The sequence below is a fragment of the Prunus mume genome, linkage group LG3, assembly GCF_029339155.1.
Source record: "Prunus mume cultivar Tortuosa linkage group LG3, ASM2933915v1, whole genome shotgun sequence".
NCBI classification, from domain to species: domain Eukaryota; kingdom Viridiplantae; phylum Streptophyta; class Magnoliopsida; order Rosales; family Rosaceae; genus Prunus; species Prunus mume.
Genome location: NC_142700.1, coordinates 25,017,857 through 25,089,660, shown reverse-complemented (window position 1 = coordinate 25,089,660; position 71,804 = coordinate 25,017,857). Strand labels below are relative to the sequence as shown.

Here is a 71,804-nt window from a genome sequence, read left to right as displayed (position 1 = left end):
TGTGATTGACATGCTAGCTCTATTCCCCGAAATAGAAGGATCAACCCTTTCCAAGGAAGTCCTCGGAGAGCTGCCGGAAATGGTTGCTACTGTTACAGAGGAGGAACCATGGACCCTCTACTTTGATGGGTCTTCCACATCAAAAGGTGGAGGGGCAGGTGTTGTGCTCATTAATCCCTATGGGCAAGCTACGGCTCTCTCATTCAAGCTAGACTTTCCATGCACGAATAACGTGGCAGAATACGAAGCTTTTATTGCGGGATTGTCCACAGCAAGAGAAATGGGCGCAGAAAAGGTGAAGATCATTGGCGATTCGAACCTGGTACTAAGTCAATTGCAAGGAAGCTTTGCGGTGAAGGAAGCAACCTTGGCACCATATCGGACAGCTGCTGAAAGGCTCATTAATTCCTTCAAGCAAATCATGATGGAGCACATTCCAGGAGCCACCAATAGGTACGCTGATGCTCTGGCCACGTTGGGATCGAAGCTCTCATTTGTGCAAGAGCAGCCCAACATCACCGTGATAAGGAGAAGCACACCAGTGGTCGAAGCAATGGCCCAGGGGGACTGCTGGAAGAGGATGATTGGAGAAAGCCACTGAAGAAAAAGTTAGGTGAAGAGAGCAGCATTAAAGACTTGAAAGACTATGTGACTATCTTTGGGGAACTCTACAGACGTCTTCCGGGAGGTGTTCGACCCGGTGTGTTGGGATGGCGAAGCAAGAAGGAGGTTGCAAGAGGTACACAATGCCACTTGCGGCTTGGAACCGAATCAGCCTGCGGCGCTTACAACGCAAAGGTTATTATTGGCCAGAGATGAAGAAGCAAGCAGCTGAACTACAATTCGATTGTCCCACCTGTTCTACGATACCCTCTACGGAGGAGTCATTCACTGTTTCATTTGCAGAAGATTGGCGGGCTCCATACTTGGCATTCCTTGTTGGAGGAACTCTGCCGACTAACCCCAAGCTTGCCTATAAGCTCAAAAAGACCGTAAAGAGGTATTTTGTTGATGGGTCAACTCTCTATCGGAAGGGGTTTAATGGTGAGCCATTAAAGTGCTTGGGAGAATCAGAAGCGCGTCAAGCCATGCAAGAGATACATGCTGGAGAGTGCGGAGAGCACCAAGGAATGAAGAAGCTTTACCGGCAGCTACTAAGCATGGGGTATTATTGGCCCACCATGAAGAAGGATGCACATGACTTTGTTAAGAAATGCCACACCTGCCAAATCCATGCTAACCTAAGCCACAAACCTCCTACATTGCTGCAAGACATGCGCACTCCCTGGCCTTTCCATACTTGGGGGCTTGATTTGATTGGGACAATCCATCCCCCTTCCAATGGCTACATATGGATCCTCACCGCTACGGAGTATTTCACGAAATGGGTTGAGGCAATTCCCCTTCGAAAGGCCACAGGAGCTGCCGTCTCGAATTTCATTCGGGAATACTTTGTGTGTAGGTTCGGAATCCCATACAAGATGGTCACCGACAATGGCACACCTTTTGTTAACAGGCAAGTGAGTTCAACCCTTAGTGGGTATGGTATCAAGCATCGTCGCTCTACGCCTTATTACCCACAGGGAAACGGTCAAGCAGAAGCTACCAATAAGACGATATTGAGGATTCTAAGCAAGATGGTATATGAGTATCAAGAAGGCTGGAGTGTTCACCTGCCGGATGCTTTGTGGGCTTATCGCACCTCACCAAGGAGCGCTACAGGTTTTTCACCTTACTCACTGGTGTATGGATCTGAGGCTATTTCACCCGTGGAAATCACCATCCCGACAGCCGGGATAGCGGTCAATGATCTTGAATGGGATGCAAAGACATGCTCAGTTGGCGTTGCTAGATCTCGAAGCGTTGATGAGAAAAGAGCGGAAGCCGAAAAGAGGACAGCGTTGTACCACAGGATCTGTAGCTCAAGCCTATAACAGGACAGTCAAGCCTCGCGCCTTCAAGCAAGGAGACCTCGTGCTAAAAGTTGCGGAGCATATGAGAAGACAGGTGTCGGGACCTTCCAAGTTTGCGCCGCAATGGGAAGGCCCGTTTGCAGTCAAGGAGGTTCACAGCAGCGGCTATTATCGCTTGGTCTCTGTCAAGGAAGGCACGCTGACCGACCCCGTCAATGGGAAGTGGCTCAAGCTCTATTACTGCTAAGTTAACTTTATGCCTAGTACTTTTGTATTTTCTCTCTGTCAAAAAAATAGACTCCTTCTATCTTATTTTCATGTTTTGAAAAAAAGACACTTTTGTATGATGCACCATTATGGTAGCAAGGGGCTTTTGCAATGAAGATGAAGGAATATTTTGAAAAAAATATATATATACTGTGTCTCCAAAACTTTACTATTATTAACCCTTTATCAAATTTTCCATATCTATATATGTATATATAAACATGCTACTTAGCAGTAAAACATGCCGGGCAAAGTCACTTAGATGGGGTCCCCAAGCATCACGCTTAAGCAAAAAAATAATAATAATGGCATAAGCCATGTTGCAAAGAAACATGCAATTTTGAGATGCTGGAACGGATTGGCAATGCAAGGTAAACAAAGTAGTCATTTGACAAGGCTGGCCTTTTAGGTCTCTGTGATCTCGATCGGAGCGATTCGCTGATCGGGAGCGATTCGCTGATCCGATTCTGGCTGATCTTCTTCCAAGGCATCAAAAGATTGGATGATGCTGGAACAACACGATACAACACCTGGAAGCTTTATAAAGCCCGAGTAGAAATCATGCACATATTGGTTCGACCCTTTGGGGAAGGTGGGAAGCTATTTTGTCAAGCCTAGAATCTAGATAAGCCATGCAAAAGAAGCTCTCGAAGATTTCGCTTCTAAAAAAAATTTCAAGCAGTTCATAAAGACAATTCTGGCCAACAAAGCAGTACATATACATATCTACACAGAAAATATGCAACATGCCTCAAGCATTCGGAAATTCATACAAGCTTCGGTAGTTTAATATCAAAATTACAAAGGCATAACGACGCAGTCGTGTCGTTAGAGTCTCAAAAAAAACAACACTACAAACAAAGCAAAATAAAATTGCATGTGCTGAAGGTTCACACGCCCTTGAGTCACAAAGAAAAGCAGGATCATGTGCCAAGCTAAACGGTCTCCAAGCTAAGGATGGGCAATCTGCAAAAGATAAAAGAAAATGTGTGTAAAAAAAAATGGCTGCTGCTGGAATATGTAATAAAAAAAGGAATATAATGGATGAGCTGAGTACCACCAAGGATGGCTAGAAGGGAACGGAGGAGGCCCCGTGAGAAGATCTTGTCACTGCCTCCATCACACGATCGACTTTCGGAAGAGATACCTTGAGCGAGAAAGGAGGCCATGCAATTCCCGCTGGTTCTCGATTCGCGTTGCTTGAAGACCAAAGCCTCTGCTGCTGCCCTTATTTCATCGGGGCCGGATTTGACTTCATGTTATGAATTGCCCGTGCCCCAAATACGGCGCGTGCCAAACCCTTCACGAGTTCGAAGAGACTGCGCTCGAAAGCCCGAGTCATAGCCTCGAATCGCATCCCGCCCAGAGGAGCTCGTGATCGAATGTCCGATGGCTGCACGGTATCCATCCCATGGAGCACCAAGCCGAGGGGCGGAAAGCAAGCGAGAATGAAGAAGTAATACAGTCATGTCCATGAAATCCCGTACTTGTCGAAATTTCTTCAAAGCCGCTTGTCTCGGGATAAACAAGAATTCCCGGAAGAATGCGTAACCATTAAACCGATGGTAGAGCGGCAGGAGTTCATCTGCGGATCGAAGGACTCGAGCACCGCTGTCAAAGAAAGCCATGAAGGTAGTAAATGATTCCTCCCACTCCGGCCAAGACATCTGCAAGGGTGTTCTGCAGTAGCATTCCGACAGCGATAATGATAGCTGGCGCGATGCTCGCATTGTCACGTTGAACCCTGGAAGAAGTGCTAGAGGACTAGGCCCTGTCGCCGGAGAAGTGGTTGAACGTGAGATGGAGCAGACGGGGTTGCATGGGACGGCAAGGGTGTTGCTCGAATGGCTGCTGGAAAGGTGGCGAAATGGCGTGATCAAGGTCTCCTCGAGAAAATCTTTGGAAGATAGGCGGTAAGGGTTTGTAACTTGGAGCGTAGGCATTTCATCCCGAGAATCCGTTGGTGTCATGGTTGGAGAGGATCCTGTGAGGGCTGCCTCGACCAGTGTATCGAATGTGTTGAAGGAAGAAGGTACTACAGGCACAATTTCCAAATTTGAAGCGAGATGCTCACCTGCAAAAAGGAAGGGTGCATGCAAGGATTAGTGCGTGATAATTGACAGGTAATGGGTATTGGCTGATGAGTAGGAGAAGAAGGCAAGTAGGGTCTTATTGGTACGGATAACTCAAGGGGTCAGGCGGGATTAGCAATGGCGCGCAGCAGGTTTGGGTCCTCGGCAATGTCAATAACTGCGGGATGAGCACGCGTCGAGTGTCTGATTATGATGTAAGGAAGAAGAGGGGGACAAAACTTAAAACGCGTCGATTACGCTCGGCGCTAAAGCGGCGTGCTGCTATCAGTGGACTCGAAGAAAACATCCTGAATCACCTTGTCCTCCTGGATAGTCACCTGGAATAAGCAAATGCATCCTCACTGCAACCCTCATTGAAGTCCCTGTCAGAATCTTCACTAGCATCATCAACGTTCTCTTGCTCTGGAACATTAGCCTCGGATTCGGTGGTGTCACTATCATCACTATCATCGTCAACTGTCACTACAGTTGGGGTTCCGCAGCCTCAACAAAGAGTGCGTGTTCCGAAAATCTCGCATGTAGAATGCGACGCTTGACGCTTAGGGTCACCGAGGATATACCGGGGGTGTGTCACTTCTCTTTCTCTTTGGGGTGGCACCCATTTTCCCTATAAGAAAATATATATGTAAATAAGTATCTACCCACATATCATACACGCAAAGCAAAAGGAGGGACATGAAGAAGTACTGGAAGTCAAGAACACTTACGGCGGAGAGGGTAGTTTCAAAGCACCTTCGGAGCGACCGGCTCCGGATGCAGCGGGCTTTGAAGACTGTGGCTGGGGAGTTGCTCCTTTGGTTCGAGGAGGGCCACTTGGGGCTACCTTTGGAATGAACCTTTTGGGTTTACGGCAGTCCGCTTCTCACTCACATTTCGCTCCTCCTCTCGCTTCCTTTTGCTGGCGTTGCACTTTTTCGAGCCGCAGGACTCTGTACTTCGGCTTCGTCTTAGGAAATTCCCCAACAATGTCACCGCTCTTGGAAATGAAGGGCAAGTTGCGTTTTTGGCTGAGAGGGATGGCTTTCTCTTCCGAAACCAAGCTGCGAGACGGGCCGTTGTAGGAGGCGATCTGTCCCGGAAAGGATTGGAACTCACGAAAGGAAGAGAGATGTTCCAGAGGCTTGGTAGCCTCTAGAGAAGCCACCGACCCTCGCCTTGCTTGCTAAAGCGATGGGCCTGCAACTGGCTGGTATGTGGTAATTACTCGGAAGATCCTGTGTAAAGCAAAAGGGTCATCATGGTTAGGCTGCTGGTACCCCTTGGTCAAGCCCAAACCGCCTCGACTCGGTGTGGAGAATAGGTCACGGAAACCTCTGCACGGTGGTCTCCAAGAATAGGTAAGGGATGGGAGCGATATTCAACAAAGCATGCTTCGAAACTGGTCACTATGCGACACTGCTGGAACCTCAACCGTATCATTGACGTCGGCATAGAAGGGCACGAAAGTGAAGGACTCTGCTGAGGTGCCGTAAGGACGAAAGACAAAATTCTCGACATTGTCTAGCAGCTTTAAGAAACTCTGGCCTTTCCTCTGCATTCTCTTGAACCACCTGCAAACTAATGGAAGATTGTTTGGCATAAAGGAACCATTGCCCCAGTCAGCCAACTTTAAAGCATGCGAATGAGGGAGTGAATGCACATCCAACCCTTTGAGACGCTCCCACAAGAACACCTGCAAGAAACCAGAATTTAGGAGGGTCTCTACGCCCATGGTCCTGATGCACTCTTTTCCAGAAGCTGGGTTCGATTAAGAAGATGGTATAGATGTCCCAGGAACATGGGGGCTAAGGGGATGGTATCGCCTCGGGCTATGGCCAAAGCCAAGGGAAATACACGCTCATGAAGGCAGTCCTGAGAAAAGTCACAGAGCACGAACCGCCCAAGCCACAGAGCTATAAAGGCAGCCAAACGGCAGGGACTCTGTCTGTTTGCATCCCCAAAATATTGTATCCATTGCTAAATCGGAGTGAAGTCCAGGAGAGGTGGGAGCGCCTCTTCGCAAGACTGCAAGGTTATCTATTTCCTCTGGAGTGAGGGCGTGCCGAAAGGACTACGGTCGCCACAGACAGGAAGGCGAGAGATATTCGCCACATCTTCAAGGGTAGGGGTAAATTCCCCCCATGAGCACACAAAGGTGTGAGTAGCGGTGCTCCACCTCCGGACCACGTGACGAAGCATCTTCGCTTCGATATGGATGTCCCACAATTTGGAAAGGAAGATGGCATCAAGGACTTGTGCTCTGCGCAGGATGTTGCATGTGGATGGATCCCGCAGTTCACGGTCGACCCATTCTGACCAACCTTTACCGATGCCGCAAGGATATTGGAAGAATAGGGAACGGCTGGAAAGAGGCCCTTTTCAATGCGATCGGATATGGAGGCGGGATTAATTACAGGAGCGATCTCGGGGATGGCTCATCACCAACAACGGGATTTTTACGGGCATCTTCAAGCAACAGGAGCGGCCCTTCTGCTTTAAGATTGTCATCCATGGAGTAGAGATGGTCTAGCATGATCGGCGGAAGGTCAGTGGACGCCATGGCAAGTCTACTAAGTCACAGACACCTGCGAAAAAAAAAAGAGGAAGAAAGAACAAAATGCATAAGTTCCAGCACCTTCACGAATTGTTGAACGCACGCACATCTCTGTAATAGCATGCCAAGACCACATCAAGAAAGGAAAACAGGGAACGATGCTTACCATCGCTATTGCTGGAATTCTTCCACTTGCCAAGTCGAAAGGGGGAACCGCTTGCGAATCGAAGAAATTTGAAGGATTTTAAAGAAGAATCGTGGCTTTTCCCGATGGTTGCGAGCGGTTTCTGGCGTAACCAACCAGCGGTTGTGGTTGAGGCCTCTGTGATTTCTCGTTTCCCAAGGGTTCTCTAGACACTGTGTATGAAAGGAAACCAGCAAAAAGCGAAAAGGGGCAACCAGTTTTAGGGCTCGCGTGCACGTAAGAGGGAGTCGAGACGAAGAGAAAAAAAAGAGAAGATAAGAGAAGGAAAGAAGAATAAAATAAAATAAAACAGGATTGATGGAAGCGTACTGAGAATGCAAGGGACGGCTAAAAAATAATCATGGCAGACACACGCTGGAAACGGAAGGTCACGTCAGCAGCTTGGATTTGACTTTTCTTTTGGGCCAGGTTTGATTATTTGACCCATCTCAAAGTTACTCATGGCCCCAATAATCAAGGGGGCTAATGTTGAGGCCCAAAAATCCAAGGGGCTAAGCCCAAATTAATCCTTAGCCCAATATGGGGTAATTGGATGCAAAATAAGCTCAATCGGGGTAAAAGGAAATTTATAAGAGCCGCCAACACTAGTTACAAGCCACGAATCATGCCAAACAAGCACGTGCAGAAGAAGCCAAGGACATACCGATATTACTAAATCACACTCACATGCTCATTCGGTGCTACTTGGCCCGACTCTAGCCTATCATGGCATAATAAAACCCCAAGCACGAGCATAGAAATTACGCGCATTCTAATACCAAGCTACGTCACGAGCTTAAGTGGGCCCAAGCCACGAAATCAACCGGGGCTTACTGAGAAGGTTGTGGTATGGAAGGTGACAAGCAATCACGGGGCCCATTGAGGGTTCAAGGAACGTAGGTTTCAAAGCCACTTGGGGACTTTGGAACTCAAGCCCGTTCCTAGAACCCAAGCATATGGGTTAGCATGAGAGAGAGGAGAAAAATTGACCCATGCTCTAGGAAGACACCAAAGAACCCACCAAAATATTTAGCCCAGCCCACATCAATAGAATTAAAGGGAAAGCCTTTCCAGCAGCTTGACGAAAGCCTGCCAAACCTTAGAAGCAGCAAAGCCAGAGGACCCAATACCATATGTACAAGCCCAAACCCAACAACTTACAAAAATCTGGCGTCAAGTCCTATTCCCGTTTGAATTCCAAACAATGGAGCCATGGCAAGACCAGAGGAAATCCATGGGGGTGAGGGAAGTGTCCATCGGACAAAAGGCTCCATCTCTCCCCTTTTCCTCTGTAAGCTCTGCCTTGGAGAGAACATAAGTAAAGCAGGTGGCGCCTTCCCCTCTATGGGAAAGCCCAGCTGCGTCAAACCATTGGAACCATAAAGGGTTCCTTACCCATGCTCCTTGGGTGGGGAAATTCATCAAAATAGAGCTAGGTAGGAGCTGCCAAGGAAAAAGAAGAAGAAAACCAGACGAAATTGGAGCTCCTAACGCCTATAAAAGGAGACTTTTTGCTATCCACAGAATCCATCCACAACTCAACGATCCAGACCTTGACCAAGCTTTGTCAAGCAAATCTGGAATTTTCTCAAGCCACCCAAGCCTCTCTTCTGTTCATCTTTCTTCTTCTTAGGAGAGGGCTCGCACTGATATTTCCTCCGTAAGAAACCCACGCTGTCTTCTCTCTCTCAAATTGCTAAACTTGTGAAAGCTTAGCTCCCATGCCACACGCTCCTCAAGCTAAGCCATTAATGAAATCCTCATGCTTATTTGGGTGTTAGTGAAGTGATCCTGAGAGTGTTCTTTTAAAATCTCATTAGATTTTCTAAAAACTCTCTTGGGAGCTTGTTTTTCGAACTCAGGCATTTGGGGGATTTTTGCTCGTTGCCTTCTCCCAGAGCCCAGGCCCATTCGTCAAGCTGCTGGAACAAAAAACCCCCTACATACCCAAAAATGTCTTAGTTTCAATTTATACTCAACTAAATAAATACTCTAGCACTATTTCTTTTCTTTTCTGTGAACCATATTCGTTCTTGTTGTGCTTCTGTCTCTCTCTTTTCGACCTAATTTTTTTATTTATTTATCTTCCTATTTATTTCTTCACATCTTTCCCCCTGATTTTATCTCTTCTACCTCTCTCTCTTATTTTATACATTGTACATATTTGTCTCTTCTTCCTATGTTTCTATACATCCTATTTCTTTGTTCTTCACATCTTTATATTTTATCTTTTTAAATCGGCAATTGGACCAAACCGAACTGGAACCACATTAGTTCGATTTGGTTAAGTTCTTTTATACATTTTTTATTAAAATCAAACCGAATTAGACCGTGTGTAAATTCCAATTTCGACGGGAAAATCAGACTCTGACCACCCTAGTGCATCATATAGTCTAGCTAAGCCAATAGCCTCGCAAATAAATTGGCTTTGATGGTATCTTTCAGGCCACTAGTATACATATTAACTTATCGATCTTGGGAGAGATAACCAACGTTGGTTAGTAGCTTCTCGAATTGGTTTTGGTAGTCGTGAACCCCAAAACGAGTGCGCAACCCCACTGAACAAAAAAACCATCTTCCCTAGCTGAGCGACACCCCATAACCAAACCATTCTTAAGCCCACCACCTGAGACTCACCCCTGGGCCCCGCATCCAAATACCTAGATTTTATTTATTTATTTTTTCTTTTCCAAATCATTTTCCAATTTTGAAAACATTTTAAAAACGTATATATTTGTATTCAAGTCGTTATTATTGGACATGTAGGCTCTACATACGTGTCACGTCATCAATTTATCAAATTTTTTTACGGTAGGTGGAGTAAACTTACTAACAATGTCACCAAAAATGGTAAATTTCACTTTAATATCCGGAAGTTTCTCGAGTTTCTAGTTGTACTACATGAAATTTTTTTCATCTCAATCTCATACCTAAACTTTGATTTTACTACCACTTTCATACCTCTATTAATTTAACCATTAAGTTTTCCATTAAATGATGATGTGACACTCATAGCCCCATGTGGACTCACTCATATTGTACCACATGAATTCAAAAGTTATTAAAAATTAATGAAAAATAAAAATTTAATCATGAATATGTATTAAATTAATTAATTAGTTAAGAAATAAAAGTTTCTCTCTCCTTCATCTCGTCACCACCCTTACCCTTCTCTCTCTTCTCCCATTTTCTCCTAATCCATGTCATGCCCGTCGCCCCTCTCTCTACCCCACCACCATTCCTCTCTCTTCCCCCAACAACATCTCACGTCCAAATACCCCAAGTTGCCGACCTCAACATCCTTAGTCAAACCAAACCCAATGCCATCACCCCGCCATCATTGATAAAGATAGAGAACTGGACTTGGTGGAAATTTAGGGGTTTCGCATTTTGGGTTGTTCGCTGTCATTGTGGGTTTGACGCGAGAGAGAGGGAGATGGAGAGAGATAACCCATATATGATATTCTAGAGTTGGGTCACAGAGAAAGAATGACTGTGAAAAGGGGAACGACATGTGAAAACTTATTCTAAGGGGAGGCTTCCTTTGGGGTGCGACTGTGGTTGTGGCTATGGATGGAGATGGTTGTGAAGAGAGGGCTGGATGATCAGTGCATATTTCACTTCATTTTGTACTATCCTAGCTCATCTTTTGTTATTGGTTTTGGATGAAACTTGTGCTTTTAACCATCTTTTATCTTGGTTTCAGTGTATTAAGCTTTAGAACTCATTTAATGCATTTTAGAGTCAAGATAGCTCAAAACTATGTCTGCTGCTTCCCTCTTTAGGCCGAAGCAGCCGACGGAAGAAAATTTTGGTCCTTCTTTTGAGTGCAGGGCGTGCCACCACCAAGCCACGAATTTGGGCTTGAATGGAATGTGAGTAGATGGGTATATTATGCTTCTAACTTCTGATCAAGTGATTGATCGGCCAAGCAAAGAACCTCCTCTTGGCCTAGGTTCTTTCATTTCCTCGGGCTCGAGGATGTTTAGGCTTCATAAGGATGTTTTTGTGATTTTTTAGGTTTTTAAGTGAAAATGGTGCAATTAAACTAAATGTGCGTCTAAACGTAACGACGAGAAGTAAAGTGTGATAAAATAAATCAAGGCGATAAATAAAGCAAGAATAAAATAAAAAGCGATAAAAACGATAAATGAAATTAAACTTAATGAAAGTGCGATAACAATGAAAAGTAAAGCAATTGAAATAAACTTGAATTTAAAAGACAAGAAAATATAAATTGAACAAGAATTTAAACTTACACTGGGAAAAGGAAGAACTTACTACACTAGGTGCTTGAAAAGTAAAATCCTAAATTTAGGGGAAAAAAAGTGTGAGACAAAAAATAGGTTTGTGTGGCTGATGATGTTTGTCTTATGCTTTTGTTTCGTGAGGTTTATATAGGGCATCCATTGGCCCATGGTCTGGCCATTGAATGGCCAAATGTCAACTCTTTTAAAATTCTTTCCTTTTGAGACCCCCTAAATCCATGGGACTATATTGATGGAGATATTTTGATTGCTTAATTCTCTCTTATTTTGGAATATTCTGAACTATCATCAATCTTCATAATTTCTTTCCTTGTGAGGCCATCGCCACGAGCATGCACTCTTCCAGAAATCTTGGGCACGAATCCATGGCTTGGGCTTCGCCCTCTGGGCTCCTTGGAATTAAATGGGGCTGACTTTCTCTAGCCTGACCGAGATACTTCTCTACTCGCCTAAACTTCTCTAGCCCACCATTACACAAGTGCGGCCGCTACTCCTCAAGCTAACTCGGCCACTACTCAAGCCCGGATGCAACTCATTAAGTCTGGCTGCAACTCATGTGACACCCCGACCCAATTTTAACCATATATTTAATCTATTTAATTTATTTAATTGTGAAATTACAATTTTGCCCTCAAAGTAAGGTCACGATAGTCACTTTCGATCCGAAAGGAAATTTCGGATTTGAGTGGCATCATTGTGTAGAGCTTGTCGATACGAGTTTGTAGACACGTAGTGGGCCCAAATCGAAGTTTTAACGAAGAAGTTACGATCAAGGGAAGTACAGTGGTAGTAAATATTTCAAAGTCAGATTTTTAAAAACCAGTCACTGCTCTCTCTCTCTCTCTCTCTCTCTCTCTCTCTTTCTCTCTCTCACGACCCTCTCTCTCTCTCTCCATTACGATTGGCGAGTTTTCGACGCGTCTATTTCGCCGTCGCCACCGCTTCCTACGAAACGACTTGCAAAATCTTCCTCTCCTCCTCCTCTACCTGACCTAACCAATTTCTCTAGCGAAAAACCATCGTAGTGCCACCGGTTTCGAGGGGAAAAATAGGCCAGATTTTCCATTGACGCCGGCTACTTTTCCTGCCACCTCCGGTCACGCTAGCACTTGGATTAGGTAGCTCTATCCTCCCTCTTGCTTTCCCCTGGTTGCGCGACACCATTGGTGGGTGTCGCAAGTCGTATCAAGGCGGGAAGTTTTGGTTAAAATCGTACGGTTTCGGCTTCGATTCGATGAGCTCTAGCCACTTTTTGGCCTTGGCCCAAGAACAAAAGTTGCTCCCCTTGTTGTCCTGATTATAGAGGTATAGGTATTGTCGGGTGTTTTGAGAATTTTTCGATTGCCAAAATTTTCTCAAGACACCCACGCGCTGCCGGCTCATGTGGCGGCACTTGGGCCATGGTGTGGTGGCTCATTTTGTCCTAAAATACGATGGTATGCTTGGATTTGAATTTGGTTATCGTTTGACAGTCGAACAGATTTATGCCTTTTGGGCGATATTCGGGTTTGATATGTTCGGACCGTTGGATCGGCGGCTCCATTTCCAATTATGTTGATCTAGGTACCTCTAAGATCGTGTAGGAACTCACGGATCGAGGATCAGAGTCTCGAATACTCCGAATCGATGATTCTAAGATTTTGTAAAACGGTGACCGTTCGATCTTGCAAATGAGAGCGATCTGACCGCTCAATCGAGACCAAACTTGAAGAATGTGTTTAGTAAACTTTGTTGAACCCGTAGGAACTTTCGGATCGGAATTCGGATGTCATGGCCCCGCTGGCCCGGTTGACCAAGTTTGGGAAGTTTGACCACTCGGTTAACCAAGAGTCTTCTGAGGTTATTTTACCTTTCGAAACACGTAGTTGGACCTTAGAAACTCCTTGTTCATTGTGCAAACACACCTTGAGTCCCGGAAAAACTAGGAGTTTATTTTAAAATTCTTGTTCAAACTACTTACTTTATTCTCGTTCGGACTTTCTGTGAATACACTTTATTTTTAAATAATCATTATTTTCAATAGTGGAAAGCTATGCATATATATTTTGGGATGTTTTGATTGCCGAAACTTTAATATGGTTTTATTATTACTTTATGGTATTTCATGGAATCATTGGTGTGTTTTTGAATACTTGAAGGTTGTGTTTATATTGGGTTGATGTATTGCCATCTTAAAAGCTATTATCTATACTTTGCATATGTATAATTTGGGATTTGTGTTTTGGACACAAGGGATGTCTAGTTGTCTAGAGATATATGTTGGGTACATGGGATTGTTGGAAAGTGGTTATGAAATGGGATTTGGGTTGTGGTTTATGTTAGTCTGGAGTGCTTTTAGCACTACCCTATGTACCTCCCCAACACTTGCATACTTGGAAATGTTGGATATTTGGATATGTCGAAACCCGGGGGGAGTTGTCTCCGCTCGTAGGACTTGTCACAAGCACACAAGTATTGAGAATTCTACTGTGCGTGCTAGTGAGCCCAGTTCCCCGGTTGGACGGCTCATTCCCTAGCCACATGGTCAATTGAGGATTCTTCCATTTAGTCTAGTCAAACAATCACCCAATTGGATTGTTTTTCTGGTACAAGTTTGGTAGTGGTCTTACCTCTATATATATATATATATATATATACTTATTTATTGGTGAGGATCCTTTCTCGCTCGCTGTGCCAAAGGGCACGCAGTTTAGGTGATAGTGGTTTGGGAAAAAGGAAATTTTTTTGAGTGGTTTTGGGTATTAGTATACCATTATGGAATATGAGTTTTACCTTGGTTTTAATTTAACTATAAACTTATATATCGGTTTCCAATGCATGTTTTGGCATCGTTTTCCAAAAACGGTGGGGTTAGTATGTTGTTTTCAATTATGATAAAACTTTGTTTTTGTCCACTCACAATTTTTTGTTTTGTGCCCCCCAGGCAGTAGTTTGATCTGAGCTGAGTAGCTGAGCCAAGACTTGCACCTCCGAGCCCTAAACTTATGTAGGGATACGTTTAATTGTTTTTATTTATGTTGAACATTGTTTCGTTTGTGAACGAATTTTCCTTAGAATTGGTTTGTTATCGCCCATGTTAGGGTTAGATGTAAGGCCGGAGGCCTATTCTGTAATTGTGTGCTTTTGTATTGTGCATGCTACTAGTTGGGTTTAATATTGTGTTTTTTTACAGGTTGAAATTTTTGAGAAAAGTCAGTTTTTCAAGGGAGAGTCTGTCGAAATTTTGGTAGAAAGTCTTGACCCTCTTTTTCTTCGTTTTTGAGAAGAGGATGTTGTTAGTAAATGGGCCCGGCATCAGTTTGATGTTGAAAAAACCACAGGGTTCGTCTCGGATTCTGAGGAATTCTAGGCGGGTCCTGTCAACTCAAGCCCGACCGCAACTCAAGCCTGGCCACAACTCAAGCCCGGCTGCAACTCCTTTAGCCCAACCGCTACTATCAAAATGTTCCGGCCACTACTCCTCAAGCCCTGCCGCCATTCTTCACACCCGAAGTCAATTCTTGCACCCTGCCATCTTCTAGAACCGGACTGACATTCTTCACGTCCGAGTCAATTCTTGCACTTGGCCATCTTCTCGAACCCGGCTACCATTCTTCACACCTGGAGCTTGTGTTTTTGAAAGTTGCCTGGGTTTGGTGAATTTTCATCACTCCTAACCATTGCCCCCTCGACTTGCTTAGCTCGGAATTGGTGTAGAGGTAAGCAAATTGAAACTCGAGACCTCTCAATTTCTAAAGTTTGAGACTTTTTGCTTGCCTTGCTTGTTATTAAATTTTGAATCGGTTTGGATGCCTAGGCCATTGCTTGGCCCCATTTTGTAGTGAATTTTGCCCACCTACATATATGATATCTTTTGGAAGAAATCTTTTTATGATGCCCATTCTTCCAATAAAAATCATTATTTTACTACGACGATATTTCCTTGCGGCGGGCTATCTCTCCGCCATTTCCCAAACCGTTGGATAATATTTTTTCAAAAATCGACCATTGATTGGAAAGTCATGGACTTGACCATTTTGGTCACTTAACTTGTACGCCCCCTTCCCCAAAACTTCGTGGACTAGAAATGGGCCTTCCCAAGTTGGAGACCACTTGCTGAATTTTGGATCCTTTGATCCCACTGGAAGAATGGTTTTCCATACCAAATCTCCAACCCCAAAACTATTGGCCTTGGTCCTCTTGTCTTATGCTCGAGCCATTGCCTCTTTTTGGGCCTTCAATTTATCTAAAACGCCTAACCTAACCTCGTCGAGGTCATCTAACTCTTGTGCCACGGCTTGATCATATTTGTCCTTACTCCGTTCGGCATGACAGACAACCCTAAGAGATTTGACCAAAATCTCAAGTGGTAGGACGGCATCGTGGTCATAGGTGTTGAAGAGGAGAGAGTGTCATTCTTTGGGATTATTGACGAATCATTTTTTCCGAAATCCCTTTTATCACCTTATTACTAGCCTCTGCTTGGCCATTCGATTGGGGATTGTACGGGGTGGATTGAACCATCTAATTCCGTAATTCCTCATAGTGGCTTGAACAGCCTTGACCACAAAAGCCTTTCCTCGGTCGATCATGATGGATTCGGGCAAGCAGAATCGGTGGACAATATTCTTCTCAATAAATTCTATTACCTTGATCTGGGTGACCTTCTTGAGTTGGACGGCCTCCACCCATTTTGTGAAAAAATCAGTGGCCACCAAGATGTACTTATGGCCCTTGGATGACTTTGGGTGGATTTGGCCGATCACATTCATTGCCCAACCTTTGAAAGGCCAAGCCTTGAGAATGGGGTTCATTGGTCCACTCGGAACATGTTGGATCAGCCCGTGCTTTTGACAATGGGGTTCATTGCTCAAGATGGAAGGAAAATCAAATCAAATATTATTATTCACATTAAATCACATGCATGAGACAAGGGATTGAAGACATTTTGGAGCAATTATGATTGATTTGAAGGCCAATTGACGACCGATCAAATTGAGACACACCAAAGCCCCTATAAATGCCAAGCTTATGGAAGAGAGAAAGACCCCCCCTCCCTCCCGACACAACACAACTTGTCATTTTACATTCTCTTCAATTTCTATCCTAGGAGTAGCATAATGTAGCCATAGCCTAGTTTTTATTTTTTCCGCTCTAGTTTCCTTAGATTTCAATTATGCCTTTACATTCTTGTTCTTGTTTTTCAATTCTATTTTAATTACAATAACTTCAATTCATGTTATCTTTACTGTTCTTCGTAATCTAGTTCACTTCCCACCATTTGCTTTATGCACTCGCATTTCAATTATTTAATTTATGAAATTTACATTACGCATTCGTCTTTACATTCTTTATTTTACGCACTTTAAATTACGTACTTGTCTTTAAATTATTTATTTTACGCACTTTACTTTATGCACTTATGTTTCAATTACAATTAAATTCAAGCACCTTTTACTTTACACACGTGTTCTTTATTTCATTACATTTCACCTTCAATCTTTATCTTCACGCACTCCATATCATTTCATTCACTACCAGAAAACTGGGTATTTGTGGCGTGTGATGCGCGCCGTAAATGACAATTCACGGCGTGCTGCTGCATGCCATAAAAGGCCGTGCCGTAAAAAAATTTTTATTTTATTTTATGGCATGCATTCACTTGCCGCAAGCGTTAATAATGCACACCATGATTGAGCCTTTGTAAAAGTTTGGGCAACTATTTTTGCGTGCCTTGCACGCCATAAAAGAGTTACTACGGCATTCAATGCACGCCATAAAAGATTGTTTTATTCCCATTTAAGGCGTGTTTTGCACGCCGTGTTTGACTTTTTTTTTAATAAAAAAAATTAATTAATTTCCCGCCACTCTTGTTTCATAGTAACAAAATACTTATATCTTTTATTTCCCTGAAAAACAAAAAAAAAAACAATAGTATTGCAACCAAACTTAAAAGGAAAACTTATACCAATCATAATAAATTCCAAATACAAACTCTTTAGAGTATAAAAGAAATACATACAAGTGTTGCCAAACCTACAATTAATTTGTTCACAATCTCTCCAACCCATTCACTCATGAATATAATAACAAAAATCAATCTCTAACATATCAAACCACATCTAACCTATGCTCAAGCTGTGCAGCAGGGCTACCATCAGCTGGTTGTCCAATTATCCAATCATGTTTTTGTTGTTGCTTCCAAATATCCTGTCAGCAACAGAACCATAAACTCCAATTTTTCTAGTATTATGATCAAGTAGGTAGTTGTGTGTGTAAATTAAGTTTACCTTGGCATTCATCAATTGAACCACCAACTTATGTCTTGACATGAGCTTTTAGAAAACTATTGTTGCTCCTGCACCACCAGAGAAACTAACGCAATTTCAGCTACTGTGTATTAAACTTTAAACTCAGAATTAAACACCCTAACCTCAATAAAAATCTACCAAATTACATGCATCCTGAAGCTAATTAAATAAACTCAGAAATGGTGCTCTAATTTATAAGATAAGGCAGTCTAAATAAGTGTTTCAAAACTGAAACAGCACCCCCTGTTTTTGTCAGATTTTGTAGTCATGCTTACCAAACTCAGGTATCAAACTTCAACCAAATTACAATCCTGGATATGTATAGTTTAAAAGCAAGTACTTATACGTCAAAACTAACCCACAACCTGTGCAAAATTAACAGTCAACATGGGTAACTGAAACCTAACAACTTCTACCCCAAAGAGTTCTGAACAATCTTAAAAACAAGTATATAATCTCACATGAATAATTAACATAAATCTTGTATTGGGTCTGTCAATCTGTCAATCCCTTTTTTGTAATAGATGGTTATATAACTTATGCTGTATTAGGAAGAAAGTAAATCAAACCTCTAGCTAGTCTTCTGAATAGAAACTTCAGAGGCTCTTCCACTCCAATACCGTCCCAATTGGATAACTTCCCATCTATTTCAGACGCAAATTAGTCAATTCAATGCCTATAGCAAAAGAAGGAGCAAATTAATCACAATCACCACCACCACCCCTGCAAAATATTCAACATCAACAATTAGTAACCCAAGAACGAAGGAAAAAGATAAATAAAAGAAACAAATTAACTGTTCAAATCACAAAGGAGATACTAGATCTACCTAAAGGCTGTTGATGGATCCTTCCCTTACCAACCCATTTCCTTCCATTGCTCAGATATTAAACCACGAAGTTCTTCTTCAGGAAAGGCAGCATTCCACAAGGCCCTAAAAGCTTCCCAGAGTGAACCAAAGAGGGTAAATTCGTCATACCATGTGCCAACGTAAAATATGTTGATGGACTATGTACACATACAAAAAATTAAAAATAATGCAAATCCTCCCCACAAACACAATCAGGTTTTCCTGGAACCAATCACTTAATATATATACCTGATGCTCAGGGACTAAACTGTCATAGGGAACATCTATCAGGCTCTGTAGGCTCAGCAGGCATTCCTCCTGACAAAATCAAGGCAAACAAAAGAGCAAACAATCATACCATGTACATGTAACAAAAGCATATGTTTTGAGGGCTGCAGTTCTAGGAAAGCATTTATATAGAGACCATTGGCAACTAAAGTAATAAAGCTGTACTGGATCTTCAAAAACTCCTACAATTGTTTTTACTAGTAGATAACTTCCAGTGACATTGTCACAATGTTGGCCTACACAACTAAGTCGCAGAGCACAATCCAATCAGTCTACAATTATAACTTAATGACCCTCCAAAAGTTCTCTAGGGCTATATCAACTTCTAAAAATCAGTATTTTCAAAGAAGATCTTGTATGACCATAAGAAGCACAAAAACCAGATTTAAACTCCTCAAAATTAAACCACAATTCATAATCATTTCTGTCACCTGAAACTAGTTTTCACAGCTTTCTGAACCCCTTAATCCTTCCCCTCTTCCCACAGAGCAAAACTTAAAGCCAAACCTAAAGTAAAAAAAGCAAAGAAGAGAAAGGTATAAATTTAGCATATAAACTCAAGGTTATTAAAAGATCAAGACGACATTTGATTTTACCAACGCTGATGACAAAAATTTTAAGCAACTAGGAGGTGAATGGATAAAGCAGAAGCACAACTTTTTCTAGATAAATCGCCAATCAATACAGAAGTTGGGTTAATTAAAATAACTATACATTCATCTCAAGAACAGAGAAGTCCTGATACTATTTTATATTTTCATGACATTCTCACATCTTTTTCCACCCCTAGTCAAAGTAAAATACTAGTGTAATCAGATTAGCCTAAACTGACCAGGTATTTCAAATAGCAAAGAGCCCTAAAAGTTCATGCAGAAACTCCCCAGAAAAACATAGAAATCTGGTTAAATTTATACAGCAACTCCTTGCATAAAGAAGTCCAAGTGTGAGAAACAAACAGGATGTATCGAAGGCGTTGATAAAATCAGAAGGTAGTGAAAGAACCTAGGCCGTGAGGAGGTTCCTTTCTCGGCCGAACAATTGCTTGATTACAGTTTGATTTTGGACGCATCATCTACTCACATTCCATTCAACCCTAATTCGTGGCTTGGTGGTGGCATTCCTCGCATTCAATTAAAGAAGGACCAAAAACTCCTTCAATCGGCCTACCCGGTTGAAAAGAGGAAACATAATTTGGCACGCCCAGTGGGACACACTATATGAGTGATCAAAATCAATGGAATTATTCCTACCAGCCGATGAGCTATAGCGGCTATAATTCTTATGGCTCAAGTAGCCAATCCACCGGCCGAGTAAGGTGGCTATAACGGCCGAGTAAAATATAGTTGTGGTAGCCAATATAATGGCCAATATAATTGTAAATATCAAGGTGGCTATAACAGCCAGTATGATTCTACATATCAATATAGTTGTGGTAGCCAATTCAATGGCCAGCATGGTGGAAACAACAATCATGACCAAATCTCAAAATTATTCGAATGGCCAGTACAATCAAGTGGCTGGAGGACAATGAACTTACCCATATGGCCAAAATATTTCGGCCAATATTTATAATTAGCCTAGTTATGGCTTCCACTAAACAAATCATACCATTGGCTATAATGACCAAAATAATATTAACATAGGTGAGAGGCCATATATTGACCACATGGACAAAGAACATCAAAATTTCATAAAGGAAACATCTAAAGTGAAAGATGTATTTATGAAGATGGCGGATGGGTTTTATGTTCCAACGAACTTTTGATCCAAGGTTTACGTGAAATCGCTTCGCTACTTGTGGCCGAAAAGCAAACTCTTAGTCACAATCTTCAATCTCAGCCACAGCAGGAAAACTATCAAATGACTACAATATGGTCACTCATTCTACCTACCTATGTGGAGGAAAATGAGGTTGGCCAACAATATATGAAGGAAAAGGATGTGGATGAATCGGCCTTAGAATTCAGTACTCCAACCCATTTACCTTTTGAAAACCTCACACTAGTTGGAGAAGAGGAAAATCTTTGTATGGTTGTAGTCCGGCCACCCTTTTCACCAACTTTTCTAGAGAAAAATGAAGTTAGTCGGGAATATGTGAGAGAGAGAAGTGGACGAGTCAGCCTTAGAGTTGAAAACTCAAATTGACTTTCCTATTGAAATTCTCACGTTGGTTGAGGAAGAAAAATCCACCCAAGAGAATGTGATCTAACAAGCGGTCGATGTTGAACACCAAAATATGACCCAACTTGAGACATCCATCCTTGAAATTAATGACCAACCAGATCAAAAGGAGAAATGTCTAAACACGACCCAACCTGAAGCAGTCATAATAGACACGGTTGTAGAGGGCCAATCAGACGTAATTAGACCATAATTAGAAATGGTCAAGTTCATCAGACCCCGACAAAAGGCCAAGTCCAGCCAATCAAGCAGACTTGGAGGGCAAGGAAATTCAGCCAGCATAAAAGTAAAAAATAGTTTTGGTCATACCTATTTGGGCCTAAAAGAATTCACGCGCCAGCCCACTTCTCACAAAGACGCCAGGAACAGGAAAATAGAAGACTGGGCCTTAACTCCAAACGAAGCCCAATCAGCGCCAGAGGTCCGTGTTTTTTTTGCGAAATGGAAGAATTATGAAAACACAAAGCAAGCCAGTAAAATTGCCAAAAGAATGGAAAAATTGGCCACCAAGCAAATCGTTAAATTTTTTTGAAGGAATAGTTGGATTGGGCCCAGTTTCTAAATCCTCACCATCACTCTCAAAGAAGTCTAGGAACAAGTCAATAGATTTTTCTATTAAAAAAAAAAAATCAACGTGACTACCTGACTTTGAAAAGTCAACTATTTCAACTAGTCATAAGAGGATTTGACAGGGAATTAATGAAGATAGTCTTACATGAAGATTTCTCCAGTCTTTCATAGACAGAGGAAAGATCAAAATCCCTTTTTCTATATTCAGAAAAATTCTGCTCCAGAGCAGGTGCCATTTCCAAGGGATAAGCAAGCTATATTTTCTAAAGAGATAAGTAGGATGCAAAGAGTTGTTCATCTAGAAAATCAAACTAACCATCACAATAGATTGAATTCTCACAAGAGCAATTAAAGATCAAAAGAGCAAAGAAGTAATCACCAAAAAAAAAAATGACTATTGATGGTTTGTCTACCAGAATAGATAAAATCTCATTTTCTCGGACATTTAAAAAGAAAGATCTTGCTTTTAGAAAATCTGTCTTCACAACACTGAAGCAACCAATAGCTCATTGAGCCACAAGAAGCAAGTCAGCTATAAATCAGAATCTCTAAACTCCAGTTCAGTTTCATAGAAATAGTCATTCAAAGCGAGACTTCTGTCATTACAAATTTGGTTTAGCATAAGCAAAGTCAAGCATAATCGTCGAGTCCAGCCACTTCGCCCCTTCCAGACTAAAGAGGTCCTAATTATGCCCGTTCAAAAAGCCTTCCAGGGCTTGAAATAGATTAAAGCTTTGCCAAACTCGAATGTTGGTATCGATTTACTTGAAGGTGTTGATAGTTCCACCAAAGAGCACACCCAATCTAGCCCGGATCGAAGCACTTATCTAGGCAAATAGAAGTCCGTAAGCTCGTTTTTGTATTTTTAGAGTTGGTCTTCCTTCTTGAGCTTTGTAAAAGGCAATTCCGCCTAAAACAGTTCACTTTCTTATAATTTATTCGCCGAACTACCAGTTTTCATCTGAAAATTATGAAGTCCTCACCAGTCTGAGGCAAGAAAAGAACTTACTTGGGAAATATTCTCACCCAAATTCACAATTGGGGCGAAGTTATCTATTTTTAAAAAGTATGCTAGGATTTTCATTGCTAGCAGTGGCACGCTTGTATACTAAAGAAAGTTGATTTGTTGACCAGTCAATGGTTTTCGAGGCAATGGGGAACTTTACCCTACCATCACAGGAACAAACATAAAACGGGTGAACAGTACCAAGGTGACTTGTACACCAATTTATAGCTTGTGCAATCGCGAAATCCATGTCGAGAATAAGAATGGCTCACAGCTTGGAATTAAGCATGGGTGGCCACCCCCTTGGTATCTAGAAAAGTATTATTTTCAACGGCCGCTATCCAAATAAGTAGGCCGACAACGTGGCAGCAGCCTGACCATGACCGGATGAATCCCTTGATTTAAAGCCAAATAATCAAATAATTATGAAGCTTGAGAATAAAATGCTTTGAGAGAAGTGAGGACGTTACCAATCATGGTTGAATGGTTTCGCTTGATGAGCATTATTTTCTTTGGTAATGCTGGTGAAGCAAAACTAATCTCTTTGGCCTCGTTACCTGCAATAAAAATTGTTGAGAATCATTATAATTATGTGAGTAGTTGAAAATCAATCTTGTAGCCATGAATAGCTCATACCTGTTTCATTCACCGAGTTGCAGGATGTAGCATCCTTAATTTTCAACAGCCATTTTTGAAAAAGCTTGGCGAAAATAAAGTCAGCAGCCGATGTAAACCAATCACGGGTGACATGTTTCCACCAAGTGTCAAAGTTGGCATCAGGAATATGGATGTTAAAGGTTGTTCGCATTCACTTGCTGTCCATGGAAACTACATTACATTCGGCATTTGTTTTGAACTTAGCTATGTGGGATGTGCCTATATTGCAAGATTCTGTGATCGGAAGTGGGATAGCTTGAGTGAAACCCAATTGACGACTAGTCGCCAAGGAAAATAAACCTCAACCCCACGTGGGTAGTTGGCATGTGTACCCACTGACATGCCGAGGTGTAAGTCTCTACTCAATAAAATGCTAGCCCAAAGGCTTCTACAAAAGGCATCTTGGTCGTTACCGGTTGGGGAAGGAGAACTTAGTTTCAGCCCAAGATAAGAAGGAAATTCTCGATTAGACAAACAGAAAATTTTTCTGGGGAGCGGCCTTCATAGTTGTATAAAATTTCAAAGTAATCTTCAACTTTGAGGTCGGAAAGGGGAAGAGACAAAAGATTTACTTTAATAAGAGAATTAGGAGCAAATAGATCATGAGTTGGCCATATTTCTGGAAAGTATAAATGAAGCCACAATTAAAACAACCAAATTGGCCCAGTAGTATTATAATTCATTGGGTTGAGTGATACCATATTATAGAGACCTCAATATAAATACGCCAACACCATTATCCCAAGAGCCAATCTATGGCTTTTTGCTAGTACTTCGGCCTTTTGCAAGTACTCCTAGGAAAACTTGTGCCGACGACATGCAGAAGACATATTTGCATAGCGAAATCATGAGAAAAGTTGTATGTTCTTTATGTGTGAATGGCCTTGTTTCTTGAGCATTAGCTTCCATGAAAACCTTATAGCTTTTGTTCTTCTTGGTGAAACCGAAATCAATCTCATATTTTTATGGAGATAGAGTACTTACTTCATCACCACATGGTCGAAAACCCGCCATGGCGGCTCAATCAAGCAAAGTTGGGGTCATCATCCCAAATCATAACTTCATAGTATTGGTAGAAGGTGACCAAAACCAAAGGCCGTTTGTGACAAGATTATAGTCACATGTTAAACTGGACTTACAAAGCATGATTGCATCATAGATGCCCTCCTCTCTCCATTGCGTATTGCACAAGCTTGACAATTGATCAAGCCACTTGTTCCATTTTTTCGGCCCTGAAGTAGGCCAACCCCTCATAAGCTTGGGTTGATCCCAACCTTGCCAATTAAGGTATTTTTCGAGCAAACAAATGTCTTTTTATTGCGGTCACATAACCTTAACAACAGAGCTGGGCATACGGCAGTGAAAATAGGGACCAAGGACCATGTTGCGTGGAGTGGTAGGCACTAGCGCAAAATCATAAAATTCGCTGGAGAAAGCGGCCTCATCTTCATTAAGGGCATCAACCAAGATGTTGTTGTACTCTCTTACTTCTTTGAGAGACATTGAAGTACGACAAGAAAGCGGGAAATTGGTAATATGCAAAATGTTATTTGTTAGTGATATTCAATTATGCAATATTTTCGTTATTTTATATATATGTGTGCATGAAATTTGGCCTTCTAGCCATACTGCGTCAAATGACCTTACGGTCATAATGTGATAATAAATGGCCTTTTTGGGCCAAATTGGCATAGAAAAAAAAAACTTTATAAAAAAGAGCCAGCTAAGTGGCCTTGTGGCCAAAGCAATCTAAATGGCCTTACATCCACGAGGGAAGTCAAATGGCCATATGGGCAATTAAAATAAAAGCATGCATCCAAGTCCATATTCGTGTGGCCAGAGAAATACATATATATATATATATATGTATATAGCAACAGTAAATATCCTAACATGGTATAGTGCCGAGATGGAAAAACTCACATACTTGAGAGACATTTTTTAACAACGTGCAGTCTTCCAAATTCAGATTGTGCGCCGAAAAAGCAAAGAAAAAAAATAGTGAGTAAGAGAATATATAAATATGTGTGTGTGTGTGTGTGTGTGTGTGTGTGTGTATACACATAGTTGGAGACGAAGAGATAGAAGCAACTTACCTGGAGAATAGCCGAATACATTTTTGGCGCTTACAATGGTGATGTACTTCGTTGATTAATGTTCTAAAGTTTATCTAAAGGAACGGAAGGAGTCTAATTTGACTCAGAGAATATTTGCGTTATACTTTGAAGAAAAGTAAAGAAAGATTTTCATGCATGGCATAAAATAACTTTCAGATTGCACTAAATAAGTTACCAACCTAGCTAGATGCACTAAATACCGCCATAATTGCAAACATAATTTACCTGACGAAGACGCTATAAAATTTCTGGCCACTGCCATTGTGGAGTCGGCAACATCCACTCCGACCACGTGATCGAACTCGTAGACGTCCGCGCAGTAGGGTCTGATGCAAAGCTCCACAGTTTGAAGCTCAAAACTTGTAGGTGCATCACCGGAAAGAATGGAGATCTTGGCTGAGCTTCAAATGACGGCCTTCCTGATGTCAAGGAAGAAAAACGTACTGGAGCCTGTAAGGTCTTTGGGCTAATTAATGGCCAGTTATTGTTAATGCCAATTAATGGCTAAGTAGCGAACCAGTATTCTGAATGGCCAGTTATTGTTAATTTCATTGACATATTTCCTAGTTATTGTTGATGCCAATTAATGGCTAATTATGAAAATCTCCAAGGTAGGGATGTGAACAAATGGGAAGAGGAAATCTCATTTTGCCATAGCCAATTAATGGTTAATCTTATAAGTATTGTTGATGCTCTTTTTGGGAGGGTCAACTTAGGTAGAGGAGTGTTGGATCTTTAACAAGGTGAGAAGGTTGTGAACCTTCGACATGGAGGGATCTTGTAGAAAGAGATAAGGAAGAAGCAATCGTCAAGCTTCGAGCACCGGTGTGGTACCTGCCAAAAGCTCTCTAATGCTTAAGTCAGCGAGTGTATGTGGTAATTTTGGCAGATGGTGCCAAAGGGAAGGTATGACGTCACAGAAGTGCGTGTGAGTCCCTTCGAAGCTTCGGAACGGATGGTGCCAAAAGGAAGGTGTGACATCTGCAAAGGTTTGAGTGAGTCCCCTTGCTCGTTTGGCACAGAGAGTGTCAAACGGAAGGTGTGACATCACCATCCGAGTTATGTGAGTCCATTTTCGCGTTCGACACGGAGGGTGCCAAACGGAAGGTATGATATCACCATGCAAGTCGCGTGAGTCCCCTTGCGTGCTCAACACGGAGGGTGCCGAATGGAAGGTGTGACGTCACCTGGAGGGTTTCGTGAATCCCCTTGCGCGTTCAACACAAAGGGTGCCGAACGGAAGGTGTGACGTCACATTGCAAGTTGTGTGAGTCCCTTTGTGGGTTTGGCATGGAGGGTGCAACGGAAGCTGTGACGTCAACTGGCGGGTTGCGTGTGTCCCCTTGTTAGTTTGGCACCGAGGGTGCAATGAAGGTGTGATGTCACTGGCGGGTTGCGTATGTCTCCTTGCGCGTTCGCACGGAGGGTGTCGAATGGAAGATGTGACGTCACCTTGTGAGTCGTGTGAGTCCCCTTGTGCGTTCGGCATGGAGGGTCCGGAAAGGAAGGTGTGACGTCACCATGAGAGTTGCGTGAGTCCCCTTGCCCATTTGGCATGGAGGGTGCCGAACGGAAGACATTACATCACCATGCGAGTCACGTGAGCCCCCTTGCGTGCTCAGCATAGAGGGTGCCTAACGGAAGCTACGACGTCACCTTGCGTTGCCACGTGTCAGAAGAATCGAAAGGTTTTTATGGAAATCGAGGCATCTTTCGTAGTTGGAGTGGTTGGGAGATAATGGTGACGTTTCGTATGTTGAGGCATCCTTTGTAAGCCTTTAAAAGCCGTGGAAAGCTGAATGGGAGGTCACTTGCGCATTTGTTGAGTTTTTGAGTTTTGGAAGTGAAAGAGCGATAGGCGATTTATGGTGAGAGGTGTTTATTAGTGAAGCTATTTCCAACAATGGTTTTGGTGGCGGAGCGATTTCTGACAGGGATTTTCGACATTTATAACACGGTATGTTCCTTCCGTCATCGTCTGTTTGGATTGAAATGTCCATTTGTGTTGAATATGTGCATGAACTTTCCATTTTTTATATGAACTTTGATGAACATGCGTAGAGTAGAAAAGTTAGTGTTCACCCATTTTGATTTAATCCTGCGATGGTAGAGTAAAGTTCCTCATTGGCTTGACAACCATTGATGGTCAACAAGTCAACTTTCTTTGTGCATGAGCGTGCCACTACTAGCAGTTTAAAACCCTAGCAGACTTCTAAAAAAGAATAGATAACTTGTGGCCCAAGTAACTGACTTTTGAACAAGCAATTGTGAATTTGGGTGAGGAATATCTCCCAAGTAAGTTCCTTTCTTTGCCTCGGACTGGTGAGGACTTCATAATTTTTCACAGTACATAATGGGTAGTTATGGCCACAATAGACAAAAAGAAGACAAATTGTTTTAGGCAGAATTGCATGTTACATGTCTGAAAAATGAAATGACAACTCTGAAGTGAGACAACAAGATGTTGGACTTCGATTTCTGCGATAACCGCCTCGAATCGGGCTGGATTAGATGTGTTCTGTGCTAGATTGGATCATTAACACATTCAACTGATGAGTTTCAGTAGGAAATCGATACCAATGTTTGAGTTTGGCAGAGCTTTAATTTATTTCAGGCCATAGAAGGATTGCTGAATGGGCAGAATTGAGGCCTCTTCAATATGGAGTGGGTAAAAGTGGTTGGATTGATGACCTTTAATTTGGACTGCGCTATAGTGCCTGTTCGCTTGACCAAGGCTTTCTGTAACTTTGCTGAGGTTTTCATATTTGTAAAAACCCGAACTCTGCTTGACTTGGCTTTGTCTGAACCAAATTTGTAACGAGAGAAATCTCACTTTGTAAAACTATTTCTCTGAGCTGAACTGGAATCAAAAACTTGAATTCTAGCTGACTTGTTTCTTGTGGCTCAATGAGCTTTGGTTGCTTCAGTGTTTGAAGGCTTTTGAGATCAAATGGATCTTTTTGAGTTTGTCAATTGTGACTTTGAGAGTTTTTGTCTTGATTGATTTTTTGGTTGTTCTTTGATTTGTTCATCTCCTCTCATATTTATAGAAAATGCCGAAGTTGGGCTTCTAATCTTTTAATAATAGGCGGCAGATTTTCCAAAAGAAAGATATTTTATTTTAAATGTCAAGAAAAAGGGAAATTTATCTATTATGGCAAAAAAAGCTATCAACAATCACTTCCCTGCCTTTCCTGAAAGAAAACCTAATCCCTTGTTACTCTTTAACTGCCCTTTATAAGAATGCAATCTACTAAGGGTGGTTGCGGTTCGGTAACCGTGATTTTTTGCCCAAACCGCAAACCGACCGACTAATTGCGGTATGGTGATTTTTGAAACCGCTGACCGCTTTTTGCGATTTACGTGAATTAGCGGTTTAAAACCGCAAGTTCTTTTTGTGTCATAAAAATCCAATCTTCCACATTTTATGCCTAATTTTGATGCTTCTTTTGAAGCCATTTTGATTTCAAACATACTTTAACCCAACAATATAAATTCACAACCTAAATACATAAATTCACCACCTCAACTTCTCAAGCACATATAAATTCACAACCTGCTCAACTTCTCAAGCATTCACAACCTCAACTTCTAAAGCATTCCAATTCCAAATCCTTTAAAGTTACAAACCAAAAGGAAAATGTAATGCAAAATGAATTAAAGTTACAACACAAAGGAAAAATCCAATTCAAAGTTAATTAAAGTTACAAACTAAAAGGAAAATGCAATGCACCAATATTACAAATTAAAGTTACAAACTCAAGTGTTGGTGGTGGTGAGTGGATTTGAAGAACCCCGTTATATTGTTTAAGCATCAATGCTATCTACAAAATGTAATTTTTTATTTATTTATAAATATAGTCGCGGTTTGTGATAATCGCAAGTTTTGAAAATCAAATACCGTAACCGCAAATGCGGTTCGGTTTCCCACGATTGCGGTTCCATTGCGGTAAATTGTCGATTGGTTTTTGAGGTTTTTCGATTTTTCGGTCTAAAATACCACCCCCACAATCTGCCATGATGGTTAGTTTGCTTTTCCTGATGAACAACTCTCTGCTCCCTACTTTTCTCTCCTTGGAAATGATCCCTGCTCTGGTGCAGAATTTTTTTGTATATAGAAAGGGATTTTGATCTTTTGGCTGCAAAAATTCAGAGAAGTCTTCCTTTTATACCTGCCTTCATTAACTCTTTATCAACTCCTCTATGACAATTGAAATTTTTGACAAGAGGAAGCTCTAGGTAATAATAGGGAGAGTACCGAGTCTGAAGGTATAGTGGATAGGTTGATAGTGAAGGGTGGTAGGGGGAAGAAGAGCAATCAGTAAGCTCTGGGGGGAAGGCTTATAGAGAAGTTCAAAGGAACTATTTATCAATTATCTATTAGTTTATCAGAAAAAATTGGAAGGAAAGGCATTGCATGATGGATTTAACTTATTTAAGTTGATTATATAGCGAGCTGACAAACACTGTGAGTGTAAGAAATATGTAGTAATTAATGAAAGAAGATTAAACACACCATACTCATTTATATATAATGATTTACTACAATAATTTACACTTTATACATTGCACGGTAAGATACATGAGTAACTAAGTACCACATAGGGTTCCTACAAGGTTCAAATTTTTCACTATCTTCATAATCTCTATGTGTAAAGTAGGTGTATTTTGAAGAGTAGTGTAGGAGTCTTCTTGTTCTAGCAGCCTGACGAATGGGTCTGGGCTGCTATAAGAGGAAGAGAATAAAATTCCCCCAGTGCCTGAGTTCAAGAACCAGGCTTCCCAAAAGAGTTTTGAAAAGTTTGCTGAAACTTTAGAAAAACACTTTTAGGTTCTCTTCACTAATAACCAAATGAACATAACAAATTGATAAGTGACTTGGCTTGAGAAGCTTGTGGCATGGGAGCTAAGCTTTCACAGGTTTAGCAATTTTGAGAGAGAGAGAGAGAGAGAGAGAGAGAGAGAGAGAGAGAGAGAGAGAGCCAAAAGCATGAATTTCTTACAGAGAGAAAATGTTCAAGATGGGGAAGAGGCAAATTAAGAAGATTTCTATCTCAGGAGGAGAGAAAACAATGGAGGTAGAAGATAGGGTGTCTTGAGTAAATTTCCAGTTGTTTGACAAAGTTTGGTCATGCTTTAGATTGTGTTTTTGCTGGGTAGAGGGTCACTTTATAGGCACTTAGAACCCTAATTCTATCAATCATCCATTCCCACTTTTCCTTTGCTTCTTCCCATTCACCCCTTTTGGTGAAATTTGTTTAACCAAAGAGCATGGGTCACAGGCTCTTTGGGGTTCTGTTCACCCGTTTTGTGTTTGCTCTTGTGATGGAAGGGTAAATCTCCCCATTGCTTTGAAGACTATTGACTGGTCAGCAAGTTAACTTTCTTTAGTATGCGAGCGTGCCACTGCTAGCAATAAAAATCTAGCAGACTTCTTAAAAATAGATAACTTGCACCCCAAGTTACTAATTTCTAAACAAGCGATTGTAAATTTGGGTGAGGAATATCTCTCAAGTAAGTTCTTTTCAAGTCTCAAACTGGTAAGGACTTCATAATTTTTCTCAGTACAATGTTAGTAGTTCTGGCCAGAATAGATAGTAAAAAATGAACTGTTTTCGGGAGAACTGCTTTTACAAAACCCTTACAAGAAAAATCAACTTTAGAAAGACAAAAAGAAGGCTGGAATTCTATTTCTGCCAGACAGAAGCTTCTTATATGGCCTGGACTAGGTATGCCTATGTTGGATTGGATTGTTCCCAACTTCAACTGCTAAGCTTCAGCTGTAAATCAATACCAAAGTTTGAGTTTGGTAGAGCTTTAATCTATTTCGAGCCCTTAGAGGCTTTTTGAATGGGTAGAATTGCGGCCTCTTCAATCTGAAAGGGCGTAGTGGTTGGACTTGCAGATTCGAGCCGGAACTGCATTGTGGTACATGTTCGCTTGGTCGTGGCTCTGCATAAATTTGTTGAGGCTTTCATATTCGTAAAAAACTCAAACTCTGCTTGTTTTGGTTTTTTGCTGAACCAAATTTGTAACGAGAGAAATCTTGTTTTGAATGACTTATTTCTCTTAAGTCTAAATTGGAAGTTCTAATTTATGGCTAGCTTCTTCTGGGGCTCGAATGAGTTTTTGGTTGCTTCAATTTGTCTGAAGTTTCTTAGAGATTAAGTGATCATTTTGAATTTTTGTCTTTGGTTGATTTTTTGATTGTTTGATTTAGTTGTGTTTTTTGCTCTATTCACCTTCTCTTACATTTATAGGAATGCTTGAATACAATTTCTAATCCTTTTAAAAATGGACGGCAGATTTCCTGAAAAGAAAGATTTTCCAATTTTTTAATGCAAAGAAAAAGGAGTTTTATCAATTTTGGCAGATAAGCTCTCAATAGTCAGTTCCTATAACAATCACTTCCCTGTATTTCTTTGAAAGGAAACCTAACCCTTCTTCTAATTTAACTGCCCTTTGTGAGAGCTCAAACTATGATGGTTAGTTTGATTTTCCAGTTTGAACAACTCCCTGTTTCCTGCTTATCCTTTTTTAGAAAACCCAGTCTGCATATCCCTTGAAAGATGGTACATTCTTTGGAGTAAAAACAATATCTCTGAATATATAAAAAGGGATTTGATCTTCTGGTGTCAGAGATTTCAAAGATGTCCCTTCTTTTGCCTGCCCTTGTCAACTCTTTATCAACCCAATTGAAATGATTGACTTTCTAAAAGTTCTTTTAGGCAGTCATGTGGGAGCTATGTGTCTTTTCTCTTTAATCCTGCCAAGCCCATATTCATTTTTTTTGGAGCTATGGGCTAAATTCTTTTTCTTCTTTTCAAAGCCCAAGTTTTTGACAGATCCTGGTTTGGGCTTTCTGTTTTTTGGGCCCTTGATTCTTCTAATCGCAAAGTCCAGTACTGCTTGGGTCTTGTAGTTCGTTTTGTTTCTCTGGGTTTTTAGTGTTAGGCTGGGTGTGCAGAATTTTGGCCCAAACAGGTTCCAAGGTTTTTGTGTGGCTGGACCTCCCCCATGGGAGTGAGGCGCCACCTGCTTTTCTCCTTGGTTTTCAAAACAAAGCTCACAGAGGAAAACAGAATGGGTGGAGTCGTTTGTCCAATAGGTACTCCTCTTACATATATGGATTTCCTTTGGTTCCTGCCATGGCTTCTCATTGACTATTTTGGAGATTTGACAAGGGTGGAATATGATGCTAGATTTTTTTACAAGACGCTGGGCTAGGCTTTGTTTATAGTATTGGGTTATTGGCATACTATTTCCAGCGTCCAATGGGTTTTCGTCAAGCTGTTGGAAATAACCTATTTGTTTTATTTTGGGCGTCTTACTGATGTTTGTCTAAGTGTTACAGCAGACTACTAGATGTTCTCCTAAGGCATTGGATCACTTTTTTTCATCTCTCATGCAAACCCATGTGTTTGGGCCGCGGAATGGGCTTGAGTTTTAGTGCTCCTAAGTGGCCTAAAACTTTCATTCCTCGAACCCTCAATGGGCCTTGTGAGCGCTTGTTCCCATCCATACCACAACTTTCTCAGCAAGCCCCAGGTAATCACGTGGCTTGGGCCCACTTAATCTTGCAGCATGGCTTGGTATTAGAATAGCGATCCTTTACATGGCATTGAGTGTTTATTTAGCATGCTTGTGCTTGAATTTCACCGCGTTACTATAAGCTGTGATTGGGACATGTAACATTAGATAGATTAGTAGGCGTGAATTTTATAGAGCCGGTGTGTTTTGGTCCTTTTGCGTGGCGGGCACGTGTGTTTGGCTTGACGTGACGCATGCCCCATGGCTCGCACAAGTGCGTCCTACGAATTTTTATGTCTTCAATTGGACTCCTTTTGTGATCAATTATTTGTGCTCGGCCAAGAATAAACCTGGGCCTTGCCTTTGGATTTTTGGGCCTCAACAAGTAGTCATCAAATGATAAATCCCCAAAATAGTTTTACTTGTAATTGTTAATATGTCACTCATATGGATCCGAGATTGGTTGACGTTGTTCATAAGCAAAATCATTTGAAGATTAGATCTCAGATTCTTTCCAGAGTCGCTCGATTCCATCCCAGGGTCAGAGTTCTCATGTGAAAATTTGATTCTTACAAAAACAGTTCAAAACAACAATATAAATATACATATTTTAGCATATTATCACAAAAACATAAGCAACATGGTGGTTAAGGAATTGGAGGAGTAAGCACGATGAATGGTGTGTCAATATTTTATTTTTGGATATTATAGTGGATAAAATATTGGAGTGACATCGATATTTTCTTATATTATCATCGATATTTATATGATATGTGTGTGGATACATTCTGAAATATACATGACCTGAAAAAAGGGTAATATCCTCGATATTTCGTCGATATTTTAGACATGGTTACAACCCACCTTAGTCATGGTTGTGGTTCCGCATGTGATTGCGAAAGTGAGAATTGGGGGAAAGGATGCTACGGTGCATCTGGGTTTGGTCGGGAGCGAGAAGATGGAGGGGTCTAACATGAGGGGGGTGTGGGAGAAAAAAAAAAGAAAGAGAGAGAGACATATATATATATATATATATTTATTGGCAAAACATTACTTTTGGTCTCTGTGGTTTACCACTTTTACTACTAAGGTCCCTGTGATTTCAATTTGATTATTTTTGCCCCTATGGTTTTCAATTTAAGCAATTCAAGTCCAATCTCCAATTTTTGTCAAATTAGATTAACTGAAGTTAGTTGTTGGGGGGCATTTAAGTCCAAAAACAAGAAAGATTAATATTTTTTTTTTAAAAAAAAAAAGAGATAAGGGGAAGACAAGCCATCAGCCACACCCACCCACACCAGCTCACACGCCAACCACACACACGCCCCAATCTCCCCAACCCAGTAAACTCCACCACCTCGAAAATCTGCCCCTGATATTGTGGAGGTTCTCAATTACTTGTGACCTAGACTTTTCATTCAAAGCTAAAGCCACAAGATTCCTCAGCTCCTGTAAACGCAGAGCACAATACTGAATTGTAGCATCATGGCATTGGAGAGCTAATCCAGCATTCATCATTGGCTCACAAATACGAGAAAACCACTCCTCACAGACTTTCTTCTTGTTGTGATATTCTCTGAGGAACAAACAATTCATCAAAGAGGTGTTTTTTTTTTGTCAACCAAGAGAATATTTGGCAGATATTAAAAAGACAAAATGTTAGATTAATCCGTAAGTCACATTATTTTATAAAATATTTCATTGAAAGGATATACATAGATATCTTTCTATGTATCATTAATATTCCTAGCATCAATACACAACTTTTTCTTGAATCAACAAAAAAAAATTATTTATAAATACATTAACAATAATGAAGCAAATCACGAAAGAATTGATAAAACAAATCAAAGTGTAATTCCCTTTATTTCGACTATAAAAAAGTCATTTACTAATATTAGTAATAAGAATTCAAAGACTTTTTGCGACTTATCTTACTTTTCACAAGCATGTGGACTTACTAATAGGATGCCCTAATGTGTTACAAAATTTCACTTTAGCCAATGATCCAATCAACGGAATAATTGGAACTAATGTATTGAGCTTCTTCATAGCATTATCCGTTATAAATGAATTTTCTAGCATTTGACTCCGTACCACTAAAAGGTTTGGTCGGATACTTGAAAAATAACCCAAAAAATCAAGGGAATGCTTGGATAATTTATTTATATAAATCCTTCCCGGTTGAGACCACACATAAGAATGACATTGCCATAAATTGACAAGATAATATTTCCACTTATTCATCAGAAGAGGGGTATCCTTCGAAGCCAGAATTGATTTTCCTTGATATCTAACATAATGCATAAAAGGATCCTTGAAGAACCATAAGATGGAGGCCGGAAAATCATTAGCAAAGACTTCTTCTACGGGATATTTTATTTTTTCATAAAAATGTATTCACTCAAAAAAGATCCCAGAAGAGGTTAATTGTAAATGAGAAGATTGATTACGAAGAAAAAAAAAGGCAAGGGTAGGGATTAGTTACAAAGATTTGATTGTATCTCTAATCTTCTTCCCCCTTCTCATATCAATAACTAAAATGAAAAAAAGGGGAATATCAACACATCCGGAAAAAAACGATTGATCTCTATCAATAAACCTGCCAAGACCCGAACCATAAAGCACTTACTACCGGTGCCACGGAGAGATATGTTTTTAGATCTCGCATTTTAAAAACTCCTCTTTCTTTATTCGTTATTGTAATTTTATTGTAATTTGTAATACATAATGGTAATACATATATGACCAGATGTGTATATGTAGTTAATGACCTTTGTATTTGTATGCTGAGTCCCTAATTAAAATTAAAATGTACAAAATAGATATTTCTACCTGAAATTACTAAAAATATTAATTTTTATGGTAGGTTTCATATTTATTTCATACTTTATATAATATAAGTCTTTTAATATATTATATGTTTGTTATATGATATATGAGACCAAAAAGAAGAAATGAAAAGAGAATTTTTGTATATCAATGGAGGAAGTAAAGATGTGGAAAACAAGACAGGATTCTCTACAATGACACTGTAGACCAATTGAAAGGGATATAGCGCAGCTTGGTAGCGCTTGTTTTGGGTACAAAATGTCACGGGTTCAAATCTGTCATCCCTACCTATTACTTATCTTATGAGCAGTAACGAGGATCAATTGAGATAAATTCGACATACATAATAAATCTTTAATTTTATGATATATATGCAAGATGAATTGGGGTCACAAAATCTTTATTGTGATAATGATGATAAGGCGCTCTTAGTTCAGTTCGTTAGAACGTGGGTCTCCAAAACCCGATGTCGTAGGTTCAAATCCTACAGAGCGTGATTCTGTGTTCTTGTTAATCGGAGCCACAGAAGATGCTTTTTGACCGATAGCTACATAAACGCATACTACATTTTGCCCGATCTATTTGAAAGTAGTTATAATTCATTTACCCATAATATCATGTTTATACATACATAAGAGCTTCTGCTCGAAGGAAGCCACATGTTATACCATATTCTACTAAATAGATATCCGTGTTATGATCCTAAGTAAGTCTTGAAAAAAAAAAATATATTCGTCCTTATTGTATCTAAAAAATCTTGTTTTTTGAACATAAAGAGATAAAGAAGCCATTGCAATTGCCGAAATACTAAGCTAAAGGCACAAAAATTGAGGGAAGTGTTGAGAGTTATCATAGAATGGGTACCTCGATTTAATATTTGTACCTGTTATTTATTGTTATATTTATTGTTTTAGATTAATATTTTAACCTTATCCTTACATTGTTATAAAGATATATTATAATTCATATATAATTGTTATATTATACTAAGTATACCTAAGTGAGTATATATACTTAATAGGGAGTATATAAGTATATGTTTTAATAAATATATATATTAATTAATAAAATCCAATAAATATGTAAATAAATGGACCTATAAATCTTTCTACATGTTTCTACATGAAATTTATGTATGATAATTCACCCTTTATATTATTCGTATTATTAGTTATTATCTTGTTCTTGTCTTATAAATTTAATAATTTTATAAAATTTACTAAAGAAAGGATTTATTACAAATTCTCAAAGAATTCATTATAATAATACGACCCAACAAAAAGGATTTTTAGTGGGGGGTGATTTTGGGGAGATATAGAAAGATGCAAGACCTTGTTAATGAATTTCACGGAAGAAAGAATTCACTCTTTTATTTTGTTTTAATAGGGATTTTGGAAACCAAAAAAAGAAAAACGAGAAGGGAGAGAGATGGCAATGGTGGAGTTGTATCGGGCTGAGAAGATGGCGGAGAGTGGTGGTTGGCATGTGGGCTGGTTGTGTGGCTGATGGCTTCTCTTCCCCAATCTTTTGCCCTTTTTTTCTCTCTCTCTCTCTCTCTCTCTCTCTCTCTCTCTTGTTTTTGGACTTAAATGCCCCTCTACGAGTAACAGCAGTTAGCCTAATTTGACAGAAATTGGATATTGGACTAGCATTGCTTAAATTGAAAACCATAGGGGTAAAAATGATCAAATTGAAACTACAGGGATCTTAGTGGTAAAAGTGGTAAATCACAAGGACTAAAAGTAACATTTTGCCTTACTTATTTTATGTCATATATTTTAATTAGATTATTATTAGTATTATTAATTTATTTTATTATTCCATGTGGCACAAGATGTGTGAGTCTACATGGACCTATGAATTCTACGTCATCATTTAATGGAAAATTTGACAGTTAAAGTTTAGGTATTAAACAAATTAAAAAAACTTATGGTAGTAAAAGTTAAAATTTGGGAAACTTCCGGCTAGTAAATGTTACTAAAAAAAATATAACTCATAACTGAGTAGTTGTGTTCTATAAAAATATGATTTATTATTTGATTTTTTTTTAATTTTAATTTTTCTAATATGAAAAAGTGTGAATTTACCATATTATCTTCATTTAATTAATATTTTTAATTCTTAATGTTTGGATTAACTAAGGGAATTTTCTAATATTTTGAATGTTTCACCATTCTCTGCCTTTTGCTCTATATATATAGATAAAAGAGCAACCTATGCACCACATGTGAAAATAAAGCTGTTATTTATAACTAATTTTTCCGCACTCACTTTTGTGCCTAGGAAATGCTTTTTTCCAAAAAAATTAAATTTATTTTAGAATTAAAAAAAATAATGGGTAGTTGTGTTTCTTAAAAATATGATATATTATCTGATTTTTCTTTTAATTTTAATTTTTTTAATATAAAAATATATAAATTTACCATATTATCCATTTTTAATTAAGAAATAGATTTATTTTAATTTTGAATTCTAAACAAATTGGAAACATTTATTTGGAGATGAAAATGAGACGGAGGACGGTGAAATCAGAGAGTTGAAGCACGAACAAGAGAGCAGAAAACCCTAAATAAAAAGCCCAAATATACATACGAATACGATTACGAATACGATCACGATCACCGAAGCTTCTCCTCCTCTAGAATCAGTCCCTTCTTCTTGTGGCCGTGTGGGCCGTGATGGTTGTGAACGAGCGACCACCGAAACGGATGAAGAGGCGAATAACAGCAGATCTCAACGACTTCTTCACCTTCCCGTCGGAGTCGGCGTCGGCCAACCATGTGGGGCCCTTCAGGACCTGCGTTAGGGATTTCATCTCTAAGCACGCGCTGCTTCCTCCGCCCTCGTCCCTCTTCCCTCACCTGATGACGTGGCAGGTCCTCTTCAGGGTCGGGGATCTCCATGATCCGCATGCATCTTCTTCTTCATCCACCGACGCTGCCGTCGTCTGTCTGGACGTCGTAGAGGAGGACGTGGCCAGATCTAGATCCATCTATTGTGATCACTGTCGAGTTGTTGGTGAGTTCACTCACTGACTCAGTTCTCCAACTTTTTTTAAAATTTAAAATTTTCTTTTTCGTTTAAAAATATTGTAGTAATCTAAATTTCGCAAGGTTGAACGAGATCAAACTCATATCTGGCAGTTTGTCTGTTTAAATGCTTACGTGGAACATGTGTTCTAATTTTTATGTGTGTTTTTTGATCTTTTGAAATCATTCACAAATGAAAATCAGACTAAAAAGCAACAAATTCTAAAACCAAGTTAAAACCTGAAAAACACAACTCAAACGTGCAGGTGGTGGAGAGAGAATGGTGAGAGGGGAGGGATGAGAGTGGTTGTTTGGGTGCGGTGGTCAGTTGTGAGGAGGGGAGGTGGGAGGGTGGGTGCGCTGTGGGGGGATGAGGATGGGGTGGGGGTTGGGAGTAATGAATTTGTTATGAATTTTGATTTACTTTAATTATTTAAAAGATAATGAATTATTTATGTTTGTTCTATGTAATATGGTTATCAACTGTAGTGAATTATGAGTTGTATTCTTCACGATTTGAAATGATCGTGAAATGTAATTGGGTGTCCTTTTAGATAGGGCTTGAATTATTGTTTATGAAGATGTTGGGTGAATTCTGGGTTTTTAGTGCAATCAAAAGAGTTGAATTATCAAGAAGTAACAACGAATTAAATTTTCAACTATTCATCCTCTTACATTGTACGAGTAAAGCAAGGAATTGATATCATGAACTTTTAGTTTATGATTAGGGATCATAGACCTTGAGATTGCAGTCATCGCATAATTTTGTAAGACTAAAATACATTTAATGAACTTTACCAACCAACAATAGTCAACCAGGTGAGTTCTGACCTTTTATATTCCTTTTTAAAACGTTTAGGATGGAGTGGTCATCCAGTTTGCTGGAAACGTTATCATTTTATTATTAAGGCTGATGGTAATTCCATTGGCGGGTATCACAAGCCTTGTATGTGCTGTGGAGATGTTGTGCATATCTACGAATCCAAGTGAGACTTAAAAACCTTTTTCTCTGTATATGCATTTATTTCTAACTATTTAATTTAATTATTTTTACGCATCAATTACTTCTTATAATTGCTTCTGCCATATTGATACCAATACCAGTGCTGCTAATCATATATAACATATATAAATATATATGAGGATTGTATGTGCTTATGTCATCCTTATCATATTGTTTATTTCTTCTTGTTTTTCATATGCATATGTATATGTAGGTGGATTGATCCATATTAGAAGTTATTGTCTTTGTGTAAGAGAAATTTCTTCTATTTTGTTCTGGTCTATCTGTATATCTCCTTTTAAGTCTTAAAATTGTAAGTGCTAAAAAATCAACTTGTTTTTGTGTTTACAAAGATTTTGTTAATTGGAAACAAGTTTGGTGTTTATGTGATGATGGTTGCTCAAAGAAGTCAATCTGTTAGACATTTCTAAAAATAATTGAGTACTCATATATGTAAAATATAAAATAAGCTTGATGTGTTAACAAAAAATGCAGGGGTCTCCTTCAAGGGAAATAAAGAAACAACACATAATCTTACACATTTTCAGTGTTTGGATATTTAAACATCTAATGGTTGGAAATAATTAAGATGACACCAAAGAATAAATATCATCATTAATTTTTTCAAGTGTCTATACTCCTTTATTGCTTCTTGGGAACATAAAGGCACTTGAATATATATTTTTCATTACATCTCACTCCTCCCACTCGTTGTACTCTGTCTCTGCGTTTTTTATTGGGTCTCACTCTTCAGTTGCACCTAAAGCCATTGAGACAAAAGCCATTTGAGTCATATGCATCTTCATAATCCCAATAATTTTTTAAAAAGATTGTTTATTTTGATGGTGTCATATTCATTTTCAACTGTCAGATGTTGAAATATTAAGAGATTTAAAGTGTTTACAATTGTGTCCCCTGAACTGCACTCATTCCTTTGCAACTTTAGGTTTCCTTGACTTGTATAGTTGGTTGAACCAGTTCACTGAATGTTTAACACAAGTATGCGTGCTAATTTCCTACCCTTCAGCAACCATTGATAGGGTTGAGAATGATTTTTACATGGTTGGTGATGTGTCTTTGTCTCAGGTGTAAATCTTGCAATCTTGATGCAAGTACAAATGATGTTGAAGACTGGGTGTATAACCAGTTGGAGAACACAACTCATCTTCTCCATGGAGTAGTCCATTCAAATGGGTTTGGACACCTTCTTAGGGTAAATGGAAGGGAAGGTGGCTCAAGGGTTCTTTCTGGATGTCATATCATGGACTTTTGGGATCGGCTCTGTAAAGCACTTCGAGTCAGGTTAGGTTTTGTATTTTTATTTTTATAGTTTGGTTTAATATCAATATTAAGGAAACCCTTTTTGTCAACCAGAGGAAGATGCCATTTCCAACACATATGCATAGTTTGTGTGGATAGTTGTAGTTTTTTATTATATGTTTTTCTTCAAATAGCTGGGCCAGACATGCCCTAGTCTTGAGGCTTTGGCTATGTACTCTATTAGGAGTTGAACCCATAACCACTCTTGTAATGAAAGCAGAGAAATACAACAACATACGTGGAATAGTATGCAGGGTGAGGTTTTTGATTAGAGTGTAAAGTTCCCTCGGTAATTCTATCGTTACAAAAACCTTTATATAATTTGGATTATAAGTGATGTATTTCTTCATTTTAAAGTTGTGTTGCTTTCACCAAAAAAGTGCGGTCTTATTTTTTATACTAATTTTATTTTTACATGCTCTTTTTCATGACATAAACTCTCATCTGTCATTTTCCAAACATGAGCAGAATGGTAAGTGTGATGGATGTGTCAAAGAAGTACGGGTTGGAATATCGACTACTTCATTCAATTATTAAAGGGCATCCCTGGTACGGTGATTGGGGTTATGAATTTGCTGCTGGTAGTTTTGCTCTGACTCGTGATTCCTATAAATTGGCCATTGAAACACTCTCTAGCTTGCCCTTGTCCATCTTTCTTAGCCAAGGTCGAAAACTTGGTTCTCGCATCCATGACATCATCTTGCGTTACAAGTCTCTATCGGAACATGAGCTTGAAAATATGAGGGATCTTTTTGGTGTCCTTATTAGTTTGGTCCATGATGCTCACAAGTGTTCCTCAAGGGTTGATGATGCCGTGAGCAAGAAGCGACGTGCTTCCACCTCAGAAGTTTTGTGTACATGGAATAGTGACATTGAATGTGTTGAAGAGGCCATGCTTAAAGTGCTGCGTGCGGTTTCTGGTTCAAATTGGGTAAGTGGGCGCAATCTTAAGGGTGCTGTGTACAAGGTGGCACCACCAGAACTCCTTGATTATTGTCTTAGGGAACTTGGAGGGAAAATGGTAGCAGATGGGATGGTTGTTTGTTCCAGATACAATCCTGATACGGAGGCTTTCGAGTACAGGTTAGTTGCCATTCTAATGCTTATAAATTTTCCCCTGGCTAGAATTTTCTTTTCCTTTTTTCCCCACTTGAAACCAAACTCATATTGTTAGTGTCGTAGAGGGGAGTGAAACAACTTTTCTAATCAAATTCATTCCTACCCTTCTTATTTTCCCTCTGGCAGATTTAGCCATTAACCATCTTTAGCCATTCTTCAAATGTTCAATAAACTGTCTGTGTATGTAAGATTTTGATTGGAAATATAAGCTCAAGTCTGTTTGATTGGAAATTGCAGACCATAATGTCAATGCAAGGGATTTTTCTTTTCTTGTAAATTCCTTCACAGTTTTTGCACGTAGTGATAAGCAGTTTGTGACAGTCATACAATTTGCTAATTCCACATTTAATTTGCTTATGAAGCTTAGTAACTTAAGTAAATAATTATAGAGTGTTAGATTTGATATTCAAAAGATCTAAATGCTAATGAGTTAGGTTGTGGACCTGATTTTCTATATTTGTTCTGTGGACCTGATTTTCTTTGAACTTAATTTGTAATTTTTATGTATCAACAGTTAAGTTAGATTGTAATGCACTAAAAACTGTTTATCAGACTTGAGGCTGGAAGTGCCTCATCAAAGGGAAGCACCGCTTGCACCGGTTCTTCCATCTCTAGCCGCCTATCAGAAGAAACAATCCTGCTTGACATGCGCTGCTTATATGAGGCCATGCTCCAACCCCAAACTATGATGAAGAATGTGCCTCAGGTAACAAGGGATCTCACAATCAGCTCAGCTGAAAAGCTACTTTACTGCAAGCAGTTTGTGAAAGACTACAAGCCTGAAAAGATGTCCACTAATGACCCATCTGTGACATGTGTCTTGTGTAGAGTGGAATTTACGGATGAATCTGAAGAATATGCCTCCATTAATCCTCCTCCAGAGCTGATTGTGTTATCTAATGCTACTGTATCTGATCTCAAGATAGCAGCATCAAAAGCTTTCCAAGATGTATATTTGATATTAAAAAGATTTAAAGCCGAAGAGTTGCTTGATTATGGCGGTGTTGATGAATCCACCCAGATCAAGCACTTGTTAGGGTCAACAGAATCTGTTCGAGTGAGAGGGAGGTGCAATGCAAAGAGTGTGTGGAGTAAGTATATGATGGAGAGGGGGATTGAGAGGTGGACAGTGGATTGCAGCTGTGGGGCTAAGGATGATGATGGAGAGAGAATGTTCACTTGTGATGTTTGTGGCGTGTGGCGGCACACTAAATGTTCTGGAATCCCTGACTCTGATTCAGTTCCTGCAAAATTTGTTTGTGATAGATGCAAAAGCTCCATCTTTGTAGCAAAATCTGGCGGGCCCTGCAAGGACGAGATAGTAGCTAATGTTGCTGGAGATAGCTGCAGCCGTGCTGGAAATAGTTTGACCGGCCCTCCTGATGTTAGATGAGATTATTCCATTGGTGTCTGAATAAATAGTGTTGTGGTTTCTGGAAGGAGGTTGGTTCTTGGAACATGTACATAAGATGATGCATATGATGCAGGCCTCTGGAATTTGTGAGGGCAGTTGCACTCTCTTAATCTAATCTCCTACACCTCTCATTTGGTTCCTTTTTGTATATATTCTTCTTCTGCCTATGGCGGCCAAACACTTCACAATATAACAAGAAAAAAGAGAAAATTGGAGCTATCTTGAAAAAATATTGGTTGCCTTGAGATAAAATTTGACTTTTTAAAATCTTTTTGATGTATTTCAATGTCAGTTCTTATTCTTAGAGCACTTTTACCCATTTGCCTTGGCTTGATTGATGGAGCATACCCATTGATATGGCAACTTGATCATCATCTTCTTCCTCCTTTTCTTATTCAGCTCGTTTGCGCCATCTTTCTTCAATTTCTCTCTCTTGCCTCTCTAAAAACCTCCTTGTGTAAGACATTGAGAGCAACAAATGTGTTTTCTAAAATTTGAGAAAAGACATTGAGAGCAATAAATGTGTTTTCTAAAATTTGAGAAATTTTTCGAATAGAGAGGATATGGTGTGAGAGGTCTGAGTTGGTGTGGAAAGTGAATCTATATATGTAAAGCAAAAAGTAGAGAATGGTGAAACATTCAAAATACCTAATTCAAACATTAAGAATTCAAACATTAATTAAATGAGGATAATATAGTAAATTCATATTTCTTCATATTATAAAAATAAAAAATAAAAACAAAATCAGATAATAAGTCTTACTTTTATGGAACACTAGCCCCTTGTCACACACATGGTTTTCTTTTTTCTTTTATTTTTAGAATTAAGAAAAGATAATTTTAATTTTACCAATTAAAAAAGAAAAAAGAAAACCAATTTGCGTGAGCATGTGCCAGGGACTAATAATATTAGAAGGAGAAGAAAATGTATGAAGATTTGGTGTGAAAAGTGAAGAATATTGGTAGGTATTTATAAATAAAAAAAAAATTCAGTTTTTTTGGTATTTCTTTAAATAAAAATCGAACTTTTTTCAATTTGTTTTACACAAAACACGGCAACTGTTGCATTGCAGGACATAATATGATCAAACACCCCAAGACAAGCTAGTGGCTTGTAGTTGTTGGGCGTTAATGCACGGAAGTTTCAAATTTTTTTTACTGTTGGCACATGCACTTTGTATGTGCCAACCTAACGTAAGCCTTCGGGCATAAGCTCGGGCTCGATCTACCTTTGGGCTTGTGTTGGTGGCTCCCATCGCTTGCCCTGCTCGTGAACCTTGAAACGAGCCTCATACCCAATTTCGCTCAAGCTAGCTCGCAACGGTGGAAGTGCTCTTAGAGCATCTCCAAGGAGATGTCAAAACCAAACATCAAATTTAAATTTGATGGTGATGTGGCAATTTGATATTTAAACAGTTTTATACTTCACCCGATATGTCAAATAAATAATTATTGTAACACTCAAATCATTAAAGATAAAGAAGAAGAAAAAAAGTAAAATTATAAATGAAAGTAACAATTGTCTTTAAAAATAATAAAATATTTATTTGACATCTTGCTTTTGGGATGTCAAAAATAATGAACCTCCAATCTTCATTCACATTATTTGATAATTCGGTTGGAGATGCTCTTAGAATTGCAATCATTTACTTTGAAACCGGATTGAGGCATTTCTGCTGGAATTATGTGGGTCAATTTGCTGCTCCCACCCCCAACAAACTTTCACAAACAAAATTCATTTTTTACTCACAATTTGAATTCTAAAACGAAAATAAAATAAATCGCATTTCCTAAAACAATGACAATTAATGAAAGTTTTGTTCCAACGCAACAATGACGACCAAATGGATGTGTAAATCAAAAGATAAAAGATGAAGGACGTTGATTGATTTGGGAGTTGGACCGAAATAACGACTTTTAAAAAGTGAGGGATCACCCGAGCGAGTAGCTAAGAGAAAAACAGGTAGGAGGTCAATTGCAGGAAGTAGAAGTTTTCTTTTCATAAATACCGAAATCTTTCCCAAATCAACGAAGAAAATAAAAAGAAAACCTGTGAGAGAGAGAGAGAGAGAGAGAGAGAGAGAGAGTGGGAGATCCAGAACTTAAAGAATGGAGAAGATGAACCAGGCCTATGAGAAGGTGAAGATGCTGGTGGGTATGGAGGTGGATGAGGACGACCATGAAGCTGCTTCTTCTTCTGCTCTACAGGATACCAACTTCATCGACGACTTCAATCGCAACTGCACATTGTCCACCAAACAGGTAATTACTCTACGACTTCAATTCGCAGAAACCAACTCATGGCTCAGACCCAGATCTGCATTTCCTTTATTTTTTATTTATTTTTTATTTTCACTAAAATCTCAATAGTGGCTTTATTTTCTTTCTGTGTGATTCAACAGAGGTTTTACGGTTTCGCCATATGCTTGACTGCCGGTTTAACTTGTACGCTCCTGGTAAGTTTTATTTGCATCTAATTGTTTTACTTGTGCTTTTATTTTTGCTACTCAGTTCTATTTTCACAGTGTTGTGTTATTATCCAAAGCTAAGATTTTAGTGAATGGATGGTGATTATTGGGAAATCTGCTTTTATGTTATTAAGACATGTACTGTTTTAGGAGCTTCAATTGAAGTTGGATGTACTATTGGCCTGACCATACTAACAAGAAAAATGTTAAAATCCTAGTTTGAGCTTGATGCAGATTACTAAAATGTCTTCTGCTTTATATGATTATCAATCAAATAAAAAGTTATTTTATGTATCAATCTTTACATCCCCTACCACAGGTGGGTGGGGTGACGGCCAGTTTTGGTATGTTGGGAGATATCATTATTGCCGAACCCATTACATTGCATTTGCAGGTAAAATAGTAATTGAACAAACATTGAATAAGACAGTACCTGAGGATTCACATGACTAAGACTTGTCATTATGGTCTTTATAACCGTGCGTGGTTTGTGTCATATCGGTGTCTAAGTTGTGTTAGATGGACAAATATCACTATTTAGTTCTAAAAGTGTTTGCTCTGTTTCAAGTACGCATGTCAGATCATAATTTGTTCACGTTATTTAATACCTGACCTGGATAAAAAGTTTCGTGTTGGTTTTCTTGGAACTACTAGTTTCTCCTACCATGACACATTTGTGCTCAATAATTCTTGTTTTGGAATTGATTGCAACTCAAAATCTCTTACATTCTACTCCTTGTGCAATTGCCAAACTCAATATGTTTAAGGCTTCAGTATCATAATAATGCTTCTATCATGTGTTGTACATATTTAGTATCTACAATATGCTTTTAGAGGGGAAGGCATTGAAGCGTCCTTGAACAAAGTACTAACAGTTGGACTATATGTGTTTTTTTACTGTGTTGCTGGAAAATTGAACTCCTAAATTTAGTTTTTCAATTTAGAATTAAGTTAAAGTTACCTAGTAATTTTATTTTGTATATTACAGGACAATTGGAAAATTGACTTGAATACATGTTAGGGGCCTTCCTGCTATGGTACTGATATGTAGGCTTGTTTTCTTTTCATGTGACAGTCGATGCTTGTTTTCTTCCATCCAATCAAGTTTGGAATTACATTCACACTGGGAAATCTTCTTTCACTTGGGAGGTTTGTGTTAGATTTGCTTCTCATGTGATCCATAAGTGGTTTAAAATGTGATTGTTTTTTTGTTGCAAATTTTGGTAAGGTAGCATTTGATGTCAGTCAACATGAAACGCCTTGTGTGCTTAACTAAATAAATAGTAGTAAATGGTTAATTTACAAAAAGGTTTAAGTTTTCTTCTTATTATTATTTTTTTCAGTTGCTCTCTTGGAAATATCAGTGAAGGTTTGAGGTGTCCTAATGTGTGACATTAAAATTTCAGAATCTCTTCCTAACTTTAGTTTAGTGGCCCAGTGTATTTGCCCCTTTTTTCTTTTTTTCTTTTGGCTAGCCAACTTGGAAGTAGGTTGGTTTTACATCCGAATGTCCCATAGAACAAGTATATTTGCTCCCTTCTTGTGCGTTCAAATGATTGTATTATCCCTTAATGTTTTTTCCTCTTTTTTTTTTTTCAGTCTGAAGTTCTCAATGTGTTTCTCGTTTTTAAAAAACATTGACAGCTTGAGACCAAACTGTTGAAATATCTTGTCCATCTCTTCAGGAAAATGGATATCTCCAGAAAATATTTTTAGTTCAATTCTTTTTTTCTCTCCATTAAAAAAAGTATAAAAAAGGGAAATTGGGAACTAATACAACAATCTGAATTCGTAAGAAGGGAGCAAATGTACTCGTTCTGTGGGACAGTTTGGTAGTAACTTGTTTAATGTTTTTCTGGTTCTAAATTTTTTTCAGTAACTCTGTTCCTTAGAGAAAAAAAAAAGGACACATTATTATTATTTTCCTTTTATAAATTGGCTAGGGAAAATTTTTTTCCACTTCAGATTTTAAGTTGGATTCTTTTGTCTGGCAGCACAGCATTCCTCATTGGCCCTAAACGGCAAGTGACAATGATGCTTGACCCTGTCCGTATTTATGCAACAGCCATATACCTTGCAAGTATAATAATTGCCTTGTTTTGTGCTCTTTATGTAAGTTTCACACTGGCTTTCCCCTTTGGTTCACTTTCTTTTTCTTAAGTATATTTTGAATAGTGTTATTTTCCTTCGAATAATTTTAGCATCTGATGTTATCTAATTTTCTTTTGCATTGAGCAGGTTCATAACAAGTTATTGACACTTCTGGCGATACTTTTAGAGTTTGGTGCATTGATTTGGTATGTGCCAGCATTTGCGTACTTTCTTGTTGTGGCCATTTTCTTTCAATCTCATTCATATGTTATTGAGGAGTTGAGATCCACATTCTTTTTAAGGGAAAAATTAACATATACCCCTGAACTTCAGCTTGTTTGGCACTTTTTTTCTGAAGAATTTTTTTGGTTTCAACAGCCCTTAAACTAAAATATGTGGGAATGTCAGGCTTTCCATAAAATCCATCCAATTTTCTGTTAAATTGGACATGCGATGCACACATGACCTTTTTACAGGTATTTTGTCTCTTTCTTTTCTTCTCCTTCTCTCTCCTTTCTCTCTCATCTCTCTCTATCTCAACTTGTCATTGAAGACATATATAGCAAAACAAAGCACTAGCACTTCTCATCTACTCAAATTAGTCAGCATCTGAGGTCAAATTGGAAAAAGAAATTCCAATACCTGAATCAATGAACATCTAGAAAACCCCAACTATCCCTGCTACGAAATTCCTAGCTGTGAGGTTGGTACCACTGGATTTTCAAGTACATGTCTTCAATAAATTGGGTTTCTGCAAGAACAAGAAAATCCATTTATGGGTCACAACCATTGAGTAGCCAGAGGCCTATAAAATCAACATCTGATATTGGTACGAATAAGCTACATCGGTGCGTGCATTTAATATCTAGTGGGTCAAGGTCATACATGATTTAGAGAAAACATCATTAGAGAATACATATTTCTGGAAACTCTGGATGCTCACCGATTCTGGTATTGGAATTTCATTTTCTGATTTGAATCCAGATATTCACCTGTTTGAGTGGATGAGAAGTGTTAGGGCTTTGTTTTGCTTTGTAGGTTTGGAATGGCAAACTGGGATAGAGAGACAAGAGAGAGGAGAGAGAATGAAAGGGGAAGAAAGGAACGGAAATGTCCCCAAAAAAAGAAGTCGCATGTGCTTCGCATGTCAAAGGTTAAGAGAATGTGGCAGAATTAACGACAAGCTTGCCATTGCAAAAGAATCAGAGTTAGGGCGTATTTAAAACATAGTTTTTGTTCTTCCAATGGGCAAAGTGCCAAACGAGACAAACTTCATGGGGTATAGGTGAATTTTTCCCTACTCTTAATGTTGCATGTCATTTGTTTTCCTTTGGATAACTGAAGTCTCTCATTATAATTTATATATTATATATAGTGAGATCTTCTTTCTAGGGTGGACTTTAGTTAAAGGACGAACATATCAATAACATCTCGATAATATATCAATAACATATTGGTAACATGTCAACAATGTGTTGATAGATTATTAAAAGGAATTAACTAAAGGACAGAAGTCCTGCAGAGAGAATAAATATTTATGTGGAACATTAAATTACATTGAAAATTTAAAATGAATGAGTCTATTACGGGCTTTTTAAAGTAACTTGTGTGCTTAGGTGTCACATAAGTGGAAACTTGTGGGGAGCACTTAAATGGTAAACCCACAGGGTCCTCCTTGGTTGCCACAGAACAAGAGAAATGAAAGGAAAGAAGTAGCGTGTTTTCTTAGGTGCCATGACAGTGTAAACTTACATTAGCTTTTAGCGAAGAAGAGCAAAGTGGATGAGGAGCAAAACAAAAGTCAGATTAGAATTTAAAAGAGGAAGATAAAATTAGGGGTACCAATTTTGGAAATGACATGATAACCTGTCATGAAATAACAGAAAATTAGTACAAAATTGACATGAGTTATCATATTTGTAGTGTCAGGAAGTTTTTGGCATGACATTTTCATGTTAGTAGTTAAGCACAACATTGACAGGAAATAACTGTGTAAGTTACAAAATAACCCTCCCGAGTAAATGTGTTGTGCTCTGGCTTGCCACCCATCCTAGTGTCAGGAAACATGTCATGTTCTGTTGTGCCATGGCAGTCAAAAACATGACCCAAAAAGATGAATTGCCAACAACTGATAAAATAAAAGTTGGCAGCTTAGAAAAGGAGGCCTGTGCACACTTAGTAGACCATTCATAAACCCGCCTCAGAAGGCGACCTTGACAACTCCAAAATAGATTGCTAGTCCACTTAAAAACCCTAAACCCTCCCCTTAACTCATATAGGACCTGTTCACTGCCAACATTTCCCTAACAATGAAATTATGTGAAAATTTTATATGACAAATTTCGATTCATCAAGGCACCATAGAATGATTTCATCGTAGAGAACATGAACGTTTGTTTTTTATTGCTATGGATTAGAAGTCCACTGCTTATGTGATGAAGTGGATTGGGATTAAAAGCAGATCGATTGAGTATGAAACTTGGTCCGCTGGCCAAAGTTTCCCAAGATTTCTGCTCTACAGCCTTGATTTTTCAACTCACAGTAATATCGCATTTCAAGCAAGCAAAGCACATCATACTCATCTTTATTTGTTTGAGTTTAAAGTTTTGGGTATACTTGTCTATTTGCTTATTGGCCCCTTTTTTTAGTAGCTGGAATTTGGATCAAGAATAGGAATTTTTTCCCATTCCATGCATATATTATGTTAGTCTAGTTTTGGAATGGAAACATAAATAAGGAATTTACCTTAGTTGACTAGAGTCAATTCCACTTAAGACCCGGAATGGAAATGCAAAGGGTGGTATTTCTATGCCATAGAACTAGGAATGTAAAATCACTGCAAATACCCTTTCATTATTTGGTTGTATTAAAATTAGAAACTTTCATTAATTGGCTGTATTAAAATTAAAAAAGAAAATAACTCCAAGATAGTGAGGAAATGAAATACATTCCTATTCCAATTGCGTATTCCGGTCAAACAATGTGACAGGTAATAAAGCAATGTCATTAAAAAAAAAAAAAATAATTTTTGTTGAAGTTTGACAATGTTCTTGCTTATATATGTACCCTGATGTTGTATTGGAATCAAAAGTATTACAATGTCTAATAACTAGTCTTCAGGAATCTATAGTGTCCCTTATTTTGTGTCTCTCTATTGGTATGGTAGTATTCATTTATTTTGCATTGGTGTTTTGAGTAACAGGTATAGCTTGAGCTACATCCCTTTTGCTAGAGCCATGTTATCCAAGATCATGGTAGCTTGTTTTGACACTGATTTTTAGGCTGATATTCGCCAAGGAAACAGCTTGGGACTCATCCATCGGAGTAGATATTTCCTAATATTAGTTTTTGTTGTGGCCTTGCACACAGAGAGAGTCCAACCTAAAGCACCACACGATATCGAAATGTATGTGTATGGATTGAGATTGTAATTTCTACCGTTGTTTATCCTCATGTCCATAGAAGGAAGATACTTCATTTCATTGCTGTGCTCATAGAATGTGCTCATAGAATGTGACCTCTTACATCACTTTCTTCTTTTAATCTTTGTTTCTTTTGATTTACGCAAGAATTTGATAATTCAGGTCCGTTTGGTGCAAGGTTTAGGAGCTTGGGAATGAGTATGAAATTGCATTCCCATGTTTGGTAAGTGCATCTTTGGGAATGGAATATCTCACTTATGGGTATGACCGTATGAACTTCCCATATAGGGGGAAATTTCATACCTTTGGCTCACCTTCGGAAATTTCCCCCCCACATGGTAAAGCATGTAATGCAATTTTTGTTTTTACAAACTTACCCCTATCATAATTTTCAAATATCACTTTTGACCCTTCAAAAAACTTTTCGTATTTCTTTTTCCTTTCTTTTTAACTCATCAAGGGTATTGTTGTAAAACTAGAGAACTTGTCATTCCTAATACTAGGCATGGGCACGGATTGGTTTGGAACGGTAGAAGGCTCTTCTATTAACCAAACCAAAGACTTCGATAGACCATTTTCTCTTCCGTTAACCAAATCAAAGACTTAGGTACAGTGGCGGATCCAGGATTAAAAAATCAGGTAGGCGAAATTTACCTTAAAAACTCGACGGTATGAGTGAATTTTATTGATAAAAATAAAAAGATACACCTAGTCAGGGGGACGTAATGAGCCTTACCCTCAAATATGCATATTTATACATAAATAAAAGCTTAACAAAAAAAAAAAAAACAAGAAGTAAATGCAATGCAACACAAAAACTAAACTATTTTAATCTAAAATTGTACCCTACGAGGCTTAGAAATCTTAAATTCTTCAATTATCTCTTCATTATCGATACTATTAGCAAACTCTCTTTCTATGTGGAGAATCATGCAATCAGCAAGGAATTCATCAGCTATGGTTCTTCGAAGTCTATTCTTAATAATTCTCATACATGAAAAAGCTCGTTCCGTTGTTGCTGTAGAAACAAGAAGAGTCAACACCAACTGAATCAATCTGTAAAGCAAATGGTAGTTTTCTGCCAAAGTTGTTTCCACCAATTGTTGACATAACTGAGGAAGAGTGGTGAGGTTCTTAAAGCAGGGAAGGCGATGCATATCATTTTGAAAATACCTCAACTCAATTTCCAAACCTTTTAAGTCATTTGGACTGAAATCAGCAGGATAGAATTTCTCAACAAGTTTACATAGATGCATAATATTGAATGATTTGAAGGAATTACGAGGATCCAATGCTGAGCTAAGAATAAGAAGCTCAACTGTTTGTTCTGGAAATCTGTCATTTAACTCCCACAACATGCAATCTATCACATCATTAAAGACATCAATGCGATAGTAATGTTTAACTGTAATAAAATCTTTTTGTTGACAAGAACGACATGTGCCCATCATACAACAAGAACTCATATCAGGAACATCAATACCATGTTGTTCATTCACCGAATATTGGCATATTTGAAGACGTAATCCCGGATCACGCTCAAGATAATTGATATTAAAATCTTGACCACTATCAACTCTTTGAGTCTCAACTCTTTCAACTTGAGGCTCGACAATGGGAGAAGAGAGAAGATTTGGCTCATCACAAATGGGAGGCATTCTAGAAGATGATGACCCATCATTCTTTTTCTTAATAAAAGAGAACAAATTCTTTGTTTTCTTGGGGTTTCGATTGTAATCCGACATAATAAAAGATAACATATTTAATCAAATATCCCAACAAAAAATCAAACAATTTCTCATAATAGCATCAATGAATTTAGTCAAACATTAACATACCAACAACAAAACAAACATCTCAACAATGCCAACATCAAATCAAACATCTCAACAAAATTCTTAAAATCAAAGACCTAATTAATTTCAAAAAAAATCCCCAAATTATATTTCATTCCTAATTAAACCCTAAAAAACTCAATTTCAAATTAAAATTAAAACTAAGATGCATATATTTATTTTAGGAATAACCCAATAGAAAAAGATAATTAAAGAGAAGAGATTAAGAAGAATACTTGTTTCCTTGTATATGAGAAGAGAAGAGAAGAGGCTGCCCAGTGTCCACGATTGCACAACACAGCTAAGACTTGCGTTGAGAAGAAGCTTTCCCGACTCTGTCTGGAATTGCACTGCACAACCACTATTTGGTTGCTTAAGTTATATTCTTTCTTTTATTAAAGTTTGAGTGGGCCATTCATAACATGGGCTGCCTGGTTATAATTTTTTTTCTTCAGTTTTTTAAAGTTTGAGTGGGCTTGTGCTGTGGGTTTTATATGGATTGGGTAGGCAAAAGTGTATACCAACACATGGAATGGATATCAATTACATAGCTTATATATAGGTTTTTTTTTTTAGTGAAATATTTTTGCCTACCCTGTCCTGGCTTAAGATCTGCCCCTGCTTAGGTAGACATCGGATAGTTAACCTAATATTCGGTTCGGATTGGTTCGGTACGTCGGTAGTATAGTAATAAAAACATACTAATAAAAATACAATTTATAATACTTTCACATAACATAAGTTCTTGAACAAATACACCAAATTATCATTGTGAAATATAAAATCCAATAGTCTAATTCATCCAAGTATGAAATCATATAACTTAGTTACTATATCATTCAATATATACTCAAGATGTATTGGGAGCCACTTGTGTTTGTTGTTTGAACATTTGAGTGTTATTTTTACTGAATTCTTTACATTTATGTAAATGATTTTGACATTTTTTTCGCAGTGGGTTCTTTAGTTTTTCATGCTGAATCCAACTATAGAAAGAACATAAAATTTGGAACAAAGGTCGAAACTAGAAAACATAGAAAATTCATAAATTCCTCTCTAACCAAAAAGTGCTACAGTACTGGGGTGATAAAGAAGTGATAGAATGGTGATAAAACAGTGATATAATTGTGATAAAGAAGTGATACATCAGTGATAAAGGAGTGATACAAAATGCTAATTGTATTTATCTTTGGTTTCTTATTTTGTATTTAAATAATAGAATAAGTATAAATATCTGATCGGTACGGGTTTTCATCGGGTTAGGAATATTGTTTCTGTTAACCAAACCAAACATCTCGGTACGGATCGGATTAGAATAATTAAAATTTAAAAATAATTATTTAACCAAATCAAACCAAACCGTTGTTACGGTACAGTCGGTACATGGATAATTTGGATGAGATGCCCACCCCTATCTAATACTACACAAACCAAACATGAGAATGGGTAAAATGGTATTTCCTAGTCATTTTCTACTGTTCTCAAACATGGGAATGAAGTTCATTCCCATCTTATGGGATTATACATGAGAATTTTATTCCCATGAAGCTCAAAGATGTGTAGGAACATGTCTAAGAACTAAATAAAGCATTTAAGTGAACATGTTGACTGAGTGAACAAATTTAACACAAAATTTTAGGTTGCAAAAGCCTATTTTTATTTTCTTTGTAGCTTAACTGTCGATTTACCCTATGACCTTGTGTGCTACTTTCACCCTCAACTTTTTTTTGGAAAATTAAGTACATGAACTAATTTTTATTACCAATTCCCCCCACCGTCTAAATCTCAACATTTCATCATATATTCTGTTAAATCATTATAAAAATAATTTATTTATTTTTTGGAAAGATTGAAGAAAAAGAGAACAAAAACTAAAAACTAAAAAAATCCTAGCAGCCCAGAACCCAAGCCCCCCTACCATGTTTTCTTCTCCTCTCATTCCTCATGACCACAACCCACTGCAAGCCACCCTCCCCCTCCTCCCCTCTTTTGTTTTTTCACCCCATCCCCATCCTCACCCCGATTTCTTCTCCCCAATTCCCCATGACCACCACCCTCAAGCTCCAACCCCAAAACGAACCCATAACCCACAGACCCACCCCTTCCCCATCACAAGCCCACCCCTCATCTCTCTCTCTCTCTCTCTCTCTCTCTCTCTCTCTCTCTCTGTTTATTAAAATGATTTTATTTATTTATTTTAGATTTCATATTATTTTAACATATAAAATGACCAATGTGTCCTCATATTTAATGGCAAATTGGATGAAATGCTGAGATTTAGAAGATAAGGGGCTAATTGGCAATAAAATTGGTTCATGTACTTCATTTTCCAAAAAAAAAAAAAAACAAAAGAGTTGAGGGTGCAAATTGAAAGTAGCATACAAGTTCAGGAGATAAATCGACAGTTAAACCGTAGATTAAATGCTTTTTTTTTTAGGTCAAAACAAGAAATTTTAGAAGAGGTGGATTGGTATATTGTTAACTAAAAATAATATTAGTAAAAATTAGGCAACCCAAGAACACCTACTAATGCATGTTTACTTACTATGAATGTGGGAGCCATGAATCTAGGAATTCAAATAAGGGATCAGATCAACTACTACCACCTAATTGATCCCATTCTCGATTTTGAGGGTGTTCGATTACTGATTTTAAGGTGGAACCGACATAATTTTTTGACGGGACCTGCCTTGAATTCCTTGAAATTTGGGACAAATCCTGTGGTAATTCAGGCATCGTACTTATGTCGGGCCCACATACTATAGAAACGAGACTTTCTACTGAAATTTCAGCAGAGTCCCATGAAAAATGGACATTTCCCAAAATTTTCAACTTGTTAAAAACACGTTTAAACATCCTAACAGGCAGCATGCACAAGATAAATTCATGCAGTTTACATATTAGGCCTCCGACCTTATAATCAATCCTAACATGGGCAATATCAAAGCAGTCTAAAGAATTTCAGTCAACAGAATAGAAGCAAATGAAAATTAGTCCTACAGAAGCTTTAGGCTCGGAAGTAGAGATCTCGGCTCGGCCGCTCGATTCAAATCTATCTACTACCTGGGGCCGCAAAACAGAAAAGTGTGAGTGGATAAAAACAAGGTTTAGTTCACATTTGAAAACAACATAATATAACCGCACCATTTAGAAAACGATGCCGAAAACAACATGCATGCAAAACCGACATAGCTATATGTATATGTATATATCTAGTTGAGTCAAAACCATAGTGAAATCTGAAATATCAAAGTGATATTTTATTACTCATCCCATTCAAACCTTTCTATATTATTCCCAAACTAGTCTCTTGAAACACGTGCCCGTTGGCACGATGAGCGAGGATGTAACAACAGAGTCCTTAATTAATATTTAATTATTAATTTATTCTAGTAAAAGACAATTATACCCCTAGAATATTTTGTTAGGTTTGAAGTTATTTTTTTTGACCAGGAAGGAATTTGAGGATTTGGGTGGTACCATTGCTTAGAGCTCGACGATACGAGTTCGTAGACATGCGGCACGCCCAATTCCGAGTTGTAATGAAGGAGAAAAGGGCTAGAAATGAAAAGGACGTAAATGAAATTTTAAAATTTCTTATGGCTACAGTAGAACTCTTTTTATTTTCTCTCTCCTTCTTCCTCCCACACAGCTTCATCCATTTTTTCTTCTCGGTTTTTCGACAGTCACTATAGCAACAGTGACTGTTTGATTTTCAAGCCACAAAATCGACGTTATCGTTCACCGGATGGCCACGCCACCTTCACGAAAAGTATTCATCTCGTCCTCCTCTATAAAACCCACCTAAGACCCGATTCGATTGGCTAAGGATGAGCTCGAATCGAAGCTAAGAAATGGTTAGGCTTTTTCCGGCAGTATTTTTGCTTTTTCCGGCAACCCCGACCACGGAATCTGTTGAGTAAGGTATGGAAATTCATCTACTCTTCATGCTCTATCCATTTATGTAGGTATTGAAGATCGATTTTGAAGTTTTACAGATTGTCCCATATACCCATATTATGCCGATGGTTTCGGCTAGTTCCAGTTGGTTTTTGGCCTTGGTCAAAGAACAAAAATGGTTCCAAATAGGGTGTTTTACCTAGGGTAGGAGTTTGGGCCAGAGGTTTGGAAGTTATGTATTTATTGTGTTCAGATGTGAAGAGTATGAGTATTTAATTATCTGTTTATTTATCACCTGCTTATATATTCATGTGGTTAATTGTGTTGTAAGATTATAAATATAATATTGGAATGTTATGCTAATAAGAGATCTTTATGGTTAACAAGCTTGCTAAGTATTTGATACATATATTTAGTGGTTAAAAAGGAAGAAATATAGCTTTTGGGTTTTATCATATTTTGGTGTATATATATATATATATGGATATATTTTAAGTTCAGTTGAGAACCAATTTATTGAAAGTTTATGTAAATAACACATTATGGTTTTCAAACCCACCGCAAGGGTACCCCCCAAGTTGCCTTGAGACAGTTTATGCCCCACGAGTTTCGAGGACGCCTAAATCGTGTGGTGCCAGGTTGCGGCTCGGATTGAAGTGTTATCTCCGACACCTGCCAGTTTGCGGATTAGGCTGACTACGGTCCCCTGAATCCTGCTAGCTTACGGCTCGAGTTGACCTTGTGTCATCGAGACCTGCCAGAGGAATTGACGGATATCGGAATTGTGAATATCGTGAATTGAGAAATAAAGGGGGTACGCCTAGATGGAGAGGATTTAAGTTCTGAGATGCTTTTAAACTAAATTGAGGATTTTATACAATTACTATTATTTTCTTAATCGATATACTTTTGTCACGAGAGAAAGTTGGATATATATATATATATATTTATATATATGTTTTAGGTAAGTTTCGATACAAGAGTATAAGGGTTTTCGGAACTTATAAATCTTTAACTTATTTTATTTCACCTTATTTTACTTTAGTATGTTTATTCATCTTTATCTTTCATTGTTTTATATAGTATTAAATATCATAAGTTTTTCTAGTATATTTTGCCCCATGAGTCTTAGAGTTATCCAGACTGTGGGAGCGAGGATTGCAGACCAGGTTGACCAGATATCTCCTGAGTCCATCGAGGATTACAAGTCAGGACTTATCACCAATGGTGTCATGAGGAATTGATAGTTATGGCTTTCCAAGTGTTATTACCTGAATCTAAATGCTTTTATTTATTCAGTTGATTATATATTGCCATGTGAGAAATGCCAGGAAGCTTAAAACATAAAGCTGAGATGAAACTTGAGAACTAGAGTGGTTTTGTAATGAAAGAACTATGTGTGGCTTGATCCCTCAGTAAGGGTGGGTACGTAGGCAGCCTATGGTTATAAGGTGCAGCCACGAGTTACAATGGTTGAGATTTCCAATGTATTATTGTTGTTCCCGTAGTTGAGATGAATTTTATGAGCATATTGATTTATTTGATTTGTTGCAGCGTAAGGCTAGATTGATATGATCCTTAATTTCTTTTGTATATAGTTCGATACATGCTAGCAGTTGTGATACATATATATATTTAAACATATATGCTTGTTTCACAGGTGACATATTTTTGGGAAATGTTCAGTTTACAGGGGAGACTTTGCTGAATTTTCAATAGAAGTTGCATTTGAATTTCTTTTAATTTCAGTTAAAAGGGCAATTTAGTCTTTTGTGCCCAGTATTAGCCAGGTGTTGAACACTCACAGGGTTCGGCTCGGATTCCAAAGTGGAATTTGGGTCGGGTCCTGTCAACTTAATATCAGAGCGAGGTTTAATTTCTTGCAGACCCTGCACCTCGTGTGCATCCGTGAGTTAGACAGAGTAGCACGTTCGACTACAAAATGATACCCCTTCGGCGTAAGGGACGTTGCAAATTGTATTAGGGAGTTTCGTAAGCTTGTAACCCCAGAAAAGTAGTGGATTTTAAATTACGGGTTACGAGAGTCAACGGTGGGTCGTGGCAAACCCAATTGAGAGTTAACAATGCTTAAGGAGATTATAAGTTCTCTAACAGAAAAATTCACAAAGCGAGGTACATTTTCAGGCACACGCATATCGTACTTAGTGTGTTGACTACATAGCTAGGTTTCCACTCAGTTGTTAGAGATAGAGAGCTTAGTAGTAGATTTGTCAACTATAACGATCGAGGACATTGTCAGTGAGTAATGTTTAAATGAGCCGAGAAATCTTAGCTACAAAGATGGCAAGTCTCTTATTCATACAGATGAATTTGGATTCATTGGATTTGGATTTGCCATGCCTGAAGAATTAATTCAAAAGAAATTACATTAGTAAGAAACACAGGGAGGGGAAACTTTCCTAATTTATAAAATGTTGTCACCAAAGACAATCCAGATTTGGCCATCAATGGTTAAAGTTGATTCAACAGTTTCAAATGATTAAATGGTGAACATCGTTGAAGATAGTTAAAGTAAGTAAATCACATAGGAATACAAAATTTCTCTAGATATTTAATTGCACCTCTAGATCTTGGAGGGGTGCCTAAGGAGTATTTCAGAGGGTATTTAGAGAAGATTTGAAAGATACTTATAGTGCTCTCTGCAGTAGGCGTGCAGTGTTCAAGTTGCTTATAACCTTGGTGAGGTGGATGATGATTATAAATCAATGAAGGATCATTACCGGAATTCTTTTTAAAGAATTATGTTGGCAACGTTGCTGGTTAATTGTAATGAAAGAGGAAAGCTGAAAAGCGGAAGTATTGAATCCGCTAAGATAAGTTAAAATTGTTAAGGGTTTTCAAAAGTTTAAATCACTCTCTAAAAGGAATTACAACAACGAAATTGTCAGGAGGAGTTAATGAATAAGTTACATAAAATGGGTGAGCTGCGAGCTTTTGCTTTAGTATACAGGGGATGTGTAGTACTGCATAAGGGGGATGTTCATAATATGAACCAATACCCTTTTTGATTGAAATATGATTTGATTGTATAATCTATAATTTTTCTCATGCTGGTCATTTACTTAACCCCTCCTCTTTAAAACACAACAAGTTCTGAATTTGGTTTCACCAGGATGTGGTTGAAGGGGGAAATTATAGTCCTTAATAGTAAGTAAATGTCGGGAGAGGTTCCGGCATTTAAGTTTTCATTTTGGTGATATTCATATTTTAAAGGCAAGTTTTGGAATGTTTTAAAGTTGAATGACCCTTCAATCGAAGCTTTATTAAGTGGGTAGCCAGGAAATATGTGAAGTTAAGTTCCAGTCATGCAAGTTGTGGAAGAGATTATTGGGGGACTTGAGGAGTAGATGAGGGTTTAGTTGTCACATCCCGGGACTGGCTCCGCCAGTAACACGATATTGTCCGCTTTGGGCCCCCTCTCGCCCTCACGGTTTTGTTTCGGAACCTCACGAGCAACTTCCCTGGGTCACCCATCCCGGGATTGCTCTAGTCTCCAACTCGCTTAACCGGAGTTCCTCAACTCCGAAGCCTGAGCTCCCAAAAGGCCTCGTGTTAGATGGATGCGGTGCGCACATATAAGGCACATCACCCCCTCTCCGTTGGTCGATGTGGGATCTTACAATCCACCCCCTCAAGGGCCCGACGTCCTCGTCGCACACTCGCACTACACGGCAGAGTGGCTCGATACCAAATTGTCACATCCCGGATGGCTCGCCCGTAACACGATATTGTCCGCTTTGGGCCCCCCTCTCTCTGCCCTCACGGTTTTGTTTCTGGAAGCTCACGAGCAACTTCCCAGTGGGTCACCCATCCTGGGATTGCTCTAGCCTCCAACTCGCTTAACTCGGAGTTCCTCGACTCGAAGCCGAGCTCCCAAAAGGCCTCGTGTTAGATGGATGCGGGTGCGCACATATAAGGCACATCACCCCCTCTCCGTTGGTCGATGTGGGATCTTACATTAGTACCCTCACCTTTTCGAGTGACATGTATGAAATTTCGAGGACGAAATTTTTATAAGGGGGTAGATTGTAACAACCCGGTCACAAGGTTGGTACCAAACGAACCGCTTCCACTTTCATTCTAGTAAGGGGTGGGATGGAGAGAGGAGGTGGAAGCGGTTCGTTTGGTACCACCTTGTGGCCAGAGGTGGTCGGAAGCAGGGTGGCTGGTCAAAAACCAATCGGTTGAAACTCATTTAGGAAGGGGGGGTGGGCAAGGAGGGGTTGGCATGCACGGGTGAGGGGGAGAGAGAGAGTGAGATGAAAGAAAGAAAAAATTCTGGTTTTTACAAACCCATTTTGAAATATTTAAGGTTTTGCCGCTATGCTTCCTTTGATAGTAACTTTTTCTTTACAATTCCGATTTGAGCTCACTACGTGTCTACGGACTCATCTCGACATGATCTACATCATGGTGCCATCCATTTTCCCAAAATCCTTTCGGATTAAGAAGTGACCAAAATGACCCTATCCCCGAGGGCAAAATTGTAAATTCACAATTTATGAAATTAAGTAAATTAAACGAATACTTAAATTTGGATCAGGATGTTACATTTTTTATTCCTTATGTGTTAGGAAATGCGGGAAAGTTAGGAATTGGTGGGTATTTATAGAGTTCGGAGTGTGTTTTGGAGTTGGATATGATTTTGATTAATTTAAAATATTATTTTAACCGTTGATTCAAATTTTAGCCGTTGTATTTTTTTTTTACCGTTAAAATAGCTTGGATTTAATATGGATCATTGATTTGGGTTACTGTTGGAATTATAAAAAAATCAAAAGAAGTGTTGTTACACTTGGCTCGATAGCTTATGCAGAACCTCTTGCACATGGGCTACATCATGGGTGTGTGGGCTCCACCAAAAAAAAATTCAGTCCAAGCAATAGCGAGATTGGTATTTGGCCCCCAGTTTGAGTTTTTCCAAATTTTAACCTCTTATTTTTCTTGAGTTGATAGATGAATTTAGCTAAAATTTAGGATTTTTTGAGTTTGGCATCATGGGGCCATCTCCAACCCAAAAGGCTAAATCTCAAATTTTTAGTTTAGACCCCAAAAGCCTTCTCCAACCCATGAATTTGTTGGGGCTAAATCCTTGCCGAACAATTTGTTGGGCTATATATTGCTTGATGGACTGCATGGAGTGGTTTTTTGTGGAGCTCAGCTTGCAAGTAAATTCAAGCCCACGTGCAGCAACAATATGCAGGGGTTTGCGTCACTTGTGCTTTGTTTGTTTAGTGTAGGTCACGTGTCGCCATCTGGAGCTACTTCTGGACCCCCTTTTTTTTTTCTTTTTTTTTTTTGGGGTAAAGTCAAACCCTATAGTTAAAATTGATCCAATGGTCTAGATTGTTTTAGATTGATTTTAAAGGGGAAAAAAAGATTCAATGGCAGAAAATTAAATGAAATGGTCACAATAATATTATTAACTCATCTACATCAAATCCAACCTTAAAACTAGGGGTGGTTGCAGTTCGGTAACCGTAAATTTTTACTCAAACCGCAAACCGACTGACTATTTGCGGTTTGGTGATTTTTGAAACCGCAAAATGCGGTCGGTTATCGCGAATTAGCGGTTTAAAACCGCAAGTTTTCAAGCATTCACAAAAATATAAATTCACAACTTAAATAAAAAAAATACACAACCTCAATTTCTCAAACATATATAAATTCACAATCTCCTCAACTTCTCAAGCATTCATAACCTAAGAAAATTAAAGTTGCAATTCCAAGCATTCCAATTAAAGTTAAACTTCTCAAGCATTCCAATTCCAAATCCTTTAAAGTTATAAACCAAAAGGAAAATGCAAAGCAAAATGAATTAAAGTTACAACAAAGAAGAAAAATCCAATTCAAAGTTAATTAAAGTTACAAACTAAAAGGAAAATGCAATGCACCAATGTTACAAACTAAAGTTACAAACTCAAGTGTTGGTGGTGAGTGGATTTGAAGAACCCCGTTGTGTTGTTTGAGCACCAATGTTATCTACAAATAAAACAACATAGTTTAGTACATTTTATTATAAGAAGAAGCATAAATAACATTAGCATAAATAAACTAATTACTTACAAGTTGTCATATGTTCCATTTCCTTGTAGAATTCAACTTCATCATCCGTGCGGTTATACTTTGCGGTTTGCGGTAACCGCAAATTTTGAAAATCAAATACCGCAACCGCAAATGCGGTTCGGTTCTTAATACCGCAAATGCGGTTCGGTTTATCGCGATTGCGGTTTCATTGCGGTAAATTATTGGTTGGTTTTTGCAGTTTTTCGGTTTTTCGGTTTAAAATGCCACCCCTACTTAAAACACATCCCAAATTCTACAAAAAATAACTTTTTTGTTATAAATCTATGGAATGTGGATGACCACCATAACATCCATTACCTCCACCCCTTATTGCTTTGTAACCCATGCCCTTATTATTGTAATTAGTAGCTATAAATTGTGGGTTAAATACCTCTATTGTAAGCATATAAATAGACATTTATCAAAGATGAATAAGATAAGTTGATACAAGTTCATAGAACAAATTCTCTGTATTTCTCTTCCTCTTATTACTCTCTACAATTCCCCCTAGTTTTATAACACGTTATCAGCATGCCATTGCTCTTGGTATGTTTTCTTTCTCTGATTTTTCTTTCTTCTTATATGAGCTAGAGTCATCACATGGTATAGAGTTTCTTTGTACTCATCATCAGACTTCATCATACTCGTTTAAGGGAAAAAAAAAAGTTTCTTATTCTTATTACACATGAATATAATGCCATGTTTTTTATTATTTGTTTGTGTATTTAATTTTAAGTATGATCTTAATTATTATGATAAGTTTGTATTATACAAAAGATCAGGGCCCGAAGTTCCTCGATCCTCATCATATAATTAGATTAAGACCTGAAGTTTTTTTTTTTCATTGACTTAGAACCTAAAGTTCTTAGATTCCAAATAATTGAGCGCATGAAGTTCCATGAATTTAAAAAGCACATAAGGACATGAAACTCCTTGATTTTGTATTAATCAAAATCAGAATTCCATGAGACCTACATATGCCAAGAACCCGAACCAAAAGTTTCAAGTGCATATACATTGATTTGAATATGAAGTTCAAAGCACAACTTTAATTCAATTTAATTAGATCTACTTATTCAAACATGAAGCTTCGAATATATGTTGATACGAACCTGAAGTGTATAGCTTTTCATGGATCTTAATACTATATATGAACTTGAAGTTCATTACTTCTTTATGCCTATTTGCCATTTGAACTTCATAGAACCTGAAGTTCTATATCCATGAGACGAATTACCAAAAACTCAAATTTTATGATTTCATGGGAAAATAGCCTACTTTGATGCATATTGGTTGGATATCTGATTCTTAAACTTATTGTTCTATCTACATACTGAATACACATTAATTTTGGATTATCTTGGAATTTCATAGTCTTTAATATATTTATTTTATTCCTCATTTTTACCACTTTACTCATTTTATTTTATTTTTTTATGTTGGGTATTTAGTTAATCTCGTTTTATAATGGTAATGTTTTGTATTTCCGCCCAAATATTGACAGCCAGAGGCGTCTATTGGAGAAACTTCCTACTTTTCTTTGTGGGTAGGAAGTTTATGATGTCATGAACTAGAAGTTCATGAGGCTCCAATATTATACAATTATTAAAGTAGTTGAAGATTATGATGTCATGAACCAGAAGTTCATTGACCGGATGACTTTTACGTTGTGGCATGACTGTCTTGGCAATCCATGTTCCACAATGATACATAAGATTTTTATAAATTTGTAAGGACATCATTTAAAGACTCAAACTATTGTCTTATCCAACAAATATCATTGTAAAGCATGCTCACAAATAAAAGCTGTCATAAGATCATCTCGGTCAAAAATTGACTTTGAGCCATCTTTCCTTAAATAATTCAAGGGGATATTTGTGAGCCTATACAACATTTAATCATGGATCGCTTCACCAGTTTTACTGAATGTGCCTACTAAAATGGCGCTTACAAGCACAACTCCCACATTATCCAATCTAGTTAATTTGACTCAATAATGATGTTGAATTTATTTTCCTAAATTTTGAGACAATTTTCCCACCATTAGGGGGAGAAATGGGCGTTCCTGAAGAATGTCGTGAAATAGTGTTGAATCAGTCCACTTTTATCTCATCAAGATAATGCATATATAAATTTATGAATATGCAAGTATGGATTGATATTCATGTATCACAATCCATTAACATGACAATAAGTAACTATATATAATGCATGCCTGGAGCATGACATAAATATAGGTTCTAAAGACTTAACTCCCTAGAAGTAAAGATTATTTGAAAAATTCAAGCCCTATAAAAAATAACGCTTTATTGGAGATTATGATCCACATTTTCTAAATAATCATCTTAAAAGAGATGTTTGTCCCGTAAGTGACAACATAAGCCCTTGAATAGGCATTGCTACCCCCAAAGCAATGGGATGCTTGTAAATTATGCAATGACAATTCCTGGAGCATAAGAAGTGACAATTCCTAAAGAACGTTGGGAATTAACGTTGAATACATCAGCTTTTGTTACATATGCAAGCATGGCTTGATATTCATGTATCACAATCCATTAACATGACAATAAGTGACTATATATAATGCATGCTTGAAGCATGACAGAAATATAGTTTCTAAAGATTTAACTCCTCAGAAGTAAAGATTATTTGAAAAATTCAAGACCTATAAAAAATAACGCTCTCTAGGAGTTTATGATCCACATTTTCTAAATAATCATTTTAAAAGAGATGTTTGTACCATAAGTGACAACATAAGCCTCTGAAGAGGCATCGGTACCCCAAAGCAATGAGATGCTTACAAATTATGTGTGCACATGCACATGAGAATTGTGGGATCACAAATCGTAGCTACTATGATTATATTAAATCACGTTTCATGAATATCGACAAGTTAAGTGATTGGCCAAAAATGGAGTTCCATTTATCACTAAATATGAAGGGTTGGATATTGAACCTATAACTCAAACACCGAATTACAAATGTTAAGTATGAAAGTTACGGATTGGTGTTTGTGAAGTGAAATAAGATCACTAATATGACATAAGGTTTCCTGGTAGAGACATGATTTTAGTCTCCCATCTCATCGTAGATGCATCCACATTTCTATAAGTACAGTTTTTATTTTAATGCAAAACTTATAGCATGTGTTAAATGCATATTTATTAAGACTATATGGTACATGGAGATCCTCAAAACTCATGAAATATTTGAGATATATGGCATGAAGCAACCCCTTGAAGGATATAAAGTACCACGATATTCTTGATTAAGAGTTAACTCTAAGAGTTTGAGTATTTTGAATTCAAATATTAGATTAATTGTTGATGCTCCTGTTGAGGCCCAAAAATCTAAGGGGCTAAGCCCAAATTAATTCCTGGCCCAACACAGATAAGAGAGTACAAAAAAGGCTCAATTGGAACAAAAGAGAATTCATAGGACCCGCTAATATAAGCTACCAGCCACGTGTCATGCCAAGCAAGCACATACAAAGGGGCCAAGAGCATGCCAACACTACAGGACCACTCTCACATATCTCTTTGGTGTTACTTGGCCCAATTATAAGCCTATCACGGTATAATAAAACGCGAGCACAAACAGAGGCATCATGCAAGAAAAGGCATTATTCTAATTCCAAGCCGTGCCATGAGCTTAAGTAGGCCCAAGCCACAAAATTAATCGGGGCTTACTGAGAAGGTTGTGGTATGGAAGGGAACAAGCAATCACAGGGCCCATTGAGGGTTCGGGGAACGCAAGTTTTAAGCCACTTGGGGGCATTGAGACTCAAGCCTGTTCTTGGAACCCAAATACATGGGTTAGCATGAGAGAGAGGAAAAACAGTCCAAAAACTTTAGGAAATTACCTAGTAGCCCAGCCCATATCAATAGAATGCTTAAACGAATAAAACTGTTTCCAGCAGGTTGACGAAACCTATTGCACGCTGGAAGCAACAAGCCAAAAGACCCAATACCATGTGTACAAGCCCAGCCCAGCAACTTGCAAAAGTCTGGCGCTAAGTCCTATTCCTGTTAGAACTCCAAACAACGGTCACAAGGGAGCCATGGTAGGACCAGAGGAAATCCACGAGGGTGAGAGGAGTGTCCATCAGATAAAAGGCTTCATCACTTTTCTTTTCCTCTGTAAGCTTCGTCTTGAAAAACCATAAGGAAAGCAAGTGGCGCCTTCCCCCCTATGGGAAGGTCTAGCTGCGTCAAACCCTTGTAACCACAAAGGGTTCCTTACCCATGCTTCTTGGATGGAGAAATTCATCAAGGAAGATAAAGTGGAAGAGAGCAATGAAAATGGGAGGGAAAATTAAGACAAAATTAGGGTTCCTCGTGGCTATAAAAGGGGCCTCTTCTACCCATCAAAAATCATCATCCAGAGCCTAACCAAGCTTTGTCAAGCAACTTAGAATTCACTCAAGTCACCAAATCCCCTTTCTCCGTTGTTTTTCTTCTTCTCCTGAGATGAAAATCTTCCTAATTCTCCTTTGGCCCAGTTTAAATTTCTGTCCTCTGTAAGAAACCCATGCTTTTTTCTCTCTCAAATCGCTAAACTTGTGAAAGCTTAACTCCCATGCCACAAGCTACTCGTGCTAAGCCATTAATTAATTTATCATGCTTATTTGGCAATTGGTGAAAAGAACCTTAGGGTGTTTTTCTAAGGTTTATCAAACCTTTCAAAAATTCCTTTAGGAGCTTGGTTCCAGAACTTGGATACTTGGGGGAATTTTTGTGTGTTTTCTTCTTACGGCAGCCCAAGCCCATTTGTCGCTGCTGGAACAAAAATTGGCGACTTCACTGGGGATCAAGCTGCTGTTTTCACTAAATGCCTCCGAAAAAGAAGACTATGAGCAATACCATGGCTTCTCAAGATGGATCCGACCATGGTGATTCTGGATCACGGCAAAATGCCTCCTATAGGGAATAAGAACGTGCAAGTGAGGGAACTTTCACCCTCACAGATCTCATTACGGCTAGGCAGGCTATGGGGAAACCCAAAGGGAGATGATGGACACTATCAAGGAATTAAAAATGCCGCCTCTAGGCCAAGTGAAGAGGACGACAGACATCCACAAGAAGAATCTGCTGCTCGAAAGGTCCGAACAAAAGGGACCACCTTTTGTTACCCAGAAGATGTCGTTGCTATCTTTGGAAAAGAGCTTAGTCGAAGCCGGGAGGATTGGAAGTATATCCCTCAGCCACTGTACCCATCAAGCCTACTCCAGCAACCATACCCTAAAGGTTATGAAGCGCCAAGCTTTGTCCTATTCAATGGAAGGAAGGGAAGCCCGAAGGAGCATGTCAACTGTTTTCTTGATGCCTTGGGACCACATGCTTGCGATTACAACCTCCAATTGCGAGAGTTCTCGAAAAGTCTTATTGATCGAGCTTATACCTGGTATACAACGCTGGCACCAAGTTCCATTCGTTCTTGGGATGATTTGGCAAGCATGTTTTGTAAAAAGTACTTCCAGCATGAAGAAAGAGTCACCACCACTCAGCTCAACAATACCCGCCGAAACAGGGGAGGATCCTGTGGACTTTGTACGCAGGTTCCGAGAGCTCTGGATTGCTATGACTAAAAGGATGAGGAAGCGCTTGTGGAGATTTGCATCAGCAACATTGTGGTAGATTATAGGGTGCACTTGGAAAATATTGACATTAGTCAATTCTCCCATTTGTTAGGCGATGCGAAGACAAGCATGTCATCAAACCAGCCGGGCAAAGAAGTTGGAGGAATGAGAAAAGGGAAGCGCATCAAACGCTAGCCATAGACGACAAGTCATCCAATGATTCACGCAAACGCAAGGGTAGGGAGACATATCCGCCACTACCATGCAAAGATGAAGAATTTCATGCCATCCTTGACACAATGATTGCGGACGATGTAATCAAGCCCCTTAGGCCCTACAAGGTCCCTACTAGAGAAGAGAAAAATGACCACAGGTACTGCCGTTTCCATCAATTTGTAGGGCATCCAACCACTGCCTGTCAGAGCTTAAGGAGGATCTTACATGGTAAAATAAACGAAGGAGTTCTTGAGCTTCCCTCCAGGAAGCAAACTATTGATAAGGACCCTTTGCCAAAACGAAGGGGGAAGGAAGTAGCTGTTGTCATAACATGTTCCGATGATTTGCTCGATGATGATGAACTATGTCATCTGTGGAAGAATGACCCAAAGCCACCAGAGGCTATCTGGGAGCCTTGCGGGAACATGGAGAAGGTTTACTAGCGAAAATATTCAGAACCTTCAAGCTATAATACACCGTGGCCACTTGCTGATGGATGGGATGACTGCACAGACAACAAGGTGTTTATGTTGGACATGCCGGAAGAACGGCGCCTGGGAACCTCCTTTGGGCAGCAAGAAATGACTGCTGTAACGTTTCACGCTCTTACAAAGGTTGAGGCAACTATAATGGAACGTTACTTAGGTTTGAAGCAAGGACCTACAGCTTCACAAGTTCTCCAAGGAAATCCAAAGTTCAAGTCACTCTTCGACCAACTTGGTTTTGGACCTCAGGCAAGGGAAGCAGCTGTTGTAGCTCTCATGAACATTTCTAATCCTCATTGCTTCACCGCTCATCCCCAAAGATCATTCTTGGAAAATGATAATGCTATCATTTTCACGGATGAAGACACGGAGGTCCCATATCCGGATCATAGGAGGCCACTCTATTTGGAGGGGCACATCAATGATGTGTTTCTAAGAAGGGCTTTGGTCGACACGGGTTCCTTTGTCAACATATTACCTTTGTCCGTGCTTACAGCAGCTGGCATTCCATTATCCAAAATTGTCCAATTACAAACAAGCATAAGCGGTTTTGGAAACAAGAGTGAGGTCACAGTCGGGCACATGCAAGTAAATTTGAAGGTTGGGCCAATTCGATCACTTACTAAGTTCTATGTCGTAGATGTGGATGTGGCTTGTCATGCTTTGCTTGGGAGGCCATGGCTTAATAAGCATAAACTTGTGGTCTCTACTTATCATCAATGCGTGAAAGGAAGGATTGGGCTAAGACCGCTACGAACACCTGGAAATCAAGCACCGTTCAACAAAAACTAAGCTCACTACTCTGAGGCAGAGTTTTACACAGAATGCACAGTGCTGGAAGCAACCCATCCAAGCATTTCGGGACTTACCTTCCTTCATAGACTGAAATTCGCGATCTAAGCAATGAGGAGCTCATCACCATTGTCGACCGAGAAAGAAAGAAACACTCGGAGGTCAACAATCATGCCTATGATCATCCCCAATGCTCAAAAGTGACGCTGCCCGACGGACGCTGTGTACCGCTTATGATGGGATTGGGGGCTCGACCGTGTTCTACGGGAAAGTCCCGAGTATAGAGGAGAAGCAATGCAAGTCGGTAGCCGCAAGGGTCCAGATAACAAGGCACCTCTGCCTTGTGCCTTTCAGGAACCAATGATAGCACCCAAGCACATGCAAGATGGTTCAATGGCGGTGGCTGAGCGGTTGGAAACAATCAACTTGAGTGATGATCCCTTAGTCCAGAGGCCCATCTCCATCAGTGTTCACTTAACAAAGAGGAAAAGGGAATTTTGGTATCTTTGTTAAAAGAATTTCGAGATGTATTCGCTTGGAGCTACGATGAAATGCCCGGCCTCAATCCAAATTTGGTAAGTCACACACTGAATATTGAGCTCGGTAAAAAGCCTGTTGTACAGCCAAGGAGGAATTTTCATCCTGAAATCGAAAAGCATATCAAGGTAGAGATTGAAAAGTTGCTGGCCGCTAGATTTATCAAACCAATCAAGCACCCGACATGGTTAGCAAATATTGTTCCCATGAAAAAGAAGACTGGAGTAATTAGAATATGCACGGACTACCGAGACCTCAATCGAGCTTGTCCAAAGGATGAATTCCCGCTACCCAACATGGATATCTTCATCAATTCAACTTCAGGTCAAGGCATGCTATCCTTTATGGACGGGTTTAGCGGCTACAATCAGATCAAAATGTTGCCCAAGGATGCTGAAAAGACAGCTTTTCGAACACCATATGGGAACTTTTATTACACCATCATGCCATTTGGTGTTAAGAACGCTGGCGCCACCTACCAAAGCGCTATGACGGCAGTGTTTCATGATATGATGGGGAGAGAAGTCGAGGATTATGTGGACGACTTGGTGGTAAAGTCAAAAGATAGAGGAAGCCATAAAGAGGTTTTGAGACGGGTGCTGGAAAGGTGTCGGCTCTACGGATTAAAGATGAACCCAAAAAAATGTGCATTCGGAGTCTCATCTAGCAAGTTCCTTGGTTTTCAAGTACATCAGCGTGGCATAGATGTGGATCCAGAAAAGACCAGAGCCATAAACTCTCTTGCACCACCTAGAAGTCCGAAAGAATTAAAAAGCTTCATGAGAAGATTATTGTATATTCAACGCTTCATCCCAGGTCTTGCTGCCACCATGAGTATCTTTACTCCCTTACTCAAGAAAGGCAAGCCATACAAGTGGAGCAAGGAGTGCCAGGAGGCCTATCAGCGAGTGCAGCAAATAATCACCAAG

General features: G+C 38.9%; 4 protein-coding genes, 1 long non-coding RNA gene and 1 other non-coding gene across 11 annotated transcripts in view; 4 read left to right on the top strand and 2 right to left on the bottom strand.

Moving 5' to 3' along the window:
* Positions 1 to 601, top strand: part of LOC148919216 (uncharacterized) — a 2,072-nt gene extending 1,471 nt beyond the window's left edge. The window contains exon 2 of the mRNA XM_089048810.1: positions 1 to 601. This exon is cut by the window's left edge and continues 283 nt beyond it. Within this exon, the coding sequence (XP_088904936.1) occupies positions 1 to 601 (601 nt within the window).
* Positions 602 to 17,186: 16,585 nt separating this feature from the next.
* Positions 17,187 to 18,513, bottom strand: LOC148919215 (uncharacterized). The gene is made up of 4 exons (XR_016125514.1): positions 18,378 to 18,513; positions 18,118 to 18,271; positions 17,528 to 17,595; positions 17,187 to 17,447 (listed from the first exon to the last, which is right to left on the bottom strand). It is a non-coding gene; the product is annotated as an uncharacterized LOC148919215 (long non-coding RNA).
* A 17,488-nt stretch (positions 18,514 to 36,001) lies between these two features.
* Positions 36,002 to 36,075, top strand: TRNAW-CCA (transfer RNA tryptophan (anticodon CCA)). The gene has a single exon. It is a non-coding gene; the product is annotated as a tRNA-Trp (tRNA).
* A 2,018-nt stretch (positions 36,076 to 38,093) lies between these two features.
* On the top strand, positions 38,094 to 43,727 carry LOC103327160 (PHD finger protein At1g33420-like). Its single transcript, XM_008229445.3, has 5 exons — positions 38,094 to 38,597; positions 39,468 to 39,594; positions 40,698 to 40,913; positions 41,400 to 42,014; positions 42,603 to 43,727. The coding sequence occupies exons 1-5, from the start codon at positions 38,258 to 38,260 to the stop codon at positions 43,441 to 43,443; spliced, it is 2,139 nt and encodes a 712-aa protein (XP_008227667.2). The 5' UTR covers positions 38,094 to 38,257; the 3' UTR covers positions 43,444 to 43,727.
* A 1,591-nt stretch (positions 43,728 to 45,318) lies between these two features.
* On the top strand, positions 45,319 to 51,588 carry LOC103327159 (Got1/Sft2-like vescicle transport protein family). Of its 6 annotated transcripts, none has more exons than XR_016125452.1 (8): positions 45,319 to 45,726; positions 45,867 to 45,920; positions 46,252 to 46,326; positions 47,008 to 47,081; positions 47,927 to 48,044; positions 48,171 to 48,229; positions 49,062 to 49,308; positions 51,226 to 51,588. XR_016125452.1 is itself a non-coding variant. In XM_089048986.1 (7 exons), the coding sequence occupies exons 1-7, from the start codon at positions 45,574 to 45,576 to the stop codon at positions 51,302 to 51,304; spliced, it is 612 nt and encodes a 203-aa protein (XP_088905112.1). In that variant the 5' UTR covers positions 45,347 to 45,573; the 3' UTR covers positions 51,305 to 51,588. The 6 variants fall into 6 exon arrangements, 2 of the variants coding, with proteins under 2 accessions (XP_088905112.1, XP_008227666.1); XR_016125455.1 differs by lacking the exon at positions 49,062 to 49,308 and adding an exon at positions 48,402 to 48,499 and having other exon boundaries at positions 45,328 to 45,726; XR_016125454.1 differs by lacking the exon at positions 51,226 to 51,588 and adding an exon at positions 48,402 to 48,499 and having other exon boundaries at positions 45,328 to 45,726; positions 49,062 to 49,197.
* A 690-nt stretch (positions 51,589 to 52,278) lies between these two features.
* Positions 52,279 to 53,103, bottom strand: LOC148919213 (uncharacterized). Its single transcript, XM_089048809.1, has one exon. It carries the CDS (start codon positions 53,101 to 53,103, stop codon positions 52,279 to 52,281), a length of 825 nt encoding a protein of 274 aa, XP_088904935.1.
* Positions 53,104 to 71,804: the final 18,701 nt, after the last annotated feature.

Excerpts from the sequence above, each read along its gene's own strand:
- LOC103327160 (XM_008229445.3), top strand. The coding sequence starts at position 38,258 with ATGGTTGTGAACGAGCGACCACCGAAACGGATGAAGAGGCGAATAACA. Across the intron at positions 39,595-40,697 it reads GTGCATATCTACGAATCCAA|GTGTAAATCTTGCAATCTTG; the intron begins GTGAGACTTAAA and ends TCTTTGTCTCAG. Across the intron at positions 40,914-41,399 it reads TGTAAAGCACTTCGAGTCAG|AATGGTAAGTGTGATGGATG; the intron begins GTTAGGTTTTGT and ends AAACATGAGCAG.
- LOC103327159 (XM_089048986.1), top strand. The coding sequence starts at position 45,574 with ATGGAGAAGATGAACCAGGCCTATGAGAAGGTGAAGATGCTGGTGGGT. Across the intron at positions 48,045-48,170 it reads CCTTGTTTTGTGCTCTTTAT|GTTCATAACAAGTTATTGAC; the intron begins GTAAGTTTCACA and ends TGCATTGAGCAG. Across the intron at positions 48,230-51,225 it reads GAGTTTGGTGCATTGATTTG|GTATAGCTTGAGCTACATCC; the intron begins GTATGTGCCAGC and ends TTTGAGTAACAG.
- LOC148919213 (XM_089048809.1), bottom strand. The coding sequence starts at position 53,103 with ATGCCTCCCATTTGTGATGAGCCAAATCTTCTCTCTTCTCCCATTGTC.